Genomic DNA, 70,996 nt, shown 5'->3' with positions numbered 1-70,996 from the left:
CCATAGTATGCCAGCGGTGCTCCATCCAACCATTGAGACCAGCGTGAATGTCACCATGGACATTTATGAAATGGGAAGAAAACTGGTCCCTGCGCAATGACTGACCACAGACGAAAGGGAACATATGCTGGTAGCGAGGGTTAGGAGGGAGGTAGCGGTTATGTGGGACTGCCTCGACCTCCAGAGCTTCCAAGACAAGGCAGAGGCGGAGAGTGCGGAAAGGGCTGGGGTAGGAAAGCTGGGGGGGCCGCATGGTCACAGGCAGATGCAGAAGCTATGTCCCCGACTCTAGTGTTGGTAACCAAGATGGCTGCAGGGAAAGTGAAAGTCTGTGTGCCAAAGTCAACACGGTAGCCATCAACATAGACTTTGTCAGAGATCCTTCTACACTCTCTGGACTCCTCTAAACAAAAGAACAGCGCTGCTGTGATCAGATCGATTTCTCCCAGACCCATGGGGTCTTCATCCTGCTCCAAATCTGAGGTATCTACTGCCTTGTCCTCCATTTTCGGTCGCAATCTATACAGTGACCTGTCTTTGAAGTAACCTTTCCGTCCATTAGGTAATGAACATTGGCCTTGGCCCCTAAAAAAAATTGTAGTTGTGAAATTTACGATCATGCCCATGGTTTTCTAAAAGAGCTAGCCCCCTGTCTTCAAGCAACACATGACCAGCGCTCGGTGCCACTCCCTGTCTGACATGCACCGGAGATGCCATCTGAGGGGTGACGGGCTCCTCAGAAACCCCAGCGTTCATGTCATCTTGAACCTCAACAGGAAAGGCCTCCATTGCTCCCGACAGTGGTCCATTTGCAGGTTTTAAAATCTTTGGATCTGTTCCTTTGAGAGCCCCATTTCCTATCAAACAGCTAGAACAGACACTTTGCACCTCCATGTCTTTTTATTTAAACCATCAGCGGCTACTGGTGTTTTGATTTCTAGTTCATTCTTAGGGTCTCCATTGTCGCTCAATGTACTCATCGGAGTAGCAGCTCCACTGTTCACACACTCTGTGCTGCTGTCAACAGAGTTGGCATTGCTAACAAAGTCCAAAGCAGCAGCTAAGCTTCTTGCTGTCTCCACTGTGGCCTCGTAGAGTTTACCGAAGTGCTCCTCATTCAAGCCATTAATTCCACTGGCAATTCTCTCCTTTGCCAAAACTGACGGGGGAGGTTGTGGCTGGTGTGAGGATGATGAGTGTGAAGCTGTATCAATAACGGTGGAGGCCTCAGGGGCGGATGTAGGCGAAGATGAGCCCGTTTCCCTGTTTTCCTTACTAACAGGGAGAAACGGCTCTCCTTCTGCAGTGGGTGACATGGCAATCACTTTGAGGGACTCGAGTAGTGTACGCTGGTCCTGAAGAGCAAGTGCCATGTCTAGCTGCTCCACCTCCTCCACTCCACGGCTCAGGCTTTCATAGGAAGTGTAGTTCAGGCAGCTAACGGGCCATCTGTTCCACTCCATAGTGCAGCACACCACTCCAGCTGGACACACATCGAGGTGAGCATACATTTGGTTACGCACCAGGTTGGCGGGGCAGCCATAGTCTCTGTTTAGGCAGGGGACCCTCATCAGTGGGCACCAGCGACGTGCAGTCAGTGGAGGCAGGGGAGGCAGAGCCTCACCTGTCATACTCCAATGTAACGGAAAAACAATTAAAGAAAAACTAAATAATAATAAAATGTCTCCACTGATCTTGTGTAAATGTGATTTCTGTATGATTCCAATCGCATTTTACAGTCAAAATCAGCAAATTTGCCGAGCTCCGCTACGGAAGCGATGAGAAGTGAGGCAGGGACGTGCTCTGCCTCTCGTAAGCTCACAGTAACTTGCTGGAGCGCGGGCACTAATTTAGCGCGGCCACTTATTTTGTCAGCGCGCTCAAGCCATTTACTGTGGGGTGAGGTGAGGCACAGATGAGCTCTGCCTCACTTCAGAATGCGTCACCCCACAGACACTGTCTGGAAAGCGGGCCCTAAGTGCATGCCTGTTACCATCTCACTGTAGGTCACCAATGTAATGTTTGTAGATCCCTTTATTACATTTATCCTCGCCATCCATAGTCTCTAAATAACTTATTTCACGTATATATGATATTTAGGCTCGCTGGTCTCATCGTACAACGGCAATGAAAAGAGCACCAGGGGAGGCAGCCATAACCTCTGCCGCACTGAAGGGGGCGCACGCGAGCCCACAGGTTCTTGTTGCTACTGTTATTCTACCGCAAACAACAAACTAGACTTTTGAAACTACAGGAAGATAAGGACGACTTTTACAAAACAGTAATAGAGATTGTTGTCCAGAAGGATAGCATGGACTTATATTCATCTTCAAGTCAAGGTAAGACCACAACTGTAATGAAGATGGGATCTTACTTAGAAAGAACAATCCAATATTTAGATTTTGGGTATCCTTTTGTTGATCGGTCTGTTTAAAATTAATCATAGCATCAGACTAAAAAAGCTTTTGAAAATAACAGAATATTTTGATTAAGGTCAAAATAGGCTATAATATTTGTAAATCTGACTCTGAAAAAGTCAGTGCCTCACCAGCCATGAACCTCACCGCACGTCACTGGTGGGCACATAAGGTGGTGCTCATCAACTTTGCAGGAGTGAAATACAGCCCCACACACTAAAGGACAGGTCATAATATCACAAGAAATGTCTGGTTGAGTTCTGAAGTTGCATCTCTGATTGAAGCAGGACATACAGTGAACATGATCTTCCTCCATCTTCAGACTCAAGGGGTGGAAGATTCTGAGTGTGAGAAAATCCACTGTCCTGCCAAATAAGCAAAAAGAGCAAAAATATTGTCAGTATATAAGAGATGGGATAAGACAAAAAAACAGAGAGCACGGTTTCAATTTGTTGTGTCAGATCTTCTGTTGCATGATGACTTTGTGATAGTAGTGTTTTAAAACTTTTGTTGCACACATAAGGTTTGGTGTAGTACCAGGGATTTTAGCCCACTTGTAAATGGCTGCTATATTTACTTCAGACCACCAGATGTCAGTCACAGTGCTTGCTGAGATCTGAGCCCAGAGCTTACAATATTAATTTGGAACAAATAGGAAGAAACATAAAAAAGAAATCTTAAGGTTTTGTCCAATCAAAACATTTATATCTGATATCTGATTGTGTACAGAGTGCTTGTGGGATTTCCTATCATTAGTAGAAAAGGGCAAAGCTTGATGAGTTCTTGAAAACATAGTGTGAAAATAATTAATGATAAAGATAAGTATTACAGTGCAATTAATGCTGAATATCTCGAACAGACATAAAGGACGTTTATTGACCATTTATTTCATTACATCTAACATGGTTGCAATTGTATTTTGATAATTGTGCAGAGAGACTACTGAAAAATGTAAACGTCTGCAACTGAGATGCACATCTAAGATGCTACTGCTGAAATAACACAGAAAGTATTCTGTTTCCATAACCACTTTATCAACAATATATTAAGAGAATTTATATTCTGTCACTTTTACGAATCAGTCATCGGTCAGTTTACGAATGCAGCTTGCATGGACATTGCCAAAATACATAATCTAACGTTAAGTAGTCACTGAGCCATAAAAAGCATACATTTTTGTCATAACTAAATCCTGAATTGTTGCGAAATTTAGCATGCAACGATTCTGTTTAGTTGTAAAGGTTCAATCAGGTTAACTTAACTTAACAAGTAGCAAAAACAGAGCGCATATACAGATGGCAACCGAAGTAGCTTCCTACCAGGAAATACCAAGATTAAATTCCTGGACTGTTTTCAATTTCTTTTGGGTTCAAATAATTAAAAGGCAGCTCAAGCTTTGAGTTCCTCTTGGTAATAGCCACACTGAGGGAGGACAGCTCTGCTTGAAAATCTTCGATCATCTGTAAGGCTGCAGGCTCAGCAAAGCGTTGCTCAGGATAAGTACCGAGGGGTTCCTGACGGGGACAAAATCCAAATGTTATGCAAGGGAATGGGAAATCTTTGAAAAGGTAGAGTTACTGGTTTTGTGATTAATGTAACGCAGGATACTCACAAAATCACTGAAATTCCCCCTGAACAGCCATGTAGATGACATTACAAGTATTGCGCTTGATTTTTTGGGCAGATATGCCAAGATGTCCTCCATGCTTGACTGTTCCTTTGTAGTTGGAGGAGCTTTGTTCAGGATAAGTGGACCATTGGGAATCCAACCTAGATGGTCAAACTTTAAAAAAAAAATCTTGAGGGTTAAAATAAAAAAAGGTATAGTTTGACATTAATAAATCTCATTTGTTCTCCTAATTTCTTTATGGTAGAGATGAATGTTGAATTACTTTAATCTCACCCATAATGTTACCAAGTAAGCTGTTACTGCTCACAACTGAGCCAGCCAGCTATCAATGTAAAATGTTGCAATTGTATGTGTACAAAACACAAGAGGTGTAACGGCCCGTCCACACAGCAGCGTTAACAAAATCTTGGAGGTGGGCGTATCTGAAGCTTGGGGATTTTTTGCGAGCAAGGCACCAACAACCAATCACATGAATCTCCCGCCCCCGACATACGAAGCAAAAAAGCCCGAAGTAAACTGGATATAAACTCCCCAAACAGGCGAAAACCTACCACTGTCTCTGCCACCTCCCTCCATGCCTGGCTCCTCCGGTTTATATCCCGGTAGGTAAATAGGGACTGGTCATAAAGCACCGGGTGATTCCCTACCGCTAATTTCTCCTCCATTTTTTGGAATATGAGGAAATGACCTGCGGTATGTCTCTCCCAGCATACACGCGGTTTGATTGGCTAGCGCTTGAACTGTCAGATTTGCATACACAGGATTTGATTGGCTGACGCTTCCACCTCAGCTTCAAAAGTTGAACATTGCTCAACTTTAAATCCTGAAAATCCTGAAAATCTCCGCTCTGCTGCCCACAATGCAGTTCGGCGAAAAGTGAGGCAAAGTGACGTCACCCCATTCAAAGTGAATGGGCAGAAGCGTTCCAAGATTTTTTTAACGCTGCTGTGTGGACGGGCCGTAACACTAAATCATTGAACTTTAGGTTATTGTTAGTGGTTTTGTCCTCTTTGACTCCGCTTAATGTACTGTATAGCATCTTTAGCTCAAGGGGAAATCAATATCTCCTAATCAGAGGGTCAGTATAGTCTAATCCCCAGCCTCTTCAGTAACACGTCCAGAGATGGGGTCGTTACTAAAAAAAAGTAATATATTACATATTACATATTACTTTTTAAAAAAGTAATATATTACACTACTTCGTTACTCTCTACATAAAGTAACTCGTTACTTTACTCGTTACTTTACTCGCAGGGCCGGCCCGCCCCTCCCTGCAGGCAGATCACGCAGACTGCTAAAGTTTCAAATGTTCTCTTTAGTTCAGTTTCCATTGTCGCATAAGACTGATCCAGATAGCTCTGACCATGGCTGTCCTCTGTCTCCTGCTATCTGTATTTTGCGCAGTATATCTCTGAACGATGCGATGGTGATTCCACTGTGCAAATGGGCAACATTACCTCTACTATGAAGGATGCTCCAAGCCTGTCTATCTCTGCTTTGGTTACCGGTCCTCCAAATTCTACTTTGTGCTGCATCGGTCGGCGGCGGCGACTCACAACATCCTCACTCTGGGTTCGGGGGTCCGGTCCTTAGCTATTAGCTTCACCTTAGCATGTGTTCTTTGCAGGTGTTTGTTGAGGTTTGACGTGGTGTTTGCAGCAGTGTATAACAGCTTTCTGGCCTGGACACAGTTTGCACCTCACCGTCACATTCCTGTCTATTCTTCGGACGAACTCAAAATAATGGGCATACCTCCACCCCTCGAAAGTTATCGCTGACTCAGCCATGTTTATGCAGCACTGCAGGAGATGTGGACGTGCAAGTCGCGCAGATTACGTACATATAAACCTGGGGCGGAAACCCCTCTTGTCTGTCAGTGTGATTATGACTGATTTTATAAAAGTAACGAAGTAACGCGTGTCGGGGCAATGTTAGTAACTGTAGTGTGATTACTGAATTATAAAAGTAACGCGTTACACTCAGTGGCGGCCGGTCCATAGGGGCGCTAGGGGCGCCGCCCCACCTCTTCCCATATTGAAAAAAAATAAAATAAATAATAATTAAAATTAAAATAAAAAAAAAAAAATATGTTTAAAAAAATATATATGTTTTTATTTTTATTTTTAATGAACAAGGTAAATATTATATAATTGGTATCAGTAAAATGTATAATCTACAATAAAATCTCGTTTAAAATTGTGTTACGATGTCTAAAGTTACTGATAAGTCACATGTTTCCTGCCTGGACTTGCCCATGCACCTTCTCTCGTCTGGGCGCTAAGAGAGGAGCCTTCAACCAGTGCAGCAGCAGCCACCAGCAGCTGACTGTTGCTATCTGTAACGTGTAAACTATGCCGCGAAAATATAATTTCAGCCAATCAGCGTCGTCAAAGATGACGGTCACCGGGCGCCAATGTCAGCGCCCAGTGCAGTCTGTGAGTAGTTTGGACAGTGACTCGTATCCAGTTGACGCAGTAGTTGATGAGGATGGCTTCGTGTGCAGGTGGAGTCTCCGGACCTCGGTCCCCGGCTAATTCTGTTCAAGAGCTAATCTCCAATCCTTTCGAAAGGAGAAGTTTGGCAGATAAATTGTTGCTTAAAGACCTTGCACCGGACCAACCCGATTTGAATATATCGCAGCAATCTCGTGAAAAAGACAACATTTATACACGAGGCTTAGTAGCTGGTACACAAGAAAGGCTTGGCTAGCTGGATGCAAACAGGTAAATGCTGTCTTTTGTTTCCCATGCTTGGATATCACTTTATATGTAGAGAGGAGGTTTCCCAGGGTTGTTAGAAGTTTATTAATAAGTGGGCATTTATCACAGAAGTGATTGTTCTGTCTCTACGTTTGTTGCATTGTCTGTGATGTATTTTCCAACGGTTATAGCTCCTGTTCTGTCCCAGCAACACTACACGGTTTGCAGCTCCACCACATTTTTGGTTTATCTTCGGTGTCGCTTAAAATCTGCTTCCCATCGGACTAAAACCTCCACGTAATCTGAAGACAGATACTTGAAGTTATTTAAACCTTTTGCAAACTTTATGTTCTTTCTTGCTCTAGCCTTGCCAGTTACATTGTACATAACACATATTATCATTATGCTAAGTGGTTGTTCGTGTTAGACGATGTAGCTTTTTCATTTCTGAGTTATTGCTATATGTAAATAAGCCTGTTTGTAAATAATCCTCAGAGAAACAAAGAAAAAACACAATTTATGACATTTTGTGCTGTGGTTATTTTTTTTAAATTGCATTTATTCACAGTTCAGTTTGAAATGCTGTAGTGACTTGTATTGAACCACTTAAATATTTATAATTAATGCTACTGAAAAGATGCTATTAATTTTATATCTCACATGCAGTTCACTGTAAAGCTACTTGGTGAAGGTGTTGGTTCATAAAACATGAACAGTTTTAAGAAAGAAAAAAACAGACCAGTTCTGAGAACACAAATTCCTGGTAAAGTAGTAGATGTTCAGGTTGATAAATAATATTTTCCACACTGAAGATTATGGAGGTATTGATCAGTCTTCTCATATTTTTAAGCCTCGATTTCTCCTTTCCCCCTCCTCTAACATCACCAGAAGTCATCATTTAAGGGGTCATTTCTCGAAAAAAAATTACAATACTTTGTAACGTGTTACACCCAACTCTGAACACGTCAACGTTTCCTTGGGGAGGATACTTTACCCCAGATTGCTCCCATAGGCATGTCTTTGTATAGAAGTGTAAGTTAGTCACGTTGACATGTACAAACACAAGGGTGCTATCCGTCTTTTCATACAACTTCGAACCGGAAGGCAAAAAAGGCCCTTTCCCAAAAAAACTAAAAAATTCTACTTTTTAATTAACCCAAAACATGATGTTTTGTGTACATACTTTAATGGAGCTGTGGGATCATCAAAAGAGAGATAACAATCACTAAACTAGAACTACTAAGATGCAAGCTCCTCCAGCCTGATTTTCTACCTTTGTTGTATCTCTGGTTTTCAATGGTTTGAGGGCAAGGAGCACTACATGCACAAAACCAGTCATTATGGCACCAACACATTGGGACTTTAGAAGAAGTGTTGGACAAGCAGTTGTAGAGATCAAAACACTGACGTCAAACTGCACCCTCAATTTGTACTGGCTATCATATAAATGTTTAAGTTCTTCAAATGTGACTATGCCGTGCATCCTATAGTTAGACGTCAGTGTTTTGATCTCTACAACTGCTTGTCCAACACTTCTTCTAAAGTCCCAATGTGTTGGTGCCATAATGACTGGTTTTGTGCATGTAGTGCTCCTTGCCCGAAAACCATTGAAAACCAGAAATACAACAAAAAGGTAGAAAATCAGGCTGGAGGAGCTTGCATCTTAGTAGTTCTTCTAGTTTAGTGATTGTTATCTCTCTTTTGATGATCCCACAGCTCAATTAAAGTATGTACACAAAACATCATGTTTTGGGTTAATTAAAAAGTAGAATTTTTTAGTTTTTTCGGGAAAGGGCCTTTTTTGCCTTCCGGTTCGAAGTTGTATGAAAAGACGGATAGCACCCTTGTGTTTGTACATGTCAACGTGACTAACTTACACTTCTATACAAAGACATGCCTATGGGAGCAATCTGGGGTAAAGTATCCTCCCCAAGGAAATGTTGACGTGTTACTGAAGAGGCTGGGGATTAGACTACTGACCCTCTGATTAGGAGATATTGATTTCCCCTTGAGCTAAAGATGCTATACAGTACATTAAGCGGAGTCAAAGAGGACAAAACCACTAACAATAACCTAAAGTTCAATGATTTAGTGTTACGGCCCGTCCACACAGCAGCGTTAAAAAATCTTGGAACGCTTCTGCCCATTCACTTTGAATGGGGTGACGTCACTTTGCCTCACTTTTCGCCGAACTGCATTGTGGGCAGCAGAGCGGAGATTTTCAGGATTTTCAGGATTCAAAGTTGAGCAATGTTCAACTTTTGAAGCTGAGGTGGAAGCGTCAGCCAATCAAATCCTGTGTATGCAAATCTGACAGTTCAAGCGCTAGCCAATCAAACCGCGTGTATGCTGGGAGAGACATACCGCAGGTCATTTCCTCATATTCCAAAAAATGGAGGAGAAATTAGCGGTAGGGAATCACCCGGTGCTTTATGACCAGTCCCTATTTACCTACCGGGATATAAACCGGAGGAGCCAGGCATGGAGGGAGGTGGCAGAGACAGTGGTAGGTTTTCGCCTGTTTGGGGAGTTTATATCCAGTTTACTTCGGGCTTTTTTGCTTCGTATGTCGGGGGCGGGAGATTCATGTGATTGGTTGTTGGTGCCTTGCTCGCAAAAAATCCCCAAGCTTCAGATACGCCCACCTCCAAGATTTTTTTAACGCTGCTGTGTGGACGGGCCGTTACACCTCTTGTGTTTTGTACACATACAATTGCAACATTTTACATTGATAGCTGGCTGGCTCAGTTGTGAGCAGTAACAGCTTACTTGGTAACATTATGGGTGAGATTAAAGTAATTCAACATTCATCTCTACCATAAAGAAATTAGGAGAACAAATGAGATTTATTAATGTCAAACTATACCTTTTTTTATTTTAACCCTCAAGATTTTTTTTTTTAAGTTTGACCATCTAGGTTGGATTCCCAATGGTCCACTTATCCTGAACAAAGCTCCTCCAACTACAAAGGAACAGTCAAGCATGGAGGACATCTTGGCATATCTGCCCAAAAAATCAAGCGCAATACTTGTAATGTCATCTACATGGCTGTTCAGGGGGAATTTCAGTGATTTTGTGAGTATCCTGCGTTACATTAATCACAAAACCAGTAACTCTACCTTTTCAAAGATTTCCCATTCCCTTGCATAACATTTGGATTTTGTCCCCGTCAGGAACCCCTCGGTACTTATCCTGAGCAACGCTTTGCTGAGCCTGCAGCCTTACAGATGATCGAAGATTTTCAAGCAGAGCTGTCCTCCCTCAGTGTGGCTATTACCAAGAGGAACTCAAAGCTTGAGCTGTCTTTTAATTATTTGAACCCAAAAGAAATTGAAAACAGTCCAGGAATTTAATCTTGGTATTTCCTGGTAGGAAGCTACTTCGGTTGCCATCTGTATATGCGCTCTGTTTTTGCTACTTGTTAAGTTAAGTTAACCTGATTGAACCTTTACAACTAAACAGAATCGTTGCATGCTAAATTTCGCAACAATTCAGGATTTAGTTATGACAAAAATGTATGCTTTTTATGGCTCAGTGACTACTTAACGTTAGATTATGTATTTTGGCAATGTCCATGCAAGCTGCATTCGTAAACTGACCGATGACTGATTCGTAAAAGTGACAGAATATAAATTCTCTTAATATATTGTTGATAAAGTGGTTATGGAAACAGAATACTTTCTGTGTTATTTCAGCAGTAGCATCTTAGATGTGCATCTCAGTTGCAGACGTTTACATTTTTCAGTAGTCTCTGCACAATTATCAAAATACAATTGCAACCATGTTAGATGTAATGAAATAAATGGTCAATAAACGTCCTTTATGTCTGTTCGAGATATTCAGCATTAATTGCACTGTAATACTTATCTTTATCATTAATTATTTTCACACTATGTTTTCAAGAACTCATCAAGCTTTGCCCTTTTCTACTAATGATAGGAAATCCCACAAGCACTCTGTACACAATCAGATATCAGATATAAATGTTTTGATTGGACAAAACCTTAAGATTTCTTTTTTATGTTTCTTCCTATTTGTTCCAAATTAATATTGTAAGCTCTGGGCTCAGATCTCAGCAAGCACTGTGACTGACATCTGGTGGTCTGAAGTAAATATAGCAGCCATTTACAAGTGGGCTAAAATCCCTGGTACTACACCAAACCTTATATGTGTGCAACAAAAGTTTTAAAACACTACTATCACAAAGTCATCATGCAACAGAAGATCTGACACAACAAATTGAAACCGTGCTCTCTGTTTTTTTGTCTTATCCCATCTCTTATATACTGACAATATTTGCTCTTTTTGCTTATTTGGCAGGACAGTGGATTTTCTCACACTCAGAGATGGTAACAGGCATGCGCTTAGGGCCCGCTTTCCAGCCAGTTTCTGTGGGGTGACGCATTCTGAAGTGAGGCAGAGCTCATCTGTGCCTCACCTCACCCCACAGTAAATGGCTTGAGCGCGCTGACAAAATAAGTGGCCGCGCTAAATTAGTGCCCGCGCTCCAGCAAGTTACTGTGAGCTTACGAGAGGCAGAGCACGTCCCTGCCTCACTTCTCATTGCTCCCGTAGCGGAGCTCGGCAAATTTGCTGATTTTGACTATAAAATGCGATTGGAATCATACAGAAATCACATTTACACAAGATCAGTGGAGACATTTTATTATTATTATTATTTAGTTTTTCTTTAATTGTTTTCCCGTTACATTGGAGTATGACAGGTGAGGCTCTGCCTCCCCTGCCTCCACTGACTGCACGTCGCTGGTGCCCACTGATGAGGGTCCCCTGCCTAAACAGAGACTATGGCTGCCCCGCCAACCTGGTGCGTAACCAAATGTATGCTCACCTCGATGTGTGTCCAGCTGGAGTGGTGTGCTGCACTATGGAGTGGAACAGATGGCCCGTTAGCTGCCTGGACTACACTTCCTATGAAAGCCTGAGCCGTGGAGTGGAGGAGGTGGAGCAGCTAGACATGGCACTTGCTCTTCAGGACCAGCGTACACTACTCGAGTCCCTCAAAGTGATTGCCTGCAGAAGGAGAGCCGTTTCTCCCTGTTAGTAAGGAAAACAGGGAAACGGGCTCATCTTCGCCTACATCCGCCCCTGAGGCCTCCACCGTTATTGATACAGCTTCACACTCATCATCCTCACACCAGCCACAACCTCCCCCGTCAGTTTTGGCAAAGGAGAGAATTGCCAGTGGAATTAATGGCTTGAATGAGGAGCACTTCGGTAAACTCTACGAGGCCACAGTGGAGACAGCAAGAAGCTTAGCTGCTGCTTTGGACTTTGTTAGCAATGCCAACTCTGTTGACAGCAGCACAGAGTGTGTGAACAGTGGAGCTGCTACTCCGATGAGTACATTGAGCGACAATGGAGACCCTAAGAATGAACTAGAAATCAAAACACCAGTAGCCGCTGATGGTTTAAATAAAAAAGACATGGAGGTGCAAAGTGTCTGTTCTAGCTGTTTGATAGGAAATGGGGCTCTCAAAGGAACAGATCCAAAGATTTTAAAACCTGCAAATGGACCACTGTCGGGAGCAATGGAGGCCTTTCCTGTTGAGGTTCAAGATGACATGAACGCTGGGGTTTCTGAGGAGCCCGTCACCCCTCAGATGGCATCTCCGGTGCATGTCAGACAGGGAGTGGCACCGAGCGCTGGTCATGTGTTGCTTGAAGACAGGGGGCTAGCTCTTTTAGAAAACCATGGGCATGATCGTAAATTTCACAACTACAATTTTTTTAGGGGCCAAGGCCAATGTTCATTACCTAATGGACGGAAAGGTTACTTCAAAGACAGGTCACTGTATAGATTGCGACCGAAAATGGAGGACAAGGCAGTAGATACCTCAGATTTGGAGCAGGATGAAGACCCCATGGGTCTGGGAGAAATCGATCTGATCACAGCAGCGCTGTTCTTTTGTTTAGAGGAGTCCAGAGAGTGTAGAAGGATCTCTGACAAAGTCTATGTTGATGGCTACCGTGTTGACTTTGGCACACAGACTTTCACTTTCCCTGCAGCCATCTTGGTTACCAACACTAGAGTCGGGGACATAGCTTCTGCATCTGCCTGTGACCATGCGGCCCCCCCAGCTTTCCTACCCCAGCCCTTTCCGCACTCTCCGCCTCTGCCTTGTCTTGGAAGCTCTGGAGGTCGAGGCAGTCCCACATAACCGCTACCTCCCTCCTAACCCTCACTACCAGCATATGTTCCCTTTCGTCTGTGGTCAGTCATTGCGCAGGGACCAGTTTTCTTCCCATTTCATAAATGTCCATGGTGACATTCACGCTGGTCTCAATGGTTGGATGGAGCACCGCTGCCCGCTGGCATACTATGGCTGCACATTCTCTCAGCGAAGGTTTTACCCATCCAACCAGGGGACCAAAGTGGTTCATGACAGGCACCTCAGGTCCTTTGGGGTTCAGCCTTGCCCAGGGGCTCAACTTCCTGTTGATCTCCAGTCGGACCAACTTAGTGGGCTTCCCATTGAGATATTGTGGCATATAGCTGGGTTCCTGGACAGTTTCAGCCTGTGCCAGCTGTCTCTGGTGTCACGGACTATGAGGGAGGTGTGTGCCAGCCTCCTCCAGATAAGAGGCATAGTGGAGCTGCAGTGGGAGCGAAGACGTTGCCCTGGTACCCCTGGCACTGTATAATGGCAAATCAAAAATAGAGTGAGTAGAAAACCTGTATTATAAAGTTACTGTATGTCAGTTATTTTTATATTTCCTTTAATCTGTATCTGAAATCTGAGAAAAGTCCTTTTGCAAAAGGAAACATTTCAAATAGCTGATGGAGCTCTACAGTAAATGCTACAATATTATACATAGCCAACATAGACTAAAGAATAATTACTTCAAATCTGTTTGAAATAGATAGATTTTTCTGGAGGGTGCCCCTAACATATATAATGTTTGTTTAGGATAACATTTTACATTTTTGTAAATCAATGTAAGCAGTAAGATAGAATAAGATTTTGGATGCTGTAACAAAAGAAGGGAATGCAGCTTCACAAAATGATTAGTATGCATTGACCTCTTCATTCAGTAATCCTTTTTTATTTATTTATGCAGGTGTGGAGATTCAGCACTGCCTTCAGCCCGGTGTCATCATGGGGTTTCAATGATCTCCCCAGCATGTCGAACCATCTCAAGAAGTGTCACTTCAACACAGCAGAGCACAAGACGGAGCCCGTTCCCCTTCCTGCCATGTGCACTGCACGAGATGGACAGTCGCTGCGCCGCGTCCTGCGTCACATTAACTCCTGACTCGACGCGGCTCGCCTCTTGCTTCTGCACGGGAGTCACTGTGGGAATATGTGGATGTTGCAATAATAGATTTTCTGTCATTAAAACAAATAACTCTACCTGTAATTCACTTGTGATGAAGCCTTAAAGAAATCACACCATACTTTTCACAATGAAGGTCTGTGTTTGTGGGTGTCCCTATGACGAGAAAAAAAAGAGTTAGCATGGATTTGTGCTGAAAGTTCCACTTTATTTTGGTTGGATGAAAATATATATATTTTTGAAGACAAATATGCACAACAGATTGATATGATTCTATAAGATATACTGTATAACTGTTTTCCTTTGAGTAGTAGCCATTGGGGAAAAGCAGATTGTTGGTTATGTTGCATTATCTCTGTGTTACAGAAACTTTGCCAGCACTTTACACAAGATTTGCTAATCCTTTCTTTGTTGATGTGACCATAAATGTTCAGTCTTTCTGATCCCTATAGCGGGTGTCAACCCAGGGTGTGTCAGGACATAAGTCAAAACAGATGGATATTAATGTGAGGACAGCCTGACAACGCATGTGATTTACTACCATTTAATAAAGTCTTTATAGCCTTCTAAGTATTTGTTGAATTCTTCAAATCACTCACAAAATGAAAATGTAAAATGTTATTGTTTTGCTTTATATGTTAACATCCAATTTTCCATTTGAAAACAAACTGAAATCTTTAATATGATGAAGACATAGCATTGAACACATCCACATTTCTTCTTACAAACTGACATGCCGTCCAGTTTCAACACTGCATGGTGAAATACCTGATCTCAGCTAGTTACATAAAGATCTTTCCTTCTTATATAATTTCTATAAAACACCAATACCATATTATCATCCCAAACATAGACAGTTTTGGTTAATTGCATGTTAATCAGCCAAATCTTATTACGTGGCTCACAGATTCTCTGAAAATATATTTCCATTATTCTGAAAAAAGCCTCAAACCAATGTAAATGTGGTCAAAACTATGAACATTATGAAGAATCAAACAAACATGTGAACATTACATTTTAATAAAGCTTAACCCGTTAACTTTTCTATGTTGTTTTGGTGTGTGGCCATCCTTTTTATTAATCATTTCCAAGATATGGCATGTGTGTAGCTGCGGCCTCTGCTGGTCACTTCTGAATGTATTAAGATACCTTAAAAGTTACCTAAAGATACATTTATGAATGGCACTTATTCTAAATAGTGATAATAAGAGCAACTTCACTTCCTTACTGTTTTAATGTGTTTAAGACAGATTCTCACTCTGGGCCTCTTTGATGGACTGACCTTATAGAAAACAACTCTGAGGTCTCAACACTCTTGATTAGGGAATGCTCAACACCTGTGATTTCCTTTCAAATAGCTCAATCACAGTCCTGCTACACCTGTGTGGTGGTTCAACTGAAAAGGTGGGTTACCTCTCTATGGGGCTTTATCAGTTCAACAAGAACACTCATGATTGTGCATGTTGGATGCGGTCATATTTGAACGTTTTGGAGTAGAGAAAAGCTATGTACTGCATGTAATCATTGTTGTTTGTTATCCATTGTGTTTCAGTTGTTGAAGCTAGCCAGGCATTATGGCAGAGTACAGTCTGAAAGTGACCACAGGAAGCATGCTGCATGCAGGCACATTTGATAACTTGTATGTTACCCTGATCGGTACTGAAAGGCAATCGGAGTGCACTCAGTTGACGAGTTTGGGATTGGATGATACAAATGGAAAGGTAATTGGTAAAACTAAATTAATTGTAATACATACAGTATCTTTTTTTCTCTTAACATTATGAAAGAGTTGTTGTTCCAGCATTTGATTTGAATTCAGGACAAAAGTTAAGGGTGGAAACTGTTTGGTAGAAGCTTAATATATGCCCATATTGAATCCTGAATGCATCTTCCTTTACAACACCAGGTGGGAACGTTTGCTGTGACTACACTTTTTACGTTGGGATGTCTTCTCTTCCTAAAAATGGAGAAAGATCCTTTGGAAAAGGATTGGTTTTGCTCCACAATAGTGGTGACAACACCTGAGGGGGATGAAATGATTTTCCCCTGTCACCGTTGGCTTTCCAAGGGGGAGTTTGTGTTGTTGAGAGGGGGAAGAGGTTAGTGAAGTAATTGTTAGAAGCTATGTCATGTACATTTTAAGCACATTTAAGAATGTACATGTATTTCTTTGAAAACACACAGCTACAAAGGCTTTTGAAGATCTCCATCCTAAACTAGTAGACCAACGGAAAAAAGAATTGGTTCAACAAAAAATAATTTACAAGTGAGTTTTCAATCAACTTAATTTTGCAGTGTACCAAGGTGCACCTCAATGACTGTTGATTGGGATTTATATCTTTTTGTATCTCTTTATTTCCTGTTTTACTCTGCAGATGGGCTTCGTATGCAGAAGGATTGCCATACATGGTGGATATCAAAGATAAGAATGCTCTTCCTGCAGAAAGTAGGTTTTCATTCTCAAGAGCCTTTGAACTCCAAAACTCAAAAAAAGAAATGTAAGTGCCCTAACGTACCTTATTTTGAAGACCAAGTGTCTAAAACAAATATCCAGTGCAATAACAAGTGATTTCTCTTCTCTTTTTTTTCTCTTAACCAGATATGCTGAGTTCGAACTAAAAGGTCTGACAGATTTGAATCAGCAGTTTGAAAGCTTTGAGGCCTTAAAGATGGCCTCATTGGTTAAAAAGACACCATTGGCAGGTAGGATCTCAGTAAAGTGTTTCACTGCTCTGTTAAACACCTTTTTATACTAATACATCATTTATGTCCCAGAGTATGTGTCGGAGCACTGGAAGGATGACGACTTTTTTGGATACCAGTTTCTCAATGGAATCAACCCCTTCATAATTCAACGTTGCTCAAAGCTGCCATCCAACTTCCCCTTAACAGAGGAAATGGTTCAACCTTTTTTGGCCATAGGAAGTTCTTTGAATGCAGAGATGAAGGTAAAGTGAATTTCCAGTGTATTTTAAATACATTTTTTTTAGATGTGTTAAACATTGTCCTCACTTGGCACTTATCTGTTTTATAATAATTTGTTTCCTACAGAAGGGCAATATATTCCTTGGTGATTACAAGATCATGGAAGGTCTTTCCACAAAAGTTATTGATGGTAAACCCACTGTGGTGACTCCTGCTCTCTGCCTGCTGTACCTAAATCCACAGAAGAAACTACTCCCCATTGCAATTCAGGTTTCTCATATCTCGTGATCTCAATTAAGTTTTGTTTTTTTGAATACCTTCTACAAAATAAAAAATTGTCCCCACCCTCAGCTCAGTCAGCAACCTTCAGAGGAGAACCCAATTTTCCTGCCTACCGACTCGGAGTCTGACTGGATGCTGGCCAAAATGTTTGTAAGGAGTGCAGATGCCCTCCATCACTTATTAGTCAGTCATTTGCTGAGGACTCATCTACTGCCAGAAGTTTTTACAATGGCGACACTTCGCAACCTCCCAAAGAATCACCCCCTGCACAAGGTAAGCCCTATTTATTTTTTTGAGTGCAGTGTTGCAGGCCATATGAGATGTGTTTACTTGAATCAGCTCAATGATATTACAGTAGGTTCATTACTGTCACCTATGTCTTCTTTCTTACAGCTGCTGACCCCCCATCACCGATTTACCATTCCTATAAACATACTTGCTCGTGAGACTCTTTTAGGCCCTGGTCAATTTTTTTCAAAGGTATGACTTTTTAATATATTTTTAAAAATGGAAATCATACATTAACAATTTAAACAACATAGTCAATTCTATAACTGTTTAAATATCTTGATCAAATAAAAAAAGTTAAAGCCTTTTATTGTAATTGTACAAAGACACAACGAGATTCAGAGTGCAACCCTGTCCCAGTGTGCAATAACTAGACATACATAATATTAAAACACGGCAGTTAGTCAAAAAGATATTGTAGGAGCCAATTAACACTGTGGGTATAAAGGTAGGAACCAATGTTTGTGGTTAGAGGTTCCGCCGGAAGCCCATACAGTTTTTGACCACATGGAGAACACTCACACAAACACGGGAATACAAACATTCATTGGCGTTTTTATATGTACAAAAGTGGTGGGGCACGAACAACTTGGATGTGTTTGTGTATGTATCAGGGTTGCCAACTCTCACGCATCTGGCGTGTGACACACGCTTTCACTCTCAATCTCACGCTCTCACGCTGCTCAAACTATTCTCACGCCAAAAACAAGAATACCGAAGACTAGAAACGGTTTTGAAAACTTTTGTCACGTAGTGATCGTCTTCTCAATAGAACATCTTTGATAATGTCTTCTGGCCAATCAGAATCACGATAACGGCGTGGTGTTGTTGCAGGAAGTCCCGACGGAGAATACTTTTGCGGTAGTACATCTCTATACATCGATACAACATTACGTGTTGATAGAAATCAACACGTAATGAAATAAGACCCCACGGTTTGATGATTGATAGGTGTGTGGGCTGTCTTTCATTTTGACACACAGAACAATGGGGGCTATCCACCCTTATCCACAATGTACAGTAATTCACACAGCCGCTTCCCTCTTCTCTCTGTGAGGAGCAGCAGGTTCAGCTTTCAGAACAAAGTAACAAAAAACTAAAATGGCATTCATTTTTTTAAATATGTCATGTAGTAATAGATTTATTTATTTTTCTTCTCAAGAGAGTACAAGAATGTGTATTTTATGTTAGTATTTCAAAAAATCTCCTGGGGGAGACTCCCCCCCCAGACCCCCCTGCAGGGGTTGAGTTTTCAGCATGTCAACTCTTTCACTTGTGGGGAAATTGCAGGATTGGCTCCAGGTCGCCCTTTTTATTTACTACAAGACAAATGTGCCTTTTTATTTCATACAGTTCAATTTGGATTGAGACAGGGAAATAATCTAAACCTCACGCGTGGCGTTTCACTGTCGGGGGGAGCGTGTATGCAATTACATTGCAAATACTGATTTGAGCCCCACCACTGTATGGGTTAGCCCTACCATAGATTACGCAACAAAAATACTCTGGAGCCGCAACTGCCGACCCGTATTGCGCATGCGCAGATCTAAGATCCAGTAGAAATGATAAAAAAGTAAAAGTCTGCTGGTTATTGTTCTACTAGGCCAAAATAGAGTCAAAGAGTATATGAGAGTGAGAGTGTGTTAATTAATATATTTGGCAGTTTGGAGTAAGTCTGTAGATTTGTTTGTGTGTGTTTCATGTATAGGCCTCTCACGATAATTAATTTTGTTGGATACATTTTCCCGGAAATTATTGCGATAAACGATAATATTGTCGGCACCGTTGTATGACCATTTTAGACCACTGACATAATGATAATATATAATAATAATTCAAGTACATCCTTTCAAACTGCTAGTCACATCCTCATGTAAATGGCAATTTATCGAGGTCAGAAAAGTTATCGAGTTCATTTTTATTTATCGTACGATAAGTCAATTAATTGCTTATCGCGACAGGCACACAATAAAACAGTGGAAACAAACATGTTTGACTTTCATTAGTGAATGAAACTGTGTGCCCTTTATAGTCTGTGTCCATTATTGTGTATTTGTATATATATCCTATATATATGCTAAGGTCCCGCTGCTGACACGATAACAGTCATTTCGTGCGCATATGTGTAATTAAACCGAATTAAACCCATGATATCAAAATCTCACTCCAGCCAGGTACCCAAAGTTGGCAACCCTGATGTATAAGCTTCTGGTGCTTTTTTAAACGCGTAAACAAATGGCTGTAGGCTATCCATGGTTCCGATAGAGAGAGGGGGGGGGGGTATAAGGAAAACAGACACTCATCACCGAGGTCACAATATCAATCGATCCAGCAGAGCTATAGGCAAAACACAGAAGATCAACAAAAGATATGACTTAAATGAACTTACCAAAGCTGAAGTAGATGGTCAACTTCATTTTCTTTCCGTTTGACTGATTTGAATCGCTATACGCTCCTCTCGTCTCCTCTTCACAAACAACTACTATTTTCGCGGCACACGTACTTGCAGCCAATCGGCTCTCTGAATTATGAGATGACGTTTGGTAGGTATGTCAGCACAGTGCCTCTATGGTGTTTATTCTTTTGCCGCACATATTGAATCGAAAAATACTCTGAGCATGCGCAGTGTAGTTTTTACAGCAACCATTCACTTTGACAGAGAGAGAGGGGCTAGATCGGGGCTTGACCCACGTCGCTCAATAGGCACACTGTAGACACTAATTAGAAGAACACCGACTAAAACAGCAATGTACAGACAAATCGGATGATTAAACATGATCTTAAAATATATTTTAAGATGTATTGTGTTTTGCATTTCTTTGGAATTATTATTTGAATTACTTTCTGCTGACACTAGGTGGGGGCTTTTCTGTGAGAAAATGAAGCAAATTAAATGGACACCAGTCAAAAGGAAATCAATGGACTGTATTTAACTGGAAACTTTGTATCAGACTTTTATTCACCTGGCAAACTTTGTGTGCGTCAATTACGCCAACATAGCGGATCCTCAGAGGCTTAAAACGTTGGCTTAGCCTCTACAGATATGTTTGGGGTTTTAACGGTGAGAAATGTTATGTAGAGGAAAATGAAATTTGTGCATTTGAAATGTAGCCAGTATTTGTTGTTTCAGACTTCACTTGATAAAGAGGGACAACTAGAACTAATGAGGAGGGGGCTCTCCAGAACGACCTACAGCTCCCTCTGCCTGCCGGAAAACATCGCAGCTAGAGGACTAGAGTCCATCCCCAACTTTCATTTCAGAGATGATGCACTGAGGCTGTGGAGCATCATCAACAGGTGACTTTCTGCTTGATAGCTGTCAACCCTGGTGTTTGAGGATTAATGCCATTATATGCCACATTAGACAAAATAGGGGGACACATATTAAAACTAAGTATTAAGATTCTGGACTTTAAATTGGATATTGAAGCAACAATCTCAAGATGTCACACTCGTAGATATGGGGAAATGCAATTCACATCCTGATAGGGATAGTGGTGGTCTAATGGATAGTGAGGTGGGCTGAAGATCGGAAGGTTGTAAGTTCAAATCCCGCCAGGGATACCACCACTAGTGTGCCCTTGAGTAAGGCACTTATGTCCTTAGTTACTCCAGGGAGAATTCGCTTTGGATAAAAGCGTCAGCTAAGTTAAATGTAATGATACTGGTACATTTTGTCCTCAGCTTCATCCAGTCAATGGTGGCATACTATTATCCATCTGACAGTGAAGTGTCTGCAGATTCTGAGCTCCAGGAATGGATCAATGAGATATTTTATTATGGATTTCTGGGGAATGGTGACTCAGGTATATATATTTGTTGTTGTATGCTCCTTTCAAAATGTTTACATGTGTATGTAAAAGCCTAAGGCCCTGCAGTAGTCCTTTTTTTGTTAGGGGCAGATTGTAGAATATCATGTAAATTGGCTTTAGACGCCAAGTCAACCCCCTCCCTTCACATTAAGTTTTAACTTGTCTTAAATGGATAATCTATCTTTCCAAAAGGCTTTATCTTGATTGGATGATGATATTTGCTGTAAAACAAATGTTAAGAAACTTAAACAAAGTATCACATTCTGAAATAGACAGTAAGTAGAATGATGAATGCATGTAAAAACAAAAGCTGGTTATTACATTTTGAGATTTTTAAAAATATACAAAAGTAGGATGAGATGCTCTGTGAGAAATGTGCAGTAGGCTTTTAACCAAACATTCTTGATAGGATTTCCTTCAAGCCTTCAGACTGTGGAGGAACTTATCCAGGTCGTCACTACAGTGGTCTTCACGTCATCAGCTTCACATTCTGCAGGGAACCGTGGACAGGTAAATATTACATTTTTAGAAAAAAGTAGTAGAGTAGAATCTAGTTTTTTGGGGATTTGAATGTTCTTGTGGGTGATGAGGTCACCCTCAATGTGTACTGGCTATCATATAAATGTTTAAGTTCTTCAAATGTGACTATGCCGTGCATCCTATAGTTAGACGTCAGTGTTTTGATCTCTACAACTGCTTGTCCAACACTTCTTCTAAAGTCCCAATGTGTTGGTGCCATAATGACTGGTTTTGTGCATGTAGTGCTCCTTGCCCTCAAACCATTGAAAACCAGAGATACAACAAGGGTAGAAAATCAGGCTGGAGGAGCTTGCATCTTAGTAGTTCTTCTAGTTTAGTGATTGTTATCTCTCTTTTGCTGATCCCACAGCTCCATTAAAGTATGTAAGAGGACAACCACTAACCATAACCTAAAGTTCAATGATTTAGTGTTACACCTCTTGTGTTTTGTACACATACAATTGCAACATTTTACATTGATAGCTAGCTGGCTCAGTTGTGAGCAGTAACAGCTTACTTGGTAACATTATGGGTGAGATTAAAGTAATTCAACATTCATCTCTACCATAAAGAAATTAGGAGAACAAATGAGATTTATTAATGTCAAACTATACCTTTTTTTATTTTAACCCTCAAGATTTTTTTTTTAAGTTTGACCATCTAGGTTGGATTCCCAATGGTCCACTTAGCCTGAACAAAGCTCCTCCAACTACAAAGGAACAGTCAAGCATGGAGGACATCTTGGCATATCTGCCCAAAAAATCAAGCGCAATACTTGTAATGTCATCTACATGGCTGTTCAGGGGGAATTTCAGTGATTTTGTGAGTATCCTGCGTTACATTAATCACAAAACCAGTAACTCTACCTTTTCAAAGATTTCCCATTCCCTTGCATAACATTTGGATTTTGTCCCCGTCAGGAACCCCTCGGTACTTATCCTGAGCAACGCTTTGCTGAGCCTGCAGCCTTACAGATGATCGAAGATTTTCAAGCAGTGCTGTCCTCCCTCAGTGTGGCTATTACCAAGAGGAACTTAAAGCTTGAGCTGCCTTTTAATTATTTGAACCCAAAAGAAATTGAAAACAGTCCAGGAATTTAATCTTGGTATTTGACCAAGAAAATACTTTAAACTGTGGCTCAAATAAACAACCTGCTGTCGCTTTGTTGTCCAATGTACTGCCATCTTGATACTGTAATCTTATCTTGAAAGTAAAGTTTCACATATTTATATTGTTGTTTTTGTTGATTGCATCTCTTCACCAAACCGTTCAACTGCAAGTATTCTAAAACCAAATGGTTAAAATTGTAAAGACCAATGGCAAATATCTTCATTAAGTAGGTTTTCCTGATGTAAGGGTTGAAGGAAAGTTGAGGCACAGGTGTTTAGTAAAATGAGACTTTTACTCCATTGCTTTGTTACCCTTAGATTATGTTCAGCAACTTCCGATATCACCTTTAGTACAGTATAAGGCTACGGTTTTTATGGTCATCAAATACAATTATTAATCTAACAGACTTGACACTATCAAATTTGCTTTTTTTTTTTTTTAAGTCCGGTCAGAATGAGCAGAGGGAGGTTAGCAGAAACTGTAGCAGCATTTAGTGTGGCAAACAAAACTCAACACAAACAGTGCTGCATAACAAACTCGTTTCACAAGCTGCATCTGTGCAGCAAGTTCAGTGTAAACTAGTGAAATGTTGTCATGTTGTGTGCCTCGGGCTGCAGCTACCAGGATGCATGAGCAGGATGTATGCATGTTGACACGTAACTGTTGTCTCAGCATTCTTGTTTTAGCTCACAGCAACAATATTTGGTAAAAATGTACTTAAAATACAGCTTTAATGCAACATCAGTCCGTCTATGCCTTCAAAAGACTCATCCTTGGAAAAAAGTATTGTCCCACTCTGCAGCTTCCCTGTCATTCAATGCCTCTTCAAGGTTTAGATACAGTTACGAAGAGCTGGTGCTTGTTTTATAATCTGAACCTTATTTTTTTTTTACATTTGTTTTACACTTTAAAAATACCGAAGTGGGTGGATGGGACCATCAGTTTTTTTTTGACTAATTTATTGAAGATGAACATATTCAGGGTGTGCTTGCTAATATTTGTTGCTAGATTGTTTTGAATTTAATATGTTACCCTCTTTGAACAAACTTGCTGATCCCTTCCATTACTCTCAAACTAAATGCTTCCTGATAAATAACCTCACAGGATTTTGAAAACAGTATGGATGTTTAACTTAAAGGAAACCTATCATGCTATATTTAAATGATATATTGTAGGGCCATACCTATATAAGGTATATTTATACATTTCTGTTTTCAAAATACCAAACAGATCATGCATTTTAGCCATGCCTCATTTCGCTCCATGTGCTGTTTGCTGTCTACGGGTCTGATTCTCCTGACCACGCCCCCCTGCAGGAGAGGGGAGACGTGCTCTGATCAGCTGCTGGGCTGTCAGAAGAGGGGGAGAAAAAGAGATCTCCGTGTTTTATTATATAGTCGTTATTCATTTGTTTTCAAGCTCAATAAATAACAAAGACCTTTGACCGGCACTTTTCTAATTTTGTCCGGAAGATTTAAACTTTAACGGACATCTTGACCGGCGAAACAAACTGAAACTGAAACTCTGCCGCACGGTCCCCTCGTTCCTTGGAAGAGGCGGAGAGGTGGGTGTTTGTCATCTGCTGGTGGACTAACCGGAGAGAATTACAGTGCTTGCCTCGACGGGGAGGGATTGCATTGCAGCGGGAGCAAACGCTTGCCTCGGGGAGGGAGAAAGAAAGCCACAGCGGAGAATAAACAGAAGGGTAACCATGGTACTGTAACCAAGTCTTCTTCGCTGCTTTTGTGGCAGACTACAGCGCGACTTACAGGCCTGGCATATGTACTACAGCGTCTCCAGCGCTTTCGAACGGCAATGGCCGTGGCTGTCTCCTCCTGATTGGTGGAGTTGTCCCAATAGCCGTAGCGCCACCGTCCTGACGTCAGGACAGTGTTCAAATCTGGATCAGTTTTTATCAGATCCGTTGCAGCCCCTTTTTTAGAGATTTGGGTATGGAGGAAAATAGAGAGGGTTGTGTTTTCTGACACTTGGTGAGTTCCCTGGAACACCGGGGACACATATTCATGTATAAAAGACGTACAAAAGTGCATTTTGCATGATAGGTCCCCTTTAATCTTTGAATAGTCAGTCAGTACTGTTGATGCTACATCTACAACAAATCACAAGACTTCACCTCAAGAAACAGCAAGAACTTGCATATAGGTGCAGGGAACTAAAAATCAGACCGAGAGAGTAATGAATCGGCATTTCAGAGAGTTAAACAGAAATGTGTACTCCATCTAAATACTGAGCCGTGCATCCTATAGTTAGACGTCAGTGTTTTGATCTCTGTACAACTGCTTGTCCAACACTTCTTCTAAAGTCCCAATGTGTTGGTGCCATAATGACTGGTTTTGTGCATGCAGTGCTCCTTGCCCTCAAACCATTGAAAACCAGAAATACAACAAAAAGGTAGAAAATCAGGCTGGAGGAGCTTGCATCTTAGTAGTTCTTCTAGTTTAGTGATTGTTATCTCTCTTTTGATGATCCCACAGCTCCATTAAAGTATGTACAAAACATCAAAGAACATCAATATGTTTTGCGCCTTTAAATATAGTATGACTCTTCACTTTTCTTAATATTTAGACAATCCAAATACAGCAAATAAAGCAGTAGCTGAACACTTGGTGTATTATTATATAGTATTTAGCTTTGGGCTAAAGAATAGCTGATACTGGTACATTTTATTGTTGTCCTCAGCTTCATCCAGTCAATGGTGGCATACTATTATCCATCTGACAGTGAAGTGTCTGCAGATTCTGAGCTCCAGGAATGGATCAATGAGATATTTTATTATGGATTTCTGGGGAATGATGACTCGGGTATATATATTTGTTGTTATATGCTCCTTTCAAAATGTTTACATGTAAAAGCCTAAGGCCCTGCAGTAGTCCTTTTTTTGTTAGACACAGATTGTAGAATATCATGTAAATTGGCTTTAGACGCCAAGTCAACCCCCTCCCTTCACATTAAGTTTTAACTTGTCTTAAATGGATAATCTATCTTTCCAAAAGGCTTTATCTTGATTGGATGATATTTGCTGTAAAAAAAATGTTAAGAAACTTAAACAAAGTATCACATTCTGAAATAGACAGTAAGTAGAATGATGAATGCATGTAAAAACAAAAGCTGGTTATTACATTTTGAGATTTTAAAAAATATACAAAAGTAGGATGAGATGCTCTGTGAGAAATGTGCAGTAGGCTTTTAACCAAACATTCTTGACAGGATTTCCTTCAAGCCTTCAGACTGTGGAGGAACTTATCCAGGTCGTCACTACAGTGGTCTTCACGTCATCAGCTACACATTCTGCAGGGAACCGTGGACAGGTAAATATTACATTTTTAGTAGAATCTAGTTTTTTGGGGATTTGAATGTTCTTTTGGGTGATGAGGTCACCCTCAATTTGTACTGGCTATCATATAAATGTTTAAGTTCTTCAAATGTGACTATGCCGTGCATCCTATAGTTTGACGTCAGTGTTTTGATCTCTACAACTGCTTGTCCAACACTTCTTCTAAAGTCCCAATGTGTTGGTGCCATAATGACTGGTTTTGTGCATGTAGTGCTCCTTGCCCTCAAACCATTGAAAACCAGAGATACAACAAGGGTAGAAAATCAGGCTGGAGGAGCTTGCATCTTAGTAGTTCTTCTAGTTTAGTGATTGTTATCTCTCTTTTGATGATCCCACAGCTCCATTAAAGTATGTAAGAGGACAAAACCACTAACCATAACCTAAAGTTCAATGATTTAGTGTTACACCTCTTGTGTTTTGTACAAAGTGTACACATACAATTGCAACATTTTACATTGATAGCTGCAGTGGCGGCGCCAGGGTATGGCTGGGGTAGGCTACAGCCATACCAAGAAATGGCTTAGCCCTACCTTAGCCACACCATGAAAAATTATGTTAAAGTAAGCAAATTACATTAAATAATAAGCACGAGAACACGGCTTCCTCCCGGGGTCATATTTCTCCCGCATTTCCCGACAAAATCAGATTTAGTCACGACTGTTTCCACTCGGACTTGAATACAGCTGTACCATTGTTTGGTTTCCATGGTAGCGCGTCTCTTTAGTAGCGCGCGCAACTGAGAGTCTGAGAAGTCAGATCAAAATGCCTCCGAATGCAATTTGAATAGACAGCCAATCAGAGCAACGAAACGTTGGGTCTGCGTCATGCATTACTGATTGATCATACGTCACGTTCACAGTGAAAAGTCCCTAAACTCGCGCCGAGTAAATTGCACAGACAGCAGAACCTTTATATTTCGGATGGATACATTTGTTCTTAAACGCCCTCGCATTGAGGTACACGACGAACAGGTGCCAGAGTCACACGACCCACCTGAAGAGGATGCCAGCCAGCGGGGACCCGATGGGATTGGAGAGGCCAGAGGTGGCGAAGATGAGGAAAATATGGAGCAGGAGGCCGCTAACGTTAGCAACATCAGCCAAGGACCTGAGGCTGTTAGCGACATTAGCCAAGGACCCGGAGATGGACCAAAACGTCCCATTCGAAAAAACTATCCGTCAAGACAGATTGGAAGCCAGCAACGGTCTTTTAATGGGGCCTGGTTTGACACATACAGCTGGGTCGAATATTCAGTTGAAACTGACTCAGTGTTTTGCTTTGCCTGTCGTCATTTTTTGGGTGCTGGGAAGCGATTCCATTCCGAGCCTGCCTTTACCAATGGCTTTAAAAACTGGAAAAATGCAACAGGAGCTTTCAAAAAACACAACGGGAGTGCAGCACACAGGTGTGCCATGGAGGCATGGGCTGAATTTAAACAGACAACGAAAGATGGCTCAAGACTGGGAAACATGATTGATACAGGTCATTTAAAACTTGTGAAAGAAAACCGTGAGTACATGAAGGCCGTGGTGATGTCCTTACGTTATACTGCATGTCAAGGCATTGCACAGCGAGGTCACCGGGAGCAGGAGGGTGAGGAGAACTCGGTTAATAGGGGAAACTTCCGAGAGCTGCTACAATTAATTGGTGAATTTGACGTGACTGTAGCAAAGAAACTGAACGACAATCCTCAAAATGCTAAATACACACATCAAGACATCCAAAACGAGATTTTCCAGATAATGGCAGATATGGTGCGAAGTGAAATAAGTGCAGAAATTAGGGAAGCTGAATGTTTCGCCCTAATGGTTGACGAAACCAAAGATGTCAGGAAAAGCGAGCAACTGTCCATCGTTGTACGTTATGTTAAAGGAGAACAAGTGCGTGAAGAATTCCTGCACTTCAGACGCACAGAGGGCCTGGACGCCGACTCGCTCCTCAGTACCATCAAACAGACGCTCAGCCAATGCAACATCGACCCACACATGTGTGTTGGACAGTGTTACGATGGGGCTGCTGTCATGTCGGGATGCAAGAACGGAGTACAGCAGAAGTTTAAAAAGGAGGTGCCAAATGCTGTGTATATCCACTGCCATGCACACAGATTAAACCTTGTGTTGGTCGACGTGGTCCGCAATGTTGAAGCAGCAGCCTACTTTTTTGAAACTATACAAATGCTGTACAACTTCTTCGCCAACTCAGTCGCCCATGATATTTTCCTCAAGAAACAGAGAGAAATGGAGCCAACTTCACAACCAGTTGAACTTAAGAACCTATCGGAAACACGCTGGTCATGTCAATATACAGCACTGGTGGCTATCCGCAAATCACTGCCTGCAGTAAAGGCAACATTTACAGAGATCATGTCTCAGCCCAATGCGCGGAGGAAAACGGAGGCCAGAGCGGTGAGTGGACTAATTGATGAGCAGTTTGTCTTGCTTCTTACGCTTTTCGAGGATCTTTTCCGTGTCACAAAATTCATGTCTGACCAGCTCCAATCTCCCAGCCTTGAGCTGTCCTCCGCAATGGACTTGGCTGATTCGGTCATAGCGACACTGACAGACAGACGCGCAGAGGAGTCATGGAGGGAAATTCGGGACAGAGCAAGCGACCTGTGCACCAAAGCCAATGTAAATCACAATGAGACACCCGAAAGGAGACAGGCACAGCCTCCTCGACATCTACAGGAGTTTGTTGTGGAAGCCCAAATTGAACGCACACCAGTTACATCCCTAGATGCGCTGCGCACAGAGTGTTTCTACCCAGTAATCGACAGACTTGTGGTTGAAATGAGAAGACGTTTCTCAACAGAGGCCGGTGGTGTCCTATCCGGAGTCTCGGCACTCAGCCCCAAACATGCATCCTTCCTAGACAATAAATGTCTGCAACCCATGGCCAAGTTCTATGGAGTGACGGAAGAGAACCTGACCCCAGAGCTACACCAGGTTAATCGCCTACTGGAAAGAAAGAAACAACAGGGACATGATGAACTGAAGGACACAGCGGAATTCCTGGCTTTAATGCGACCCTACAAGGATGCCTTTACGGATTTACACAGACTCATATGCATATCCCTGACTCTGCCTGTGACCTCTGCTGGCTGCGAACGCAGCTTCTCCTGTCTCCGTCGCATCAAGAATTATCTAAGAAACAGCAGTGGTGATGCACGGAACAGCAACCTGGGCCTGCTGGCTATCAATAAGCAGAGGAGTAAGGCACTGGATGTCCAGCGTGTCATTGACATTTTCGCTTCCAACCACAACAACAGGCGGATCGTGCTGCTTTGAGAACGTCAATAGTGAGTTTTGCATATATTTTGTAATAATGGGTCATTTGAAAAAGTGTTTTGTATGACAATAGAGACACAGGCCAGCTGTTGTGTGGTCTGCCTGTCTGTCTGTCTGTCTGTCTGTCTGTCTGTCTGTCTGTCTGTCTGTCTGTCTGTCTGTCTGTCTGTCTGTCTGTCTGTCTTTCTCTCCCTCTCCCTCTCCCTCTCCCTCTCTCTCTCCCTCTCCGTGTCAATTCTATATGCCAATTTTTCTTGTTTCTGCCGCTGCGTAGCATGTTGTAACAACGTGGAATTAGCAGAATAGGCTATTGTATTGTTTAACTCACACCTGTTGCTCTCGATGTAATTTAGCTGATAAAAGGAGACTAATAAAAGCTAATAAAAGCCTCACGCGTGGCGTTTCACTGTCAAGGGGTGCGATATAGCGTGTATGTAATTACATTACAAATACTGACTTGAGCCCCACCACTGTATGGGTTAGCCCTACCATAGATTACCCAACAAAAATACCCTGGCGCCGCCACTGGATAGCTGGCTGGCTCAGTTGTGAGCAGTAACAGCTTACTTGGTAACATTATGGGTGAGATTAAAGTAATTCAACATTCATCTCTACCATAAAGAAATTAGGAGAACAAATGAGATTTATTAATGTCAAACTATACCTTTTTTTATTTTAACCCTCAAGATTTTTTTTTTAAGTTTGACCATCTAGGTTGGATTCCCAATGGTCCACTTAGCCTGAACAAAGCTCCTCCAACTACAAAGGAACAGTCAAGCATGGAGGACATCTTGGCATATCTGCCCAAAAAATCAGGCGCAATACTTGTAATGTCATCTACATGGCTGTTCAGGGGGAATTTCAGTGATTTTGTGAGTATCCTGCGTTACATTAATCACAAAACCAGTAACTCTACCTTTTCAAAGATTTCCCATTCCCTTGCATAACATTTTGATTTTGTCCCCGTCAGGAACCCCTCGGTACTTATCCTGAGCAACGCTTTGCTGAGCCTGCAGCCTTACAGATGGTCAAAGATTTTCAAGCAGTGCTGTCCTCCCTCAGTGTGGCTATTACCATGAGGAACTCAAAGCTTGAGCTGCCTTTTAATTATTTGAACCCAAAAGAAATTGAAAACAGTCCAGGAATTTAATCTTGGTATTTGACCAAGAAAATACTTTAAACTGTGGCTCAAATAAACAACCTGCTGTCGCTTTGTTGTCCAATGTACTGCCATCTTGATACTGTAATCTTATCTTGAAAGTAAAGTTTCACATATTTATATTGTTGTTTTTGTTGATTGCATCTCTTCACCAAACCGTTCAACTGCGAGTATTCTAAAGACCAATGGCAAATATCTTCATTAAGTAGGTTTTCCTGATATAAGGGTTGAAGGAAAGTTGAGGCACAGGTGTTTAGTAAAATGAGACTTTTACTCCATTGCTTTGTTACCCTTAGATTATGTTCAGCAACTTCCGATATCACCTTTAGTACAGTATAAGGCTACGGTTTTTATGGTCATCAAATACAATTATTAATCTAACAGACTTGACACTATCAAATTTGCTTTTTTTTTAAGTCCGGTCAGAATGAGCAGAGGGAGGTTAGCAGAAACTGTAGCAGCATTTAGTGTGGCAAACAACTCAACACAAACAGTGCTGCATAAGAAACTTGTTTCACAAGCTGCATCTGTGCAGCAAGTTCAGTGTAAACTAGTGAAATGTTGTCATGTTGTGTGCCTCGGGCTGCAGCTACCAGGATGCATGAGCAGGATGTATGCATGTTGACACGTAACTGTTGTCTCAGCATTCTTGTTTTAGCTCACAGCAACAATATTTGGTAAAAATGTACTTAAAATACAGCTTTAATGCAACATCAGTCCGTCTATACCTTCAAAAGACTCATCCTTGGAAAAAAGTATTGTCCCACTCTGCAGCTTCCCTGTCATTCAATGCCTCTTCAAGGTTTAGATACAGTTACGAAGAGCTGGTGCTTGTTTTATAATCTGAACCTTATTTTTTTTTACATTTGTTTTACACTTTAAAAATACCAAAGTGGGTGGATGGGACCATCAGTTTTTTTTTGACTAATTTATTGAAGATGAACATATTCAGGGTGTGCTTGCTAATATTTGTTGCTAGATTGTTTTGAATTTAATATGTTACCCTCTTTGAACAAACTTGCTGATCCCTTCCATTACTCTCAAACTAAATGCTTCCTGATAAATAACCTGACAGGATTTTGAAAACAGTATGGATGTTTAACTTAAAGGAAACCTATCATGCTATATTTAAATGATATATTGTAGGGCCATACCTATATAAGGTATATTTATACGTTTCTGTTTTCAAAATACCAAACAGATCATGCATTTTAGCCATGCCTCATTTCGCTCTATGTGCTGTTTGCTGTCTACGGGTCTGATTCTCCTGACCACGCCCCCCTGCAAGGAGAGGGGAGACGTCCACGCAAACTCTAACCCATGCGTACGCACTAAGCACACAAACGGGAGAGACGAGAAACTGCGACACCGTTGGCAGAAGGAAGAATGGAGAGAAATATGTGGAAATAATACCATAAATAAAATGTTACCTCTCATTTATCAAATATGAAGAATTCATTTTCAAACATTGATTAAAGCCAATCTTTAAATGATTAAACAAACGCCTGTTTGAGACTCCTCAGTGCTCACAAAAACATAACTTGGAGAAATAAATAAATACGGATATGCTATTTAAAACCACCTCGAATATGTTGCGTTAATGTTATGAAATGTTTTCTCATAAATGATGCGGTAAGCAGGAGGACAGAATTACGTCTAAACTGACGCCGTTTTGCATTTCTATAGGTTGTCGATACGAGCATGGTTTTATATACTATCACGTTTAATCGTGTTTTATGCCGTTTGCCAAGACTTGATAAGTCGCTCGTAAAACACAGGAGGTATGGAAACTAAGAACACCATATGTGGTAAATTGTACAGCTAATATAACACAATCCATTAGTTGTATTTCCTTTAACTGGTGGATTATATATATATAGTTGCTGATCGACAGCTGGAACACAAACCACCAAATACAACAAAAATAATTCAGATCCAGTCGTCATGACTCCACTCCGGAGGGATTCCCCGATCATTTCTTACAGTTTCTCATCAAGGGGGTGTCTCCTGTCCCCGGGACAAACACACTGCCTGAGGAAGGTTATGTGTATTTTTTTTGTCATTAACTTTTTTCGGACCACTTATTTATTATTTTGGTGACGATCCGACCTCCATGCTGCTACTCTGGTTCAAACTGCATCCACCAAACAATATGATTTATCTCGACCTCCCCACAATAACCTAAATCTGACACGGTGTGAGATGTCTTTTTTAGCTGTTCTATCGTAATTTCCTGCGATCTTCTTCATGCAGTCAGTCAAAATGAATGAATGAATGGGCGTTTCTTTGACTATGTATAGGCGCTCTGATCAGCTGCTGGGCTGTCAGAAGAGGGGGAGAAAAAGAGATCTCCGTGTTTTATTATATAGAGTCGTTATTCATTTGTTTTAAAGCTCAATAAATAACAAAGACCTTTGACCGGCACTTTTCTAATTTTGTCCGGAAGATTTAAACTTTAACGGACATCTTGACCGGCGAAACAAACTGAAACTGAAACTCTGCCGCACGGTCCCCCTCGTTCCTTGGAAGAGGCGGAGAGGTGGGTGTTTGTCATCTGCTGGTGGACTAACCGGAGAGAATTACAGTGCTTGCCTCGACGGGGAGGGATTGCATTGCAGCGGGAGCAAAGGCTTGCCTCGGGGAGGGAGAAAGAAAGCCACAGCGGAGAATAAACAGAAGGGTAACCATGGTACTGTAACCAAGTCTTCTTCGCTGCTTTTGTGGCAGACTACAGCACGACTTACAGGCCTGGCATATGTACTACAGCGTCTCCAGCGCTTTCGAACGGCAATGGCCGTGGCTGTCTCCTCCTGATAGGTGGAGAGTTGGCCCAATAGCCGTAGCGCCACCGTCCTGACGTCAGGACAGTGTTCAAATCTGGATCAGTTTTTATCAGATCCGTTGCAGCCCCTTTTTTAGAGATTTGGGTATGGAGGAAAATAGAGAGGGTTGTGTTTTATGACACTTGGTGAGTTCCCTGGAACACCGGGGACACATATTCATGTATAAAAGACGTACAAAAGTGCATTTTGCATGATAGGTCCCCTTTAATCCTTGAATAGTCAGTCAGTACTGTTGATGCTACATCTACAACAAATCACAAGACTTCACCTCAAGAAACAGCAAGAACTTGCATATAGGTGCAGGGAACTAAAAATCAGACCGAGAGAGTAATGAATCGGCATTTCAGAGAGTTAAACAGAAATGTGTACTTTGTATCTAAATACTGAGTATCAACAGGGTAAATTACTGGGGGAAAAAACTCAAGTTTGAGGATAATAGTGTGAACAACACTACACCATCCAGTCTGGCTTTTTGACATTTCTAATTTTCTAAAACAAGATATTTAAGTTTTCAGGTTTGTTAGGATTTGAATGTTCTTTTGGGTGATGAGGTCACCCTCAATGTGTACTGGCTATCATATAAATGTTTAAGTTCTTCAAATGTGACTATGCCGTGCATCCTATAGTTTGACGTCAGTGTTTTGATCTCTACAACTGCTGTCCAACACTTCTTCTAAAGTCCCAATGTGTTGGTGCCATAATGACTGGTTTTGTGCATGTAGTGCTCCTTGCCCTCAAACCATTGAAAACCAGAGATACAACAAGGGTAGAAAATCAGGCTGGAGGAGCTTGCATCTTAGTAGTTCTTCTAGTTTAGTGATTGTTATCTCTCTTTTGCTCATCCCACAGCTCCATTAAAGTATGTACACAAAACATCATGTTTTGGGTTGATTAAAAAGTAGAATTTTTTGTTTTTTCGGGAAAGGGCCTTTTTTGCCTTCCGGTTCGAAGTTGTATGAAAAGACGGATAGCACCCTTGTGTTTGTACACGTCAACGTGACTAATTTACACTTCTATACAAAGACATGCCTATGCCTATGACATGTGATTGGTTGTTGGTGCCTTGCTCGCAAAAAATCCCCAAGCTTCAGATACGCCCACCTCCAAGATTTTTTTAACGCTGCTGTGTGGACGGGCCGTTACACCTCTTGTGTTTTGTACACATACAATTGCAACATTTTACATTGATAGCTGGCTGGCTCAGTTGTGAGCAGTAACAGCTTACTTGGTAACATTATGGGTGAGATTAAAGTAATTCAACATTCATCTCTACCATAAAGAAATTAGGAGAACAAATGAGATTTATTAATGTCAAACTATACCTTTTTTTATTTTAACCCTCAAGATTTTTTTTTTAAGTTTGACCATCTAGGTTGGATTCCCAATGGTCCACTTATCCTGAACAAAGCTCCTCCAACTACAAAGGAACAGTCAAGCATGGAGGACATCTTGGCATATCTGCCCAAAAAATCAAGCGCAATACTTGTAATGTCATCTACATGGCTGTTCAGGGGGAATTTCAGTGATTTTGTGAGTATCCTGCGTTACATTAATCACAAAACCAGTAACTCTACCTTTTCAAAGATTTCCCATTCCCTTGCATAACATTTGGATTTTGTCCCCGTCAGGAACCCCTCGGTACTTATCCTGAGCAACGCTTTGCTGAGCCTGCAGCCCTACAGATGATCGAAGATTTTCAAGCAGAGCTGTCCTCCCTCAGTGTGGCTATTACCAAGAGGAACTCAAAGCTTGAGCTGCCTTTTTAATTATTTGAACCCAAAAGAAATTGAAAACAGTCCAGGAATTTAATCTTGGTATTTCCTGGTAGGAAGCTACTTCGGTTGCCATCTGTATATGCGCTCTGTTTTTGCTACTTGTTAAGTTAAGTTAACCTGATTGAACCTTTACAACTAAACAGAATCGTTGCATGCTAAATTTCGCAACAATTCAGGATTTAGTTATGACAAAAATGTATGCTTTTTATGGCTCAGTGACTACTTAACGTTAGATTATGTATTTTGGCAATGTCCATGCAAGCTGCATTCGTAAACTGACCGATGACTGATTCGTAAAAGTGACAGAATATAAATTCTCTTAATATATTGTTGATAAAGTGGTTATGGAAACAGAATACTTTCTGTGTTATTTCAGCAGTAGCATCTTAGATGTGCATCTCAGTTGCAGACGTTTACATTTTTCAGTAGTCTCTCTGCACAATTATCAAAATACAATTGCAACCATGTTAGATGTAATGAAATAAATGGTCAATAAACGTCCTTTATGTCTGTTCGAGATATTCAGCATTAATTGCACTGTAATACTTATCTTTATCATTAATTATTTTCACACTATGTTTTCAAGAACTCATCAAGCTTTGCCCTTTTCTACTAATGATAGGAAATCCCACAAGCACTCTGTACACAATCAGATATCAGATATAAATGTTTTGATTGGACAAAACCTTAAGATTTCTTTTTTATGTTTCTTCCTATTTGTTCCAAATTAATATTGTAAGCTCTGGGCTCAGATCTCAGCAAGCACTGTGACTGACATCTGGTGTTCTGAAGTAAATATAGCAGCCATTTACAAGTGGGCTAAAATCCCTGGTACTACACCAAACCTTATATGTGTGCAACAAAAGTTTTAAAACACTACTATCACAAAGTCATCATGCAACAGAAGATCTGACACAACAAATTGAAACCGTGCTCTCTGTTTTTTTGTCTTATCCCATCTCTTATATACTGACAATATTTTTGCTTATTTGGCAGGACAGTGGATTTTCTCACACTCAGAGATGGTAACAGGCATGCGCTTAGGGCCCGCTTTCCAGCCAGTTTCTGTGGGGTGACGCATTCTGAAGTGAGGCAGAGCTCATCTGTGCCTCACCTCACCCCACAGTAAATGGCTTGAGCGCGCTGACAAAATAAGTGGCCGCGCTAAATTAGTGCCCGCGCTCCAGCAAGTTACTGTGAGCTTACGAGAGGCAGAGCACGTCCCTGCCTCACTTCTCATTGCTCCCGTAGCGGAGCTCGGCAAATTTGCTGATTTTGACTATAAAATGCGATTGGAGTCATACAGAAATCACATTTACACAAGATCAGTGGAGACATTTTATTATTATTATTATTTAGTTTTTCTTTAATTGTTTTCCCGTTACATTGGAGTATGACAGGTGAGGCTCTGCCTCCCCTGCCTCCACTGACTGCACGTCGCTGGTGCCCACTGATGAGGGTCCCCTGCCTAAACAGAGACTATGGCTGCCCCGCCAACCTGGTGCGTAACCAAATGTATGCTCACCTCGATGTGTGTCCAGCTGGAGTGGTGTGCTGCACTATGGAGTGGAACAGATGGCCCGTTAGCTGCCTGGACTACACTTCCTATGAAAGCCTGAGCCGTGGAGTGGAGGAGGTGGAGCAGCTAGACATGGCACTTGCTCTTCAGGACCAGCGTACACTACTCGAGTCCCTCAAAGTGATTGCCATGTCACCCACTGCAGAAGGAGAGCCGTTTCTCCCTGTTAGTAAGGAAAACAGGGAAACGGGCTCATCTTCGCCTACATCCGCCCCTGAGGCCTCCACCGTTATTGATACAGCTTCACACTCATCATCCTCACACCAGCCACAACCTCCCCCGTCAGTTTTGGCAAAGGAGAGAATTGCCAGTGGAATTAATGGCTTGAATGAGGAGCACTTCGGTAAACTCTACGAGGCCACAGTGGAGACAGCAAGAAGCTTAGCTGCTGCTTTGGACTTTGTTAGCAATGCCAACTCTGTTGACAGCAGCACAGAGTGTGTGAACAGTGGAGCTGCTACTCCGATGAGTACATTGAGCGACAATGGAGACCCTAAGAATGAACTAGAAATCAAAACACCAGTAGCCGCTGATGGTTTAAATAAAAAAGACATGGAGATGCAAAGTGTCTGTTCTAGCTGTTTGATAGGAAATGGGGCTCTCAAAGGAACAGATCCAAAGATTTTAAAACCTGCAAATGGACCACTGTCGGGAGCAATGGAGGCCTTTCCTGTTGAGGTTCAAGATGACATGAACGCTGGGGTTTCTGAGGAGCCCGTCACCCCTCAGATGGCATCTCCGGTGCATGTCAGACAGCGAGTGGCACCGAGCGCTGGTCATGTGTTGCTTGAAGACAGGGGGCTAGCTCTTTTAGAAAACCATGGGCATGATCGTAAATTTCACAACTACAATTATTTTAGGGGCCAAGGCTAATGTTCATTACCTAATGGACGGAAAGATACTTCACAGACAGGTCACTGTATAGATTGCGACCGAAAATGGAGGACAAGGCAGTAGATACCTCAGATTTGGAGCAGGATGAAGACCCCATGGGTCTGGGAGAAATCGATCTGATCACAGCAGCGCTGTTCTTTTGTTTAGAGGAGTCCAGAGAGTGTAGAAGGATCTCTGACAAAGTCTATGTTGATGGCTACCGTGTTGACTTTGGCACACAGACTTTCACTTTCCCTGCAGCCATCTTGGTTACCAACACTAGAGTCGGGGACATAGCTTCTGCATCTGCCTGTGACCATGCGGCCCCCCAGCTTTCCTACCCCAGCCCTTTCCGCACTCTCCGCCTCTGCCTTGTCTTGGAAGCTCTGGAGGTCGAGGCAGTCCCACATAACCGCTACCTCCCTCCTAACCCTCGCTACCAGCATATGTTCCCTTTCGTCTGTGGTCAGTCATTGCGCAGGGACCAGTTTTCTTCCCATTTCATAAATGTCCATGGTGACATTCACGCTGGTCTCAATGGTTGGATGGAGCACCGCTGCCCGCTGGCATACTATGGCTGCACATTCTCTCAGCGAAGGTTTTACCCATCCACCCAGGGGGCCAAAGTGGTTCATGACAGGCACCTCAGGTCCTTTGGGGTTCAGCCTTGCCCAGGGGCTCAACTTCCTGTTGATCTCCAGTCGGACCAACTTAGTGGGCTTCCCATTGAGATATTGTGGCATATAGCTGGGTTCCTGGACAGTTTCAGCCTGTGCCAGCTGTCGCTGGTGTCACGGACTATGAGGGAGGTGTGTGCCAGCCTCCTCCAGATAAGAGGCATAGTGGAGCTGCAGTGGGAGCGAAGACGTTGCCCTGGTAACCCTGGCACTGTATCATGGCAAATCAAAAATAGAGTGAGTAGAAAACCTGTATTATAAAGTTACTGTATGTCAGTTATTTTTATATTTCCTTTAATCTGTATCTGAAATCTGAGAAAAGTCCTTTTGCAAAAGGAAACATTTCAAATAGCTGATGGAGCTCTACAGTAAATGCTACAATATTATACATAGCCAACATAGACTAAAGAATAATTACTTCAAATCTGTTTGAAATAGATAGATTTTTCTGGAGGGTGCCCCTAACATATATAATGTTTGTTTAGGATAACATTTTACATTTTTGTAAATCAATGTAAGCAGTAAGATAGAATAAGATTTTGGATGCTGTAACAAAAGAAGGGAATGCAGCTTCACAAAATGATTAGTATGCATTGACCTCTTCATTCAGTAATCCTTTTTTATTTATTTATGCAGGTGTGGAGATTCAGCACTGCCTTCAGCCCGGTGTCATCATGGGGTTTCAATGATCTCCCCAGCATGTCGAACCATCTCAAGAAGTGTCACTTCAACACAGCAGAGCACAAGACGGAGCCCGTTCCCCTTCCTGCTATGTGCACTGCACGAGATGGACAGTCGCTGCGCCGCGTCCTGCGTCACATTAACTCCTGACTCGACGCGGCTCGCCTCTTGCTTCTGCACGGGAGTCACTGTGGGAATATGTGGATGTTGCAATAATAGATTTTCTGTCATTAAAACAAATAACTCTACCTGTAATTCACTTGTGATGAAGCCTTAAAGAAATCACACCATACTTTTCACAATGAAGGTCTGTGTTTGTGGGTGTCCCTATGACGAGAAAAAAAATTGTTAGCATGGATTTGTGCTGAAAGTTCCACTTTATTCTGGTTAGATGAAAATATATATATTTTTGAAGACAAATATGCACAACAGATTGATATGATTCTATAAGATATACTGTATAACTGTTTGCCTTTGAGTAGTAGCCATTGGGGAAAAGCAGATTGTTGGTTATGTTGCATTATCTCTGTGTTACAGAAACTTTGCCAGCACTTTACACAAGATTTGCTAATCCTTTCTTTGTTGATGTGACCATAAATGTTCAGTCTTTCTGATCCCTATAGCGGGTGTCAACCCAGGGTGTGTCAGGACATAAGTCAAAACAGATGGATATTAATGTGAGGACAGCCTGACAACGCATGTGATTTACTACCATTTAATAAAGTCTTTATAGCCTTCTAAGTATTTGTTGAATTCTTCAAATCACTCACAAAATGAAAATGTAAAATGTTATTGTCTTGCTTTATATGTTAACATCCAATTTTCCATTTGAAAACAAACTGAAATCTTTAATATGATTAAGACATAGCATTGAACACATCCACATTTCTTCTTACAAACTGACATGCCGTCCAGTTTCAACACTGCATGGTGAAATACCTGATCTCAGCTAGTTACATAAAGATCTTTCCTTCTTATATAATTTCTATAAAACACCAATACCATATTATCATCCCAAACATAGACAGTTTTGGTTAATTGCATGTTAATCAGCCAAATCTTATTACGTGGCTCACAGATTCTCTGAAAATATATTTCCATTATTCTGAAAAAAGCCTCAAACCAATGTAAATGTGGTCAAAACTATGAACATTATGAAGAATCAAACAAACATGTGAACATTACATTTTAATAAAGCTTAACCCGTTAACTTTTCTATGTTGTTTTGGTGTGTGGCCATCCTTTTTATTAATCATTTCCAAGATATGGCATGTGTGTAGCTGCGGCCTCTGCTGGTCACTTCTGAATGTATTAAGATACCTTAAAAGTTACCTAAAGATACATTTATGAATGGCACTTATTCTAAATAGTGATAATAAGAGCAACTTCACTTCCTTACTGTTTTAATGTGTTTAAGACAGATTCTCACTCTGGGCCTCTTTGATGGACTGACCTTATAGAAAACAACTCTGAGGTCTCAACACTCTTGATTAGGGAATGCTCAACACCTGTGATTTCCTTTCAAATAGCTCAATCACAGTCCTGCTACACCTGTGTGGTGGTTCAACTGAAAAGGTGGGTTACCTCTCTATGGGGCTTTATCAGTTCAACAAGAACACTCATGATTGTGCATGTTGGATGCGGTCATATTTGAACGTTTTGGAGTAGAGAAAAGCTATGTACTGCATGTAATCATTGTTGTTTGTTATCCATTGTGTTTCAGTTGTTGTAGCTAGCCAGGCATTATGGCAGAGTACACTCTGAAAGTGACCACAGGAAGCATGCTGCATGCAGGCACATTTGATAACTTGTATGTTACCCTGATCGGTACTGAAAGGCAATCGGAGCGCACTCAGTTGACGAGTTTGGGATTGGATGATACAAATGGAAAGGTAATTGGTAAAACTAAATGAATTGTAATAGTCCATACAGTATCTTTTTTTCTCTTAACATTATGAAAGAGTTGTTGTTCCAGCATTTGATTTGAATTCAGGACAAAAGTTAAGGGTGGAAACTGTTTGGTAGAAGCTTAATATATGCCCATATTGAATCCTGAATGCATCTTCCTTTACAACACCAGGTGGGAACGTTTGCTGTGACTACACTTTTTACGTTGGGATGTCTTCTCTTCCTAAAAATGGAGAAAGATCCTTTGGAAAAGGATTGGTTTTGCTCCACAATAGTGGTGACAACACCTGAGGGGGATGAAATGATTTTCCCCTGTCACCGTTGGCTTTCCAAGGGGGAGTTTGTGTTGTTGAGAGGGGGAAGAGGTTAGTGAAGTAATTGTTAGAAGCTATGTCATGTACATTTTAAGCACATTTAAGAATGTACATGTATTTCTTTGAAAACACACAGCTACAAAGGCTTTTGAAGATCTCCATCCTAAACTAGTAGACCAACGGAAAAAAGAATTGGTTCAACAAAAAATAATTTACAAGTGAGTTTTCAATCAACTTAATTTTGCAGTGTACCAAGGTGCACCTCAATGACTGTTGATTGGGATTTATATCTTTTTGTATCTCTTTATTTCCTGTTTTACTCTGCAGATGGGCTTCGTATGCAGAAGGATTGCCATACATGGTGGACATCAAAGATAAGAATGCTCTTCCTGCAGAAAGTAGGTTTTCATTCTCAAGAGCCTTTGAACTCCAAAACTCAAAAAAAGAAATGTAAGTGCCCTAACGTACCTTATTTTGAAGACCAAGTGTCTAAAACAAATATCCAGTGCAATAACAAGTGATTTCTCTTCTCTTTTTTTTCTCTTAACCAGATATGCTGAGTTCGAACTAAAAGGTCTGACAGATTTGAATCAGCAGTTTGAAAGCTTTGAGGCCTTAAAGATGGCCTCATTGGTTAAAAAGACACCATTGGCAGGTAGGATCTCAGTAAAGTGTTTCACTGCTCTGTTAAACACCTTTTTATACTAATACATAATTTATGTCCCAGAGTATGTGTCGGAGCACTGGAAGGATGATGACTTTTTTGGATACCAGTTTCTCAATGGAATCAACCCCTTCATAATTCAACGTTGCTCAAAGCTGCCATCCAACTTCCCCTTAACAGAGGAAATGGTTCAACCTTTTTTGGCCATAGGAAGTTCTTTGAATGCAGAGATGAAGGTAAAGTGAATTTCCAGTGTATTTTAAATTTAATTTTTTTTAGATGTGTTAAACATTGTCCTCACTTGGCACTTATCTGTTTTATAATAATTTGTTTCCTACAGAAGGGCAATATATTCCTTGGTGATTACAAGATCATGGAAGGTCTTTCCACAAAAGTTATTGATGGTAAACCCACTGTGGTGACTCCTGCTCTCTGCCTGCTGTACCTAAATCCACAGAAGAAACTACTCCCCATTGCAATTCAGGTTTCTCATATCTCGTGATCTCAATTAAGTTTTGTTTTTTTGAATACCTTCTACAAAATAAAAAATTGTCCCCACCCTCAGCTCAGTCAGCAACCTTCAAAGGAGAACCCAATTTTCCTGCCTACCGACTCAGAGTCTGACTGGATGCTGGCCAAAATGTTTGTAAGGAGTGCAGATGCCCTCCATCACTTATTAGTCAGTCATTTGCTGAGGACTCATCTACTGCCAGAAGTTTTTACAATGGCGACACTTCGCAACCTCCCAAAGAATCACCCCCTGCACAAGGTAAGCCCTATTTATTTTTTTGAGTGCAGTGTTGCAGGCCATATGAGATGTGTTTACTTGAATCAGCTCAATGATATTACAGTAGGTTTATTACTGTCACCTATGTCTTCTTTCTTACAGCTGCTGACCCCCCATCACCGATTTACCATTCCTATAAACATACTTGCTCGTGAGACTCTTTTAGGCCCTGGTCAATTTTTTTCAAAGGTATGACTTTTTAATATATTTTTAAAAATGGAAATCATACATTAACAATTTAAACAACATAGTCAATTCTATAACTGTTTAAATATCTTGATCAAATAAAAAAAGTTAAAGCCTTTTATTGTAATTGTACAAAGACACAACGAGATTCAGAGTGCAACCCTGTCCCAGTGTGCAATAACTAGACATACATAATATTAAAACACGGCAGTTAGTCAAAAAGATATTGTAGGAGCCAATTAACACTGTGGGTATAAAGGTAGGAACCAATGTTTGTGGTTAGAGGTTCCGCCAGAAGGCCATACAGTTTTTGACCACATGGAGAACACTCACACAAACACGGGAATACAAACATTCATTGGCGTTTTTATATGTACAAAAGTGGTGGGGCACGAACAACTTGGATGTGTTTGTGTATGTATAAGCTTCTGGTGCTTTTTTAAACGTGTAAACAAATGGCTGTAGGCTATCCATGGTTCCGATAGAGAGAGGGGGGGGGGGGGGTATAAGGAAAACAGACACTCATCACCGAGGTCACAATATCTATCGATCCAGCAGAGCAATAGCCTATAGGCAAAACACAGAAGATCAACAAAAGATATGACTTAAATGAACTTACCAAAGCTGAAGTAGATGGTCAACTTCATTCATTTTCTTTCCGTTTGACTGATTTGAATCGCTATACGCTCCTCTCTCGTCTCCTCTTCACAAACAACTACTATTTTCGCGGCACACGTACTTGCAGCCAATCGGCTCTCTGAATTATGAGATGACGTTTGGTAGGTATGTCAGCACAGTGCCCCTATGGTGTTTATTCTTTTGCCGCACATATTGAATCGAAAAATACTCACTAATTAGAAGAACACCGACTAAAACAGCAATGTACAGACAAATCGGATGATTAAACATGATCTTAAAATATATTTTAAGATGTATTGTGTTTTGCATTTCTTTGGAATTATTATTTGAATTACTTTCTGCTGACACTAGGTGGGGGCTTTTCTGTGAGAAAATGAAGCAAATTAAATGGACACTAGTCAAAAGGAAATCAATGGACTGTATTTAACTGGAAACTTTGTATCAGACTTTTATTCACCTGGCAAACTTTGTGTGCGTCAATTACGCCAACATAGCGGATCCTCAGAGGCTTAAAACGTTGGCTTAGCCTCTACAGATATGTTTGGGGTTTTAACGGTGAGAAATGTTATGTAGAGGAAAATGAAATTTGTGCATTTGAAATGTAGCCAGTATTTGTTGTTTCAGAGTTCACTTGATAAAGAGGGACAACTAGAACTAATGAGAAGGGGGCTCTCCAGAACGACCTACAGCTCCCTCTGCCTGCCGGAAAACATCGCAGCTAGAGGACTGGAGTCCATCCCCAACTTTCATTTCAGAGATGATGCACTGAGGCTGTGGAGCATCATCAACAGGTGACTTTCTGCTTGATTGCTGTCAACCCTGGTGTTTGAGGATTAATGCCATTATATGCCACATTAGACAAAATAGGGGGACACGTATTAAAACTAAGTATTAAGATTCTGGACTTTAAATTGGATATTGAAGCAACAATCTCAAGATGTCACACTCATAGATATGGGGAAATGCAATTCACATCCTGATGGGGATAGTGGTGGTATAATGGATAGTGAGGTGGGCTGAAGATCGGAAGGTTGTAAGTTCAAATCCCGCCAGGGATACCACCACTAGTGTGCCCTTGAGTAAGGCACTTATGTCCTTAGTTACTCCAGGGAGAATTCGCTTTGGATAAAAGCGTCAGCTAAGTTAAATGTAATGATACTGGTACATTTTGTCCTCAGCTTCATCCAGTCAATGGTGGCATACTATTATCCATCTGACAGTGAAGTGTCTGCAGATTCTGAGCTCCAGGAATGGATCAATGAGATATTTTATTATGGATTTCTGGGGAATGGTGACTCAGGTATATATATTTGTTGTTGTATGCTCCTTTCAAAATGTTTACATGTGTATGTAAAAGCCTAAGGCCCTGCAGTAGTCCTTTTTTTGTTAGGGGCAGATTGTAGAATATCATGTAAATTGGCTTTAGACGCCAAGTCAACCCCCTCCCTTCACATTAAGTTTTAACTTGCCTTAAATGGATAATCTATCTTTCCAAAAGGCTTTATCTTGATTGGATGATATTTGCTGTAAAACAAATGTTAAGAAACGTAAACAAAGTAACACATTCTGAAATAGACAGTAAGTAGAATGATGAATGCATGTAAAAACAAAAGCTGGTTATTACATTTTGAGATTTTTAAAAATATACAAAAGTAGGATGAGATGCTCTGTGAGAAATGTGCAGTAGGCTTTTAACCAAACATTCTTGATAGGATTTCCTTCAAGCCTTCAGACTGTGGAGGAACTTATCCAGGTCGTCACTACAGTGGTCTTCACGTCATCAGCTTCACATTCTGCAGGGAACCGTGGACAGGTAAATATTACATTTTTAGAAAAAATTAGTAGAGTAGAATCTATTTTTTTGGGGATTTGAATGTTCTTGTGGGTGATGAGGTCACCCTCAATTTGTACTGGCTATCATATAAATGTTTAAGTTCTTCAAATGTGACTATGCCGTGCATCCTATAGTTAGACGTCAGTGTTTTGATCTCTACAACTGCTTGTCCAACACTTCTTCTAAAGTCCCAATGTGTTGGTGCCATAATGACTGGTTTTGTGCATGTAGTGCTCCTTGCCCTCAAACCATTGAAAACCAGAGATACAACAAGGGTAGAAAATCAGGCTGGAGGAGCTTGCATCTTAGTAGTTCTTCTAGTTTAGTGATTGTTATCTCTCTTTTGATGATCCCACAGCTCCATTAAAGTATGTACACAAAACATCATGTTTTGGGTTAATTAAAAAGTAGAATTTTTTGTTTTTTCGGGAAAGGGCCTTTTTTGCCTTCCGGTTTGAAGTTGTATGAAAAGACGGATAGCACCCTTGTGTTTGTACATGTCAACGTGACTAACTTACACTTCTATACAAAGACATGCCTATGGGAGCAATCTGGGGTAAAGTATGCTCCCCAAGGAAATGTTGACGTGTTACTGAAGAGGCTGGGGATTAGACTACTGACCCTCTGATTAGGAGATATTGATTTCCCCTTGAGCTAAAGATGCTATACAGTACATTAAGCGGAGTCAAAGAGGACAAAACCACTAACAATAACCTAAAGTTCAATGATTTAGTGTTACACCTCTTGTGTTTTGTACAAAGTGTACACATACAATTGCAACATTTTACATTGATAGCTGGCTGGCTCAGTTGTGAGCAGTAACAGCTTACTTGGTAACATTATGGGTCAGATTAAAGTAATTCAACATTCATCTCTACCATAAAGAAATTAGGAGAACAAATGAGATTTATTGATGTCAAACTATACCTTTTTTTTTTATTTTAACCCTCAAGATTTTTTTTTTAAGTTTGACCATCTAGGTTGGATTCCCAATGGTCCACTTATCCTGAACAAAGCTCCTCCAACTACAAAGGAACAGTCAAGCATGGAGGACATCTTGGCATATCTGCCCAAAAAATCAAGCGCAATACTTGTAATGTCATATACATGGCTGGTCAGGGGGAATTTCAGTGATTTTGTGAGTATCCTGCGTTACATTAATCACAAAACCAGTAACTCTACCTTTTCAAAGATTTCCCATTCCCTTGCATAACATTTGGATTTTGTCCCCGTCAGGAACCCCTCGGTACTTATCCTGAGCAACGCTTTGCTGAGCCTGCAGCCTTACAGATGGTCAAAGATTTTCAAGCAGTGCTGTCCTCCCTCAGTGTGGCTATTACCAAGAGGAACTCAAAGCTTGAGCTGCCTTTTAATTATTTGAACCCAAAAGAAATTGAAAACAGTCCAGGAATTTAATCTTGGTATTTGACCAAGAAAATACTTTAAACTGTGGCTCAAATAAACAACCTGTTGTCGCTTTGTTGTCCAATGTACTGCCATCTTGATACTGTAATCTTATCTTGAAAGTAAAGTTTCACATATTTATATTGTTGTTGATTGCATCTCTTCACCAAACCGTTCAACTGCAAGTATTCTAAAACCAAATGGTTAAAATTGTAAAGACCAATGGCAAATATCTTCATTAAGTAAGTTTTCCTGATATAAGGGTTGAAGGAAAGTTGAGGCACAGGTGTTTAGTAACATGAGACTTTTACTCCATTGCTTTGTTACCCTTAGATTATGTTCAGCAACTTCCGATATCACCTTTAGTACAGTATAAGGCTACGGTTTTTATGGTCATCGAATACAATTATTAATCTAACAGACTTAACACTATCAAATTTGCTTTTTTTTTTAAGTCTGGTCAGAATGAGCAGAAGGTTAGCAGAAACTGTAGCAGCCTTTAGTGTGGCAAACAACTCAACACAAACAGTGCTGCATAAGAAACTTGTTTCACAAGCTGCATCTGTACAGCAAGTTTTTTTATTTTTTTATTTAACCAGATAAAAACATTGAGATAAAATCTCATTTTCAATGCTGACCTGGCCAAGAAGGCAGCAACGTTACACATAACACAAACATATAAAATACAGAGAACATAACTAAGAAAACAAAAGACGAAAAAGCAGTCACTACATTGTGCACATTAGGACAGTAAGAAAAGTACACTACTTGTTACTGCAAGAGCAGCTGGTGGTGAGTACTTCAGACAACTTCAATTTAAAGCATGCTATAGAGACAAGTGCCATCAGTTTTAGGCTTGATTGAAGGTCATTCCAAGACCAAGGACCATAATAAGAAAGACTCCTTTTTCCAGCCTCAGTCCGCACAGCAGGTACCTGGAACCGTATCCAGGCACTGGATCTGAGGTTGTAAGAGTCGCAAACTGGGGCAAATCTGAAACACATGTAGAGTGGAAGCTTACCTAAAATGGCTTTATACATTAATAAAAACCAGTGCTGCATCCTACGCATAGTAAGTGAGGACCATCCAGTTAGGCTATACAGTGTGCAATGATGAGTCCTATAGGGTGCATTTGATATATAACGCAGTGCAGCATGGTAAAGTGGGTCAAGTTTGGCCAAAACAGTGGGACAGGCAAATCTATAAATGGTATCACCGTAGTCCAGCTGGGACAGGAATAAGCCAGAGACCAACCTTTTACGGTATGAAATTGAAAAACAACATTTAAGTCTGAAAAGGAAGCCAAGAGTGAATTTCAATTTCTTTGTTAAAACTTCAATGTGGTGTTTAAAGTTCAGATTACTGTCCCACCAAAAGCCCAGATATTTGTAGGTATCAACAAACTCAACAGAAACGCCATCAAGGGTGTCAATGGAGAGGCAAGAGGACGCTGACTTGGGAGCAAAAAGCATTGCTTTGGTTTTCTTACTGTTCAATAGCAGTTTGGCATCAAGAAGTGCATGCTGCAGCGTGATCAAATCTGATTTTAAATTGGAAATGGCCATATCCAGAGGAGGAGCACATGAGTATACAATAGTGTCATCAGCATACATATGATAGGCAGAAAATTGCATCTGATTACAAATATTGTTTACATATAATAAAAATAGCAAGGGCCCCAAAATAGAGCCCTGTGGAACTCCCTTCTCCAAGGTGACAGGGTCAGAGACAGTACTACCCAACCTGACGCACTGAGTACGGTCGGTTAGATAACTCTGAAACCAGCAAATGGCATTGTGACCGAAACGAGACACCAACATAACATTAGACATAATGTGGTGATCTACAGTGTCAAATGCTTTGGCTAGGTCAATAAACAATGCAACACAAACTGATTTCTTATCCAAAGCAGCCTTAATATCGTCTAAGACTTTCAGACTGGCAGTCACAGTACTGTGCTTTGATCTGAATCCAGATTGCATAGGGTTAAGGATGTTGTGTGAATTTAAAAAAAGTTTTAGCTGAGTAGAAACAAGGGACTCAAGAATCTTTGATAACACAGAAAGATTTGAGATAGGACGATAGTTATTCAACTCCGTGGGATCACCAGCTTTCAAGAGGGGCAATACCAGAGCTTGCTTCCACACAGCTGGCAGTGTGTGAGTGGACAGGGAGAGATTAAAAATATCAGTTACTGGTTGTGCTATAATCTGAGCTGCAATTTTTAAAAAGAACGGGTCGAGGCCGTCAGGCCCGGCAGACTTTTTAGGATCAATTGAGTGCAAACCCTGTAAGACTTCAGAGACCGAGAAATAAGCGAAATCAAAAACAGGGGAGTTCATCTCTTGACTATGGCTGTGAGTACGACCATTTAGAGAGTCATGACTTTGCTCATCAAAAATGTGCAGTGGCGTTTTTATATGTACAAAAGTGGTGGGGCACAAAAAACTTAGATGTCTATATATAAGCTTCTGCAGTGACGTGCAGTGAGGTTCATGGCTGCTGAGGCACTGGCACTGACTCTTCAGGTTTACAAATATTATATTTTGACCTAAACCAAAATATAATATTATTTTCAAAAGCTTTTTTTGTCTGATGCTTCGATTAATTTTAAACAGACAGTTCAACAAAAGGATACCCAAAAAATGTAATTTTATCATTTAAATATTGAATTGTTCTCTCTTAGTAAGATCCCATTTTCAATAAAATGGCGGTCACCTTGACTTGAAGATGAAGTCCATTTGCCTATCCTTCTGGACAAACATTTCTATTACTTTTTTGTAAAAGTCCTCCTTATCTTCTTGTAGTTTCAAAAGTCTATCATAAATCTAATCCATAGATTTATGATAAAAAAATTATAAAAGTAGGGTAGACATGTGGATGTTATCCGGCTAATCAAAACGTGCATTTATCTAACAGGTACGTTTCCCACAGATCTTATTTCGAGCTATTTTCTAAAATCCTCTGGAGAAATCTCATTGCTTTTTTGTGCTTACTTCCTGGTTTTAGGACGCGCCACTGCAGCTCTCTCGTCTCCTCTTCAAGCACCACACTTTTCGCGGCACACGTACTTACAGCCAATCAGCTCTGAATGATTTGAGATGACGTATGGTAGGGATGGTAGCTCCGTGCCCCTCTGGTCATTATTTTTTTGCCACACACATTACATTACAAAATACTCTGAGCATGCGCAGTGTAGTTTTTACAGTCACCGTTCACTTCACAGCGAGAGGAAGGGGCATAATCAGGTTTTGTCCCACATGGCTCTAAACAGCTCAATAGGCACACACTGTGACTGTAGACACACTAATTAGAAGAACACAGACTAAAACAGCAATGTACAGACGAATAAGATGATTAAACATGATCTTAAATATATTTTATATATTTTTTTATTTATTTTTTTGCATTTTTGTAATCATTATTTGTAATACTTTCTGCTGACACTAGGTGGGGCTGTGCCCCACCTGCCCCTAATGACCAGTCGCCACTGAAAATGTGACCAGCCTTTTTGAAGTGAGCATTAAAGGCATTAGACATACCATCTGAATCTGAAATAAAAGAATCACTGACCTTCAGTTTTTGTGGGAAACAAGAAACCTTCTTATTCTGAAGTGATTTAATTGTTTTCCAGAATTTAGAATGGTCATTAAAACAATCAGTGGTTAAACTCAGATAGTAATCAGCTTTTTAATAAGGGTTCAGTGTAAACTAGTGAAATGTTGTCATGTTGTGTGCCTCGGGCTGCAGCTACCAGGATGCATGAGCAGGATGTATGCATGTTGACACGTAACTGTTGACTCAGCATTCTTGTTTTAGCTCACAGCAACAATATTTGGTAAAAATGTACTTAAAATACAGCTTTAATGCAACATCAGTCCGTCTATGCCTTCAAAAGACTCATCCTTGGAAAAAAGTATTGTCCCACTCTGCAGCTTCCCTGTCATTCAATGCCTCTTCAAGGTTTAGATACAGTTACGAAGAGCTGGTGCTTGTTTTATAATCTGAACCTTATTCTTTTACATTTGTTTTACACTTTAAAAATACCGAAGCGGGTGGATGGGACCATCTGTTTTTTTTTTATTAATTTATTGAAGATGAACATATTCAGGGTGTGCTTGCTAATATTTGTTGCTAGATTGTTTTGAATTTAATATGTTACCCTCTTTGAACAAACTTGCTGATCCCTTCCATTACTCTCAAACTAAATGCTTCCTGATAAATAACCTGACAGGATTTTGAAAACAGTATGGATGTTTAACTTAATCTTTGAATAGTCAGTCAGTACTGTTGATGCTACATCTATAACAAATCACAAGACTTCACCTCAAGAAACAGCAAGAACTTGCATATACAGTAGGTGCAGGGAACTAAAAATCAGACCGAGAGAGTAATGAATCGGCATTTCAGAGAGTTAAACAGAAATGTAAAAATAAAATAAATAAATTCCTCTTGTCATTTCACAGTACAGGTACTATGTAACAAAATTGTTCCTCTGCATTTGACCCATCCTAGTGTTAGGAGCAGTGTGCTGCCATGGACGGCGCCCGGGGAGCAGTGTAGGGAACAGTGCCTTGCTCAGGGACACCTCGGTAGCACTTGGTCTTGCCGGGACTCGAACTGGTGACCTTCCAGTTGACAAGCCAAGTCCCTATCGACTTCGCCACCACCGCCCGCAAATGTGTATTTTGTATCTAAATACTGAGTATCAACAGGGTAAATTACTGGGGGAAAAAACTCAAGTTTGAGGATAATAGTGTGAACAACACTACACCATCCAGTCTGGCTTTTTGACATTTCTAATTTTCTAAAACAAGATATTTAAGTTTTCAGGTTTGTTAGGATTTGAATGTTCTTTTGGGTGATGAGGTCACCCTCAATGTGTACTGGCTATCATATAAATGTTTAAGTTCTTCAAATGTGACTATGCCGTGCATAGTTAGACGTCAGTGTTTTGATCTCTGTACAACTGCTGTCCAACACTTCTTCTAAAGTCCCAATGTGTTGCTGCCATAATGACTGGTTTTGTGCATGTAGTGCTCCTTGCCCTCAAACCATTGAAAACCAGAAATACAACAAAAAGGTAGAAAATCAGGCTGGAGGAGCTTGCATCTTAGTAGTTCTTCTAGTTTAGTGATTGTTATCTCTCTTTTGATGATCCCACAGCTCAATTAAAGTATGTACAAAACATCAAAGAACATCAATATGTTTTGAGCCTTTAAATATAGTATGACTCTTCACTTTTCTTAATATTTAGACAATCCAAATACAGCAAATAAAGCAGTAGCTGAACACTTGGTGTATTATTATATAGTATTTAGCTTTGGGCTAAAGAATAGCTGATACTGGTACATTTTATTGTTGTCCTCAGCTTCATCCAGTCAATGGTGGCATACTATTATCCATCTGACAGTGAAGTGTCTGCAGATTCTGAGCTCCAGGAATGGATCAATGAGATATTTTATTATGGATTTCTGGGGAATGATGACTCGGGTATATATATTTGTTGTTATATGCTCCTTTCAAAATGTTTACATGTAAAAGCCTAAGGCCCTGCAGTAGTCCTTTTTTTGTTAGACACAGATTGTAGAATATCATGTAAATTGGCTTTAGACGCCAAGTCAACCCCCTCCCTTCACATTAAGTTTTAACTTGCCTTAAATGGATAAACTATCTTTCCAAAAGGCTTTATCTTGATTGGATGATATTTGCTGTAAAACAAATGTTAAGAAACTTAAACAAAGTATCACATTCTGAAATAGACAGTAAGTAGAATGATGAATGCATGTAAAAACAAAAGCTGGTTATTACATTTTGAGATTTTAAAAAATATACAAAAGTAGGATGAGATGCTCTGTGAGAAATGTGCAGTAGGCTTTTAACAAAACATTCTTGACAGGATTTCCTTCAAGCCTTCAGACTGTGGAGGAACTTATCCAGGTCGTCACTACAGTGGTCTTCACGTCATCAGCTTCACATTCTGCAGGGAACCGTGGACAGGTAAATATTACATTTTTAGTAGAATCTAGTTTTTTGGGGATTTGAATGTTCTTTTGGGTGATGAGCACGGCATAGTCACATTTGAAGAACTTAAACATTTATATGATAGCCAGTACAAATTGAGGGTGACCTCATCACCCAAAAGAACATTCAAATCCCCAAAAAACTAGATTCTACTAAAAATGTAATATTTACCTGTCCACGGTTCCCTGCAGAATGTGTAGCTGATGACGTGAAGACCACTGTAGTGACGACCTGGATAAGTTCCTCCACAGTCTGAAGGCTTGAAGGAAATCCTGTCAAGAATGTTTGGTTAAAAGCCTACTGCACATTTCTCACAGAGCATCTCATCCTACTTTTGTATATTTTTAAAAATCTCAAAATGTAATAACCAGCTTTTGTTTTTACATGCATTCATCATTCTACTTACTGTCTATTTCAGAATGTGATACTTTGTTTAAGTTCCTTAACATTTGTTTTACAGCAAATATCATCATCCAATCAAGATAAAGCCTTTTGGAAAGATAGTTTATCCATTTAAGGCAAGTTAAAACTTAATGTGAAGGGAGGGGGTTGACTTGGCGTCTAAAGCCAATTTACATGATATTCTACAATCTGTGTCTAACAAAAAAAGGACTACTGCAGGGCCTTAGGCTTTTACATGTAAACATTTTGAAAGGAGCATATAACAACAAATATATATACCCGAGTCATCATTCCCCAGAAATCCATAATAAAATATCTCATTGATCCATTCCTGGAGCTCAGAATCTGCAGACACTTCACTGTCAGATGGATAATAGTATGCCACCATTGACTGGATGAAGCTGAGGACAACAATAAAATGTACCAGTATCAGCTATTCTTTAGCCCAAAGCTAAATACTATATAATAATACACCAAGTGCTCAGCTACTGCTTTATTTGCTATATTTGGATTGTCTAAATATTAAGAAAAGTGAAGAGTCATACTATATTTAAAGGCGCAAAACATATTGATGTTCTTTGATGTTTTGTACATACTTTAATTGAGCTGTGGGATCATCAAAAGAGAGATAACAATCATTAAACTAGAAGAACTACTAAGATGCAAGCTCCTCCAGCCTGATTTTCTACCTTTTTGTTGTATTTCTGGTTTTCAATGGTTTGAGGGCAAGGAGCACTGCATGCACAAAACCAGTCATTATGGCACCAACACATTGGGACTTTAGAAGAAGTGTTGGACAAGCAGTTGTACAGAGATCAAAACACTGACGTCTAACTATAGGATGCACGGCTCAGTATTTAGATGGAGTACACATTTCTGTTTAACTCTCTGAAATGCCGATTCATTACTCTCTCGGTCTGATTTTTAGTTCCCTGCACCTATATGCAAGTTCTTGCTGTTTCTTGAGGTGAAGTCTTGTGATTTGTTGTAGATGTAGCATCAACAGTACTGACTGACTATTCAAAGATTAAAGGGGACCTATCATGCAAAATGCACTTTTGTACGTCTTTTATACATGAATATGTGTCCCCGGTGTTCCAGGGAACTCACCAAGTGTCAGAAAACACAACCCTCTCTATTTTCCTCCATACCCAAATCTCTAAAAAAGGGGCTGCAACGGATCTGATAAAAACTGATCCAGATTTGAACACTGTCCTGACGTCAGGACGGTGGCGCTACGGCTATTGGGACAACTCCACCAATCAGGAGGAGACAGCGACGGCCATTGCCGTTCGAAAGCGCTGGAGACGCTGTAGTACATATGCCAGGCCTGTAAGTCGCGCTGTAGTCTGCCACAAAAGCAGCGAAGAAGACTTGGTTACAGTACCATGGTTACCCTTCTGTTTATTCTCCGCTGTGGCTTTCTTTCTCCCTCCCCGAGGCAAGCGTTTGCTCCCGCTGCAATGCAATCCCTCCCCGTCGAGGCAAGCATTGTAATTCTCTCCGGTTAGTCCACCAGCAGATGACAAACACCCACCTCTCCGCCTCTTCCAAGGAACGAGGGGACCGTGCGGCAGAGTTTCAGTTTCAGTTTGTTTCGCCGGTCAAGATGTCCGTTAAAGTTTAAATCTTCCGGACAAAATTAGAAAAGTGCCGGTCAAAGGTCTTCTTTGTTATTTATTGAGCTTGAAAACAAATGAATAACGACTCTATATAATAAAACACGGAGATCTCTTTTTCTCCCCCTCTTCTGACAGCCCAGCAGCTGATCAGAGCACGTCTCCCCTCTCCTGCATGGGGGCGTGGTCAGGAGAATCAGACCCGTAGACAGCAAACAGCACATGGAGCGAAATGAGGCATGGCTAAAATGCATGATCTGTTTGGTATTTTGAAAACAGAAATGTATAAATATACCTTATATAGGTATGGCCCTACAATATATCATTTAAATATAGCATGATAGGTTTCCTTTAAGTTAAACATCCATACTGTTTTCAAAATCCTGTCAGGTTATTTATCAGGAAGCATTTAGTTTGAGAGTAATGGAAGGGATCAGCAAGTTTGTTCAAAGAGGGTAACATATTAAATTCAAAACAATCTAGCAACAAATATTAGCAAGCACACCCTGAATATGTTCATCTTCAATAAATTAGTCAAAAAAAAACTGATGGTCCCATCCACCCACTTTGGTATTTTTAAAGTGTAAAACAAATGTAAAAAAAAATAAGGTTCAGATTATAAAACAAGCACCAGCTCTTCGTAACTGTATCTAAACCTTGAAGAGGCATTGAATGACAGGGAAGCTGCAGAGTGGGACAATACTTTTTTCCAAGGATGAGTCTTTTGAAGGCATAGACGGACTGATGTTGCATTAAAGCTGTATTTTAAGTACATTTTTACCAAATATTGTTGCTGTGAGCTAAAACAAGAATGCTGAGACAACAGTTACGTGTCAACATGCATACATCCTGCTCATGCATCCTGGTAGCTGCAGCCCGAGGCACACAACATGACAACATTTCACTAGTTTACACTGAACTTGCTGCACAGATGCAGCTTGTGAAACGAGTTTGTTATGCAGCACTGTTTGTGTTGAGTTTTGTTTGCCACACTAAATGCTGCTACAGTTTCTGCTAACCTCCCTCTGCTCATTCTGACCGGACTTAAAAAAAAAAAAAAAAGCAAATTTGATAGTGTCAAGTCTTTGTTCGATTAATAATTGTATTTGATGACCATAAAAACCGTAGCCTTATACTGTACTAAAGGTGATATCGGAAGTTGCTGAACATAATCTAAGGGTAACAAAGCAATGGAGTAAAAGTCTCATTTTACTAAACACCTGTGCCTCAACTTTCCTTCAACCCTTACATCAGGAAAACCTACTTAATGAAGATATTTGCCATTGGTCTTTACAATTTTAACCATTTGGTTTTAGAATACTTGCAGTTGAACGGTTTGGTGAAGAGATGCAATCAACAAAAACAACAATATAAATATGTGAAACTTTACTTTCAAGATAAGATTACAGTATCAAGATGGCAGTACATTGGACAACAAAGCGACAGCAGGTTGTTTATTTGAGCCACAGTTTAAAGTATTTTCTTGGTCAAATACCAAGATTAAATTCCTGGACTGTTTTCAATTTCTTTTGGGTTCAAATAATTAAAAGGCAGCTCAAGCTTTAAGTTCCTCTTGGTAATAGCCACACTGAGGGAGGACAGCACTGCTTGAAAATCTTCGATCATCTGTAAGGCTGCAGGCTCAGCAAAGCGTTGCTCAGGATAAGTACCGAGGGGTTCCTGACGGGGACAAAATCAAAATGTTATGCAAGGGAATGGGAAATCTTTGAAAAGGTAGAGTTACTGGTTTTGTGATTAATGTAACGCAGGATACTCACAAAATCACTGAAATTCCCCCTGAACAGCCATGTAGATGACATTACAAGTATTGCGCTTGATTTTTTGGGCAGATATGCCAAGATGTCCTCCATGCTTGACTGTTCCTTTGTAGTTGGAGGAGCTTTGTTCAGGCTAAGTGGACCATTGGGAATCCAACCTAGATGGTCAAACTTAAAAAAAAAATCTTGAGGGTTAAAATAAAAGAAGGTATAGTTTGACATTAATAAATCTCATTTGTTCTCCTAATTTCTTTATGGTAGAGATGAATGTTGAATTACTTTAATCTCACCCATAATGTTACCAAGTAAGCTGTTACTGCTCACAACTGAGCCAGCTAGCTATCAATGTAAAATGTTGCAATTGTATGTGTACAAAACACAAGAGGTGTAACACTAAATCATTGAACTTTAGGTTATGGTTAGTGGTTGTCCTCTTACATACTTTAATGGAGCTGTGGGATCAGCAAAAGAGAGATAACAATCACTAAACTAGAAGAACTACTAAGATGCAAGCTCCTCCAGCCTGATTTTCTACCCTTGTTGTATCTCTGGTTTTCAATGGTTTGAGGGCAAGGAGCACTACATGCACAAAACCAGTCATTATGGCACCAACACATTGGGACTTTAGAAGAAGTGTTGGACAAGCAGTTGTAGAGATCAAAACACTGACGTCTAACTATAAGATGCACGGCATAGTCACATTTGAAGAACTTAAACATTTATATGATAGCCAGTACACATTGAGGGTGACCTCATCACCCACAAGAACATTCAAATCCCCAAAAAAACTAGATTCTACTCTACTACTTTTTTCTAAAAATGTAATATTTACCTGTCCACGGTTCCCTGCAGAATGTGAAGCTGATGACGTGAAGACCACTGTAGTGACGACCTGGATAAGTTCCTCCACAGTCTGAAGGCTTGAAGGAAATCCTATCAAGAATGTTTGGTTAAAAGCCTACTGCACATTTCTCACAGAGCATCTCATCCTACTTTTGTATATTTTTAAAAATCTCAAAATGTAATAACCAGCTTTTGTTTTTACATGCATTCATCATTCTACTTACTGTCTATTTCAGAATGTGATACTTTGTTTAAGTTTCTTAACATTTGTTTTACAGCAAATATCATCATCCAATCAAGATAAAGCCTTTTGGAAAGATAGATTATCCATTTAAGACAAGTTAAAACTTAATGTGAAGGGAGGGGGTTGACTTGGCGTCTAAAGCCAATTTACATGATATTCTACAATCTGCCCCTAACAAAAAAAGGACTACTGCAGGGCCTTAGGCTTTTACATACACATGTAAACATTTTGAAAGGAGCATACAACAACAAATATATATACCTGAGTCACCATTCCCCAGAAATCCATAATAAAATATCTCATTGATCCATTCCTGGAGCTCAGAATCTGCAGACACTTCACTGTCAGATGGATAATAGTATGCCACCATTGACTGGATGAAGCTGAGGACAAAATGTACCAGTATCATTACATTTAACTTAGCTGACGCTTTTATCCAAAGCGAATTCTCCCTGGAGTAACTAAGGACATAAGTGCCTTACTCAAGGGCACACTAGTGGTGGTATCCCTGGCGGGATTTGAACTTACAACCTTCCGATCTTCAGCCCACCTCACTATCCATTAGACCACCACTATCCCTATCAGGATGTGAATTGCATTTCCCCATATCTACGAGTGTGACATCTTGAGATTGTTGCTTCAATATCCAATTTAAAGTCCAGAATCTTAATACTTAGTTTTAATATGTGTCCCCCTATTTTGTCTAATGTGGCATATAATGGCATTAATCCTCAAACACCAGGGTTGACAGCTATCAAGCAGAAAGTCACCTGTTGATGATGCTCCACAGCCTCAGTGCATCATCTCTGAAATGAAAGTTGGGGATGGACTCCAGTCCTCTAGCTGCGATGTTTTCCGGCAGGCAGAGGGAGCTGTAGGTCGTTCTGGAGAGCCCCCTTCTCATTAGTTCTAGTTGTCCCTCTTTATCAAGTGAACTCTGAAACAACAAATACTGGCTACATTTCAAATGCACAAATTTCATTTTCCTCTACATAACATTTCTCACCGTTAAAACCCCAAACATATCTGTAGAGGCTAAGCCAACGTTTTAAGCCTCTGAGGATCCGCTATGTTGGCGTAATTGACGCACACAAAGTTTGCCAGGTGAATAAAAGTCTGATACAAAGTTTCCAGTTAAATACAGTCCATTGATTTCCTTTTGACTGGTGTCCATTTAATTTGCTTCATTTTCTCACAGAAAAGCCCCCACCTAGTGTCAGCAGAAAGTAATTCAAATAATAATTCCAAAGAAATGCAAAACACAATACATCTTAAAATATATTTTAAGATCATGTTTAATCATCCGATTTGTCTGTACATTGCTGTTTTAGTCTGTGTTCTTCTAATTAGTGTCTACAGTGTGCCTATTGAGCAACGTGGGTCAAGCCCCAATCTAGCCCCTCTCTCTCTGTCAAAGTGAATGGTTGCTGTAAAAACTACACTGCGCATGCTCAGAGTATTTTTCGATTCAATGTGTGCGGCAAAAGAATAAACACCATAGGGGCACTGTGCTGACATACCTACCAAACGTCATCTCATAATTCAGAGAGCCGATTGGCTGCAAGTACGTGTGCCGCGAAAATAGTAGTTGTTTGTGAAGAGGAGACGAGAGGAGCGTATAGCGATTCAAATCAGTCAAACGGAAAGAAAATGAATGAAGTTGACCATCTACTTCAGCTTTGGTAAGTTCATTTAAGTCATATCTTTTGTTGATCTTCTGTGTTTTGCCTATAGGCTATTGCTCTGCTGGATCGATTGATATTGTGACCTCGGTGATGTGTCTGTTTTCCTTATACCCCCCCCCCCCCCCCTCTCTCTATCGGAACCATGGATAGCCTACAGCCATTTGTTTACGCGTTTAAAAAAGCACCAGAAGCTTATACATACACAAACACATCCAAGTTGTTCGTGCCCCACCACTTTTGTACATATAAAAACGCCAATGAATGTTTGTATTCCCGTGTTTGTGTGAGTGTTCTCCATGTGGTCAAAAACTGTATGGCCTTCCGGCGGAACCTCTAACCACAAACATTGGTTCCTACCTTTATACCCACAGTGTTAATTGGCTCCTACAATATCTTTTTGACTAACTGCCGTGTTTTAATATTATGTATGTCTAGTTATTGCACACTGGGACAGGGTTGCACTCTGAATCTCGTTGTGTCTTTGTACAATTACAATAAAAGGCTTTAACTTTTTTTATTTGATCAAGATATTTAAACAGTTATAGAATTGACTATGTTGTTTAAATTGTTAATGTATGATTTCCATTTTTAAAAATATATTAAAAAGTCATACCTTTGAAAAAAATTGACCAGGGCCTAAAAGAGTCTCACGAGCAAGTATGTTTATAGGAATGGTAAATCGGTGATGGGGGGTCAGCAGCTGTAAGAAAGAAGACATAGGTGACAGTAATGAACCTACTGTAATATCATTGAGCTGATTCAAGTAAACACATCTCATATGGCCTGCAACACTGCACTCAAAAAAATAAATAGGGCTTACCTTGTGCAGGGGGTGATTCTTTGGGAGGTTGCGAAGTGTCGCCATTGTAAAAACTTCTGGCAGTAGATGAGTCCTCAGCAAATGACTGACTAATAAGTGATGGAGGGCATCTGCACTCCTTACAAACATTTTGGCCAGCATCCAGTCAGACTCCGAGTCGGTAGGCAGGAAAATTGGGTTCTCCTCTGAAGGTTGCTGACTGAGCTGAGGGTGGGGACAATTTTTTATTTTGTAGAAGGTATTCAAAAAAACAAAACTTAATTGAGATCACGAGATATGAGAAACCTGAATTGCAATGGGGAGTAGTTTCTTCTGTGGATTTAGGTACAGCAGGCAGAGAGCAGGAGTCACCACAGTGGGTTTACCATCAATAACTTTTGTGGAAAGACCTTCCATGATCTTGTAATCACCAAGGAATATATTGCCCTTCTGTAGGAAACAAATTATTATAAAACAGATAAGTGCCAAGTGAGGACAATGTTTAACACATCTAAAAAAAATGTATTTAAAATACACTGGAAATTCACTTTACCTTCATCTCTGCATTCAAAGAACTTCCTATGGCCAAAAAAGGTTGAACCATTTCCTCTGTTAAGGGGAAGTTGGATGGCAGCTTTGAGCAACGTTGAATTATGAAGGGGTTGATTCCATTGAGAAACTGGTATCCAAAAAAGTCGTCATCCTTCCAGTGCTCCGACACATACTCTGGGACATAAATTATGTATTAGTATAAAAAGGTGTTTAACAGAGCAGTGAAACACTTTACTGAGATCCTACCTGCCAATGGTGTCTTTTTAACCAATGAGGCCATCTTTAAGGCCTCAAAGCTTTCAAACTGCTGATTCAAATCTGTCAGACCTTTTAGTTCGAACTCAGCATATCTGGTTAAGAGAAAAAAAAAGAGAAATCACTTGTTATTGCACTGGATATTTGTTTTAGACACTTGGTCTTCAAAATAAGGTACGTCAGGGCACTTACATTTCTTTTTTTGAGTTTTGGAGTTCAAAGGCTCTTGAGAATGAAAACCTACTTTCTGCAGGAAGAGCATTCTTATCTTTGATATCCACCATGTATGGCAATCCTTCTGCATACGAAGCCCATCTGCAGAGTAAAACAGGAAATAAAGAGATACAAAAAGATATAAATCCCAATCAACAGTCATTGAGGTGCACCTTGGTACACTGCAAAATTAAGTTGATTGAAAACTCACTTGTAAATTATTTTTTGTTGAACCAATTCTTTTTTCCGTTGGTCTACTAGTTTAGGATGGAGATCTTCAAAAGCCTTTGTAGCTGTGTGTTTTCAAAGAAATACATGTACATTCTTAAATGTGCTTAAAATGTACATGACATAGCTTCTAACAATTACTTCACTAACCTCTTCCCCCTCTCAACAACACAAACTCCCCCTTGGAAAGCCAACGGTGACAGGGGAAAATCATTTCATCCCCCTCAGGTGTTGTCACCACTATTGTGGAGCAAAACCAATCCTTTTCCAAAGGATCTTTCTCCATTTTTAGGAAGAGAAGACATCCCAACGTAAAAAGTGTAGTCACAGCAAACGTTCCCACCTGGTGTTGTAAAGGAAGATGCATTCAGGATTCAATATGGGCATATATTAAGCTTCTACCAAACAGTTTCCACCCTTAACTTTTGTCCTGAATTCAAATGAAATGCTGGAACAACAACTCCTTCATAATGTTAAGAGAAAAAAAGATACTGTATGGACTATTACAATTCATTTAGTTTTACCAATTACCTTTCCATTTGTATCATCCAATCCCAAACTCGTCAACTGAGTGCGCTCCGATTGCCTTTCAGTACCGATCAGGGTAACATACAAGTTATCAAATGTGCCTGCATGCAGCATGCTTCCTGTGGTCACTTTCAGACTGTACTCTGCCATAATGCCTGGCTAGCTTCAACAACTGAAACACAATGGATAACAAACAACAATGATTACATGAAGTACATAGCTTTTCTCTACTCCAAAACGTTCAAATATGACCGCATCCAACATGCACAATCATGAGTGTTCTTGTTGAACTGATAAAGCCCCATAGAGAGGTAACCCACCTTTTCAGTTGAACCACCACACAGGTGTAGCAGGACTGTGATTGAGCTATTTGAAAGGAAATCACAGGTGTTGAGCATTCCCTAATCAAGAGTGTTGAGACCTCAGAGTTGTTTTCTATAAGGTCAGTCCATCAAAGAGGCCCAGAGTGAGAATCTGTCTTAAACACATTAAAACAGTAAGGAAGTTAAGTTGCTCTTATTATCACTATTTAGAATAAGTGCCATTCATAAATGTATCTTTAGGTAACTTTTAAGGTATCTTAATTCATTCAGAAGTGACCAGCAGAGGCCGCAGCTACACACATGCCATATCTTGGAAATGATTAATAAAAAGGATGGCCACACACCAAAACAACATAGAAAAGTTAACGGGTTAAGCTTTATTAAAATGTAATGTTCACATGTTTGTTTGATTCTTCATAATGTTCATAGTTTTGACCACATTTACATTGGTTTGAGGCTTTTTTCAGAATAATGGAAATATATTTTCAGAGAATCTGTGAGCCACGTAATAAGATTTGGCTGATTAACATGCAATTAACCAAAACTGTCTATGTTTGGGATGATAATATGGTATTGGTGTTTTATAGAAATTATATAAGAAGGAAAGATCTTATGTAACTAGCTGAGATCAGGTATTTCACCATGCAGTGTTGAAACTGGACGGCATGTCAGTTTGTAAGAAGAAATGTGGATGTGTTCAATGCTATGTCTTAATCATATTAAAGATTTCAGTTTGTTTTAAAATGGAAAATTGGATGTTAACATATAAAGCAAGACAATAACATTTTACATTTTCATTTTGTGAGTGATTTGAAGAATTCAACAAATACTTAGAAGGCTATAAAGACTTTATTAAATGGTAGTAAATCACATGCGTTGTCAGGCTGTCCTCACATTAATATCCATCTGTTTTGACTTATGTCCTGACACACCCTGGGTTGACACCCGCTATAGGGATCAGAAAGACTGAACATTTATGGTCACATCAACAAAGAAAGGATTAGCAAATCTTGTGTAAAGTGCTGGCAAAGTTTCTGTAACACAGAGATAATGCAACATAACCAACAATCTGCTTTTCCCCAATGGCTACTACTCAAAGGCAAACAGTTATACAGTATATCTTATAGAATCATATCAATCTGTTGTGCATATTTGTCTTCAAAAATATATATATTTTCATCTAACCAGAATAAAGTGGAACTTTCAGCACAAATCCATGCTAACTCTTTTTTTTCTCGTCATAGGGACACCCACAAACACAGACCTTCATTGTGAAAAGTATGGTGTGATTTATTTAAGGCTTCATCACAAGTGAATTACAGGTAGAGTTATTTGTTTTAATGACAGAAAATCTATTATTGCAACATCCACATATTCCCACAGTGACTCCCGTGCAGAAGCAAGAGGCGAGCCGCGTCGAGTCAGGAGTTAATGTGACGCAGGACGCGGCGCAGCGACTGTCCATCTCGTGCAGTGCACATGGCAGGAAGGGGAACGGGCTCCGTCTTGTGCTCTGCTGTGTTGAAGTGACACTTCTTGAGATGGTTCGACATGCTGGGGAGATCATTGAAACCCCATGATGACACCGGGCTGAAGGCAGTGCTGAATCTCCACACCTGCATAAATAAATAAAAAAGGATTACTGAATGAAGAGGTCAATGCATACTAATCATTTTGTGAAGCTGCATTCCCTTCTTTTGTTACAGCATCCACAATCTTATTCTATCTTACTGCTTACATTGATTTACAAAAATGTAAAATGTTATCCTAAACAAACATTATATATGTTAGGGGCACCCTCCAGAAAAATCTATCTATTTCAAACAGATTTGAAGTAATTATTCTTTAGTCTATGTTGGCTATGTATAATATTGTAGCATTTACTGTAGAGCTCCATCAGCTATTTGAAATGTTTCCTTTTGTAAAAGCACTTTTCTCAGATTTCAGATACAGATTAAAGGAAATATTAAAAATAACTGACATACAGTAACTTTATAATACAGGTTTTCTACTCACTCTATTTTTGATTTGCCATGATACAGTGCCAGGGTTACCAGGGCAACGTCTTCGCTCCCACTGCAGCTCCACTATGCCTCTTATCTGGAGGAGGCTGGCACACACCTCCCTCATAGTCCGTGACACCAGAGACAGCTGGCACAGGCTGAAACTGTCCAGGAACCCAGCTATATGCCACAATATCTCAATGGGAAGCCCACTAAGTTGGTCCGACTGGAAATCAACAGGAAGTTGAGCCCCTGGGCAAGGCTGAACCCCAAAGGACCTGAGGTGCCTGTCATGAACCACTTTGGCCCCCTGGGTGGATGGGTAAAACCTTCGCTGAGAGAATGTGCAGCCATAGTATGCCAGCGGGCAGCGGTGCTCCATCCAACCATTGAGACCAGCGTGAATGTCACCATGGACATTTATGAAATGGGAAGAAAACTGGTCCCTGCGCAATGACTGACCACAGACGAAAGGGAACATATGCTGGTAGCGAGGGTTAGGAGGGAGGTAGCGGTTATGTGGAACTGCCTCGACCTCCAGAGCCTCCAAGACAAGGCAGAGGCGGAGAGTGCGGAAAGGGCTGGGGTAGGAAAGCTGGGGGGCCGCATGGTCACAGGCAGATGCAGAAGCTATGTCCCCGACTCTAGTGTTGGTAACCAAGATGGCTGCAGGGAAAGTGAAAGTCTGTGTGCCAAAGTCAACACGGTAGCCATCAACATAGACTTTGTCAGAGATCCTTCTACACTCTCTGGACTCCTCTAAACAAAAGAACAGCGCTGCTGTGATCAGATCGATTTCTCCCAGACCCATGGGGTCTTCATCCTGCTCCAAATCTGAGGTATCTACTGCCTTGTCCTCCATTTTCGGTCGCAATCTATACAGTGACCTGTCTTTGAAGTAACCTTTCCGTCCATTAGGTAATGAACATTGGCCTTGGCCCCTAAAAAAATTGTAGTTGTGAAATTTACGATCATGCCCATGGTTTTCTAAAAGAGCTAGCCCCCTGTCTTCAAGCAACACATGACCAGCGCTCGGTGCCACTCCCTGTCTGACATGCACCGGAGATGCCATCTGAGGGGTGACGGGCTCCTCAGAAACCCCAGCGTTCATGTCATCTTGAACCTCAACAGGAAAGGCCTCCATTGCTCCCGACAGTGGTCCATTTGCAGGTTTTAAAATCTTTGGATCTGTTCCTTTGAGAGCCCCATTTCCTATCAAACAGCTAGAACAGACACTTTGCACCTCCATGTCTTTTTTATTTAAACCATCAGCGGCTACTGGTATTTTGATTTCTAGTTCATTCTTAGGGTCTCCATTGTCGCTCAATGTACTCATCGGAGTAGCAGCTCCACTGTTCACACACTCTGTGCTGCTGTCAACAGAGTTGGCATTGCTAACAAAGTCCAAAGCAGCAGCTAAGCTTCTTGCTGTCTCCACTGTGGCCTCGTAGAGTTTACCGAAGTGCTCCTCATTCAAGCCATTAATTCCACTGGCAATTCTCTCCTTTGCCAAAACTGACGGGGGAGGTTGTGGCTGGTGTGAGGATGATGAGTGTGAAGCTGTATCAATAACGGTGGAGGCCTCAGGGGCGGATGTAGGCGAAGATGAGCCCGTTTCCCTGTTTTCCTTACTAACAGGGAGACACGGCTCTCCTTCTGCAGTGGGTGACATGGCAATCACTTTGAGGGACTCGAGTAGTGTACGCTGGTCCTGAAGAGCAAGTGCCATGTCTAGCTGCTCCACCTCCTCCACTCCACGGCTCAGGCTTTCATAGGAAGTGTAGTCCAGGCAGCTAACGGGCCATCTGTTCCACTCCATAGTGCAGCACACCACTCCAGCTGGACACACATCGAGGTGAGCATACATTTGGTTACGCACCAGGTTGGCGGGGCAGCCATAGTCTCTGTTTAGGCAGGGGACCCTCATCAGTGGGCACATAAGGTGGTGCTCATCAACTTTGCAGGAGTGAAATACAGCCCCACACACTAAAGGACAGGTCATAATATCACAAGAAATGTCTGGTTGAGTTCTGAAGTTGCATCTCTGATTGAAGCAGGACATACAGTGAACATGATCTTCCTCCATCTTCAGACTCAAGGGGTGGAAGATTCTGAGTATGAGAAAATCCACTGTCCTGCCAAATAAGCAAAAAGAGCAAATATTGTCAGTATATAAGAGATGGGATAAGACAAAAAAACAGAGAGCACGGTTTCAATTTGTTGTGTCAGATCTTCTGTTGCATGATGACTTTGTGATAGTAGTGTTTTAAAACTTTTGTTGCACACATATAAGGTTTGGTGTAGTACCAGGGATTTTAGCCCACTTGTAAATGGCTGCTATATTTACTTCAGACCACCAGATGTCAGTCACAGTGCTTGCTGAGATCTGAGCCCAGAGCTTACAATATTAATTTGGAACAAATAGGAAGAAACATAAAAAAGAAATCTTAAGGTTTTGTCCAATCAAAACATTTATATCTGATATCTGATTGTGTACAGAGTGCTTGTGGGATTTCCTATCATTAGTATAAAAGGGAAACATAGTGTGAAAATAATGAATGATAAAGATAAGTATTACAGTGCAATTAATGCTGAATATCTCGAACAGACATAAAGGACGTTTATTGACCATTTATTTCATTACATCTAACATGGTTGCAATTGTATTTTGATAATTGTGCAGAAAGACTACTGAAAATGTAAACTTCTGCAACTGAGATGCACATCTAAGATGCTACTGCTGAAATAACACAGAAACTGTATTCTGTTTCCATAACCACTTTATCAACGATATATTAAGGGAATTTATATTCTGTCACTTTTACGAATCAGTCATCGGTCAGTTTACGAATGCAGCTTGCATGGACATTGCCAAAATACATCATCTAACGTTAAGTAGTCACTGAGCCATAAAAAGCATACATTTTTGTCATAACTAAATCCTGAATTGTTGCGAAATGTAGCATGCAACGATTCTGTTTAGTTGTAAAGGTTAAATCAGGTTAACTTAACTTAACAAGTAGCAAAAACAGAGCGCATATACAGATGGCAACCGAGGTAGCTTCCTACCAGGAAGACACAGTAAGTCGATTGTAACTAGCTTCACAGTTAGACCTTTAAGTTTACTTACCACAATCAGCACTGTACTAAAGGAACCGACGATGACAAGATAAGCTTTATAAACAGTTAACAATAGTTTTGTATGCCACCGTACCTGTTGTCAACATTTATTTCGCTGTTAAACCAACTTGTTTTGAAAACAATGGCAAGCTAGCTATCCTAGCCGGCTAATGTTGGCTAACAACAGCTCGGAAGTTCACAACAAGCTAACAGCGAGCTAATGTTAGCATGCGAATAGTTCCTCACCTTATCGTTGCGTTGGTAGAAAAATGTATGCTGAGATGTGTATTGTTGTTATATATAAATACTACTAGCTGCTGCTGTAGTTGTCTCTTTTCAAAAAATGCTAATAACAGCTAACTACATTCCTTGTCATCCAGCCCCTTTTTTTTCTGTTCAAAACTTTATTGACCAAGATGTTGAACCATTTACAGTATCATTAAAAGGCCTGATGGCTCATATCGACGATATCGACATTATAAAAGGTCGACAAAAAAGGTAAGAGAGAAAAAAGAACAGAATTGTATTGTATAGATATACACCGAACAGCTTTGTAATTAAAAAAAATACAAAAATGTTAAATCAGATTTGTATTATGAAGGTATGAGTTGTCAATAAAACGGTTTGCATGTGTCAATAAATTAAACCTATCCACCAATAAAATCTAATAATTCAGCTAAATGTTACACTGAAATGATCCTCTGCTTCCTATAACAATTGTATCTTCACCAATTAAAATGCTTTTAATTAAAATGAGTTATACAAATCTGAATTACATTTATTTGAGCTGTTCATTTCGACTTGGTCTACTTAATCCTGTTTAAAAAATATTCAACAAACACTGGATTAAATGTTTAATGATATACTTATTTATATAAATAAAACTCAAAAGTTGTATTAAATAAACTTCATTATTAAACGTCTTTCTTTCTTTATTGAAAAACAACCAACATGCAGTAACCAGTAACAACCAGAAGAGAGCAGTGTCCTCTTATTGTTGCTAAACGGCCTCCTGGCTGGTAGTGGTTGGACTTCTGCAGTTAACTGAGGGACATGCCACTTTTGGAGGTCGGGGTCACCTACAAAGCAGCCCCCCTGAAGCTGGGAGGGCTGACTCATGGACACATCAGCAGGACAGTGCTTAGTAATACTGAATACACTTGTCATGAGGTGTTGAAACAAACCCATGCAGTCAGTGGGACCATCACCATTTACATGATTTAAAAATAAAATTAAGACTGAATTCACAAAGAGTTGTCATACAACTCTTTATACATTAAGCTAATAAGCAGTTGCCGACATACATTTTACAACAATTTTAGCTGTATTAGATTAAACCTGACTAAATGTGGATTTTGCATTATGACAGCATTTGCAGACTGTTTTTAATGTGATATGTGCATATTTGATTTCCCACAAGACAAAGAATTGTGTTATTGACATGATTGTTTTACTGGTTCATATATAGTATGTTTGCTTCATTTAATAAATGGCCTTTTTAAAGTTGCCAGGCAACTACAGTATAAAACAATCTGATACCTGAATCCTAATGTTAAGGCCAGCATTGAAAGTATGATAACAGACAACTAAAAGGTCTTTGACTGATCGATACTAGCCTGCACCAGGAATACGGCAAGCAATCCATAGACTAAAATAGACTTCTACAAAATGTTGTTCAAAAACATTCTCTCCTGAACAATACTAGCCAACATAATCAAAAATTATATTACAGCTTAAGTCAACGCGCAATTGCGGTCAACCCACGCAGACAGCAGTCCTAGAATAAACCGAGTACCGCTGTCGCCCTTTGCCCTGAAGTGTGGCTGCAGTATCCAAGTAGTCTCTGCTTCCCAAACATGTCACTTTTATTCAGGTTCAATATCAGATGAGGCCTCCTGAAGCCCCGAGCACCAGCAGTGGCAGTGTCATTGCGACTCTTTTATACGTTTATTTGTGATTTATACCGCCTGGCATGAGTCACGACAGGACCCTACCAAGTGAACTGCATGCCCCCCCGGAGTGAGTCGTGTCTTTGCCTGGACTCATCCAGTCTTCATCACTGATGGGCTGATTAGTTTCAGAACTTCAATTTACAACTGGTACAGTGGGGGTAAACTCCTGCACTTGGGCAAGCAATCAGTGATATAGCCCACTCAAAATATATACTTAAAGTCATTTATTTTTCAATTAAATAGGTGTTTGTCTCATGTCTAAGTCTGTTTAGGCCTGCTTAAATGCCATCAATGACCTCCATTCAAACGCTAGATGGCGCAATGCAAACTGTAACTGACTGCTGTCCATGGTGCCGAAAACATCCATTGTGGAAGTCAGGTAAACTCAAATAGTGAACATATCATATATTTATTACGAGAGACAGGGGTGCATGTCGCCATGTCTGCGTGTTGTAAGTGTTTGACAGTTTAAAACCGTATGAACACCCAATACATACACTCAAGAGCTCAGCTGTCATATAATTAATTGGTGGCCAACGCCTGAGAGAGAGACCCGATATCTCTGTCCTTCTCAAAATACCAGAATTATAGATACATTCAATTATTAATTTAAGCAGCTATTTATGATGGGACAGCATTAACGGGATACAATCATGCTGTATAGCAGTTATGCAGCTAACCACATTTTTATAATAGTGCTGCTGAAGAGATGACAGTATCTGTACCACGAACATTTCCAAACTTGCTTGTAAAATACCATGCAAGAGGTAATCATATTACTAGTAATGGCAATAATTCAGTATCCAACTATCTTGCATAGCACTGCAGTTGCTCCACTGATGTAATGTATTATACCTGGCAGCATATATCCAGGTTTTTGCAGTCATTTTAGCTCTGATAAAACATTACCCGTCTTAATGCATGTCTTAATATGAATAAGAATTAGACATGTTCTAATGCAAGACGTGCAAGCATTGGAAGCAAATACTGAAAAGGCGACGGTTAACACGTTCGAGTTGAGAGAGAGAGAGAGACCGAGAGAGGGAGAGGGAGAGAGAGACAGAGGGATTCAAGTGATACAGCCGAGGACCACGCGCTACAGAAGACGGACGAAGGCATGTCTCCAGGATTCAGGTAAGTTTTGATGCAACAGACACAGAAAAAGCAGCTTAAACTATGTAAGATGTAAATAGAAGAATGGAAAAAGATAAACAGATTATACGTTCATCGAGGCATTTGGGAACATACTATTATCTTGAGCTTCTCCCTGCTTTATTATCATTCGTTTATTGTCATTATTATTGTAGTATTATCATCAATGAAGGCTACTTTAGATTGCACGGTAGAAACGAATAATGTAAGGTGCGTTTGAAAATAAAAACAACCTTGGCTGTCTTTTATTCATTCTCATGTAGAATTGAAATAGGTGGTGGCTATGAAAACATGTAGTTTCTTGGCTTTATTTATATATTTATTGTATTTATT

At 40.5% G+C, this 70,996-nt stretch overlaps 4 protein-coding genes and 4 pseudogenes across 7 annotated transcripts; 5 read left to right on the top strand and 3 right to left on the bottom strand.

Moving 5' to 3' along the window:
* LOC117492379 overlaps positions 1-904 on the bottom strand; it is a 1,889-nt pseudogene extending 985 nt beyond the window's left edge.
* A 10,601-nt stretch (positions 905-11,505) lies between these two features.
* Positions 11,506-14,612, top strand: LOC117492796 (annotated as a pseudogene).
* Positions 14,613-15,594: 982 nt separating this feature from the next.
* LOC117492377 (arachidonate 15-lipoxygenase B-like) lies at positions 15,595-30,901 on the top strand. Of its 2 annotated transcripts, none has more exons than XM_034142618.1 (14): positions 15,595-15,763; positions 15,949-16,141; positions 16,227-16,308; positions 16,418-16,540; positions 16,642-16,745; positions 16,818-16,990; positions 17,094-17,237; positions 17,319-17,522; positions 17,643-17,729; positions 20,668-20,834; positions 21,222-21,343; positions 21,759-21,859; positions 22,520-22,690; positions 22,789-23,099. In XM_034142618.1, exons 1-14 carry the CDS (start codon positions 15,617-15,619, stop codon positions 22,966-22,968), a joined length of 1,998 nt encoding a protein of 665 aa, XP_033998509.1. In that variant the 5' UTR covers positions 15,595-15,616; the 3' UTR covers positions 22,969-23,099. The 2 variants fall into 2 exon arrangements, with proteins under 2 accessions (XP_033998509.1, XP_033998510.1); XM_034142619.1 differs by lacking the exons at positions 21,222-21,343; positions 21,759-21,859; positions 22,520-22,690; positions 22,789-23,099 and adding exons at positions 25,679-25,800; positions 26,207-26,307; positions 30,322-30,492; positions 30,591-30,901 and having other exon boundaries at positions 15,602-15,763.
* A 5,931-nt stretch (positions 30,902-36,832) lies between these two features.
* Positions 36,833-39,948, top strand: LOC117492794 (annotated as a pseudogene).
* Positions 39,949-40,742: 794 nt separating this feature from the next.
* LOC117492378 (arachidonate 15-lipoxygenase B-like) lies at positions 40,743-47,084 on the top strand. Of its 2 annotated transcripts, none has more exons than XM_034142620.1 (14): positions 40,743-40,782; positions 40,931-41,099; positions 41,288-41,480; positions 41,566-41,647; positions 41,757-41,879; positions 41,981-42,084; positions 42,157-42,329; positions 42,434-42,577; positions 42,659-42,862; positions 42,983-43,069; positions 44,330-44,496; positions 44,884-45,005; positions 45,418-45,518; positions 46,507-46,767. In XM_034142620.1, exons 2-14 carry the CDS (start codon positions 40,953-40,955, stop codon positions 46,750-46,752), a joined length of 1,893 nt encoding a protein of 630 aa, XP_033998511.1. In that variant the 5' UTR covers positions 40,743-40,782; positions 40,931-40,952; the 3' UTR covers positions 46,753-46,767. The 2 variants fall into 2 exon arrangements, with proteins under 2 accessions (XP_033998511.1, XP_033998512.1); XM_034142621.1 differs by lacking the exon at positions 40,743-40,782 and adding an exon at positions 46,776-47,084 and having other exon boundaries at positions 40,938-41,099; positions 46,507-46,677.
* Positions 47,085-56,357: 9,273 nt separating this feature from the next.
* On the bottom strand, positions 56,358-62,452 carry LOC117492376 (arachidonate 15-lipoxygenase B-like). The gene is made up of 15 exons (XM_034142617.1): positions 62,434-62,452; positions 62,117-62,285; positions 61,736-61,928; positions 61,569-61,650; positions 61,337-61,459; positions 61,136-61,239; positions 60,891-61,063; positions 60,644-60,787; positions 60,359-60,562; positions 60,152-60,238; positions 58,624-58,790; positions 58,115-58,236; positions 57,599-57,699; positions 56,767-56,937; positions 56,358-56,668 (listed from the first exon to the last, which is right to left on the bottom strand). The coding sequence occupies exons 2-15, from the start codon at positions 62,261-62,263 to the stop codon at positions 56,489-56,491; spliced, it is 1,998 nt and encodes a 665-aa protein (XP_033998508.1). The 5' UTR covers positions 62,264-62,285; positions 62,434-62,452; the 3' UTR covers positions 56,358-56,488.
* An 814-nt stretch (positions 62,453-63,266) lies between these two features.
* Positions 63,267-67,912, bottom strand: LOC117492375 (F-box only protein 30-like). Of its 2 annotated transcripts, none has more exons than XM_034142615.1 (3): positions 67,806-67,912; positions 64,453-66,574; positions 63,267-64,052 (listed from the first exon to the last, which is right to left on the bottom strand). In XM_034142615.1, the coding sequence occupies exons 2-3, from the start codon at positions 66,523-66,525 to the stop codon at positions 63,858-63,860; spliced, it is 2,268 nt and encodes a 755-aa protein (XP_033998506.1). In that variant the 5' UTR covers positions 66,526-66,574; positions 67,806-67,912; the 3' UTR covers positions 63,267-63,857. The 2 variants fall into 2 exon arrangements, with proteins under 2 accessions (XP_033998506.1, XP_033998507.1); XM_034142616.1 differs by having other exon boundaries at positions 64,453-66,569.
* A 2,608-nt stretch (positions 67,913-70,520) lies between these two features.
* The window catches only part of LOC117492374, a 30,533-nt pseudogene continuing 30,057 nt past the window's right edge, over positions 70,521-70,996 (top strand).

The sequence above is a fragment of the Trematomus bernacchii genome, unplaced genomic scaffold (assembly GCF_902827165.1).
Source record: "Trematomus bernacchii unplaced genomic scaffold, fTreBer1.1, whole genome shotgun sequence".
Lineage (NCBI taxonomy): Eukaryota > Metazoa > Chordata > Actinopteri > Perciformes > Nototheniidae > Trematomus > Trematomus bernacchii.
Note: the sequence above shows the minus strand (reverse complement) of the source record. Positions and strands in the feature narration are given on the sequence as shown.

Coding starts and splice junctions, on each gene's coding strand:
- LOC117492376 (XM_034142617.1), bottom strand. CDS start 62,263: ATGGCAGAGTACAGTCTGAAAGTGACCACAGGAAGCATGCTGCATGCA. Junction 61,064..61,135: donor TAAAAAGACACCATTGGCAG/GTAGGATCTCAG, acceptor TTTATGTCCCAG/AGTATGTGTCGGAGCACTGG. Junction 56,938..57,598: donor CTGCAGGGAACCGTGGACAG/GTAAATATTACA, acceptor TTTTTTTTTAAG/TTTGACCATCTAGGTTGGAT.
- LOC117492377 (XM_034142619.1), top strand. CDS start 15,617: ATGGCAGAGTACAGTCTGAAAGTGACCACAGGAAGCATGCTGCATGCA. Junction 17,238..17,318: donor TACTCCCCATTGCAATTCAG/GTTTCTCATATC, acceptor CCCCACCCTCAG/CTCAGTCAGCAACCTTCAGA. Junction 26,308..30,321: donor CTGCAGGGAACCGTGGACAG/GTAAATATTACA, acceptor TTTTTTTTTAAG/TTTGACCATCTAGGTTGGAT.
- LOC117492375 (XM_034142615.1), bottom strand. CDS start 66,525: ATGGAGGAAGATCATGTTCACTGTATGTCCTGCTTCAATCAGAGATGC. Junction 64,053..64,452: donor CATGGCAAATCAAAAATAGA/GTGAGTAGAAAA, acceptor TTATTTATGCAG/GTGTGGAGATTCAGCACTGC.
- LOC117492378 (XM_034142621.1), top strand. CDS start 40,953: ATGGCAGAGTACACTCTGAAAGTGACCACAGGAAGCATGCTGCATGCA. Junction 41,100..41,287: donor TGGATGATACAAATGGAAAG/GTAATTGGTAAA, acceptor TTACAACACCAG/GTGGGAACGTTTGCTGTGAC. Junction 41,648..41,756: donor CAACAAAAAATAATTTACAA/GTGAGTTTTCAA, acceptor TTTACTCTGCAG/ATGGGCTTCGTATGCAGAAG.